The sequence below is a fragment of the Lolium perenne genome, chromosome 7 (genome assembly GCF_019359855.2).
Source record: "Lolium perenne isolate Kyuss_39 chromosome 7, Kyuss_2.0, whole genome shotgun sequence".
Classification (NCBI taxonomy): domain Eukaryota; kingdom Viridiplantae; phylum Streptophyta; class Magnoliopsida; order Poales; family Poaceae; genus Lolium; species Lolium perenne.
The window spans coordinates 65,295,470-65,367,558 of record NC_067250.2 but is presented as its reverse complement, the minus strand read 5'-3'; the positions used below and the strand labels follow the sequence as shown (position 1 = coordinate 65,367,558).

The 72,089-nt window shown below is 48.9% G+C and overlaps 1 protein-coding gene across 1 annotated transcript; it reads left to right on the top strand.

Annotated features, from left to right (window-relative positions):
* Positions 1–49,457: 49,457 nt before the first annotated feature.
* LOC127317240 (rhamnogalacturonan I rhamnosyltransferase 1) lies at positions 49,458–53,426 on the top strand. Its single transcript, XM_051347764.2, has 8 exons — positions 49,458–50,219; positions 51,199–51,266; positions 51,371–51,459; positions 51,542–51,707; positions 51,796–52,085; positions 52,195–52,399; positions 52,483–52,640; positions 52,831–53,426. Exons 1-8 carry the CDS (start codon positions 49,928–49,930, stop codon positions 53,075–53,077), a joined length of 1,515 nt encoding a protein of 504 aa, XP_051203724.1. The 5' UTR covers positions 49,458–49,927; the 3' UTR covers positions 53,078–53,426.
* Positions 53,427–72,089: the final 18,663 nt, after the last annotated feature.

Sequence of the window (72,089 nt, the reverse complement as noted above, 5' to 3'; positions counted from 1 at the left end):
GCATTCCATCCACGATGCACCAATACTTGATACAGTGGGATGGAGATGAAGTGGAGATCGTCCATGCAGATGACTCAGCCGAAATCTCAACGGCTGACATGAACATTTGGGAAGCGGAAGACCAAGAGCCGCTCTCCGGAGTCAGTTTGGACGGCTGTGAATGCATAGAAGTGACAAAAAACGGGGTGAGGCTGGTCTTATCCACCGGCCTGACAGTATAGCAAGAGCAAAGGCAATGGACATACGTGGCAAGGCCGATCCCTGCGATCGGCCCCAAAAAATAAAAAGTGATGATCTCGTCTCAAACATGTCACGTAGTCGCAGTAAAGCACGAACAAGATGTAAACCTTCATTGAGCAATGCAATCAAAGTGGGGGCCGATTCCAGCAATCGGCCCATATTATCCTCGCCACACGTTTCGCCTGTGTCTAGCAGGCGACGGAAATCTAGGGTATGGGTTTACATCAGCTGATGAGCTAGAAGAGGTGGACATTGGTCCTGATGGAGCCGATGTTCAGGTGCAGTTCCTGGAACAGGATGACTGGAGAGCCGATATCTTCAATTACTTGAAGGATCCGGCTCGGGGGGCACCTAAACGGATAAGGTACAAGGCCATGAAATATGTCCTTATAGGAGATGACATGTTCTACAGGACGTTGGAGGGGTTACTTCTCAAATGCCTGGGACCAGCCGAGTCGAATCGGCTCTTACACGAGGTGCACGAAGGTGCCTGTGGAACTCATCAGTCGGCTCATAAGATGAAATGGTTGATCAGGCGATCAGGGTTTTACTGGCCCACCATGCTTGAGGATTGCTTCAGGTACTATAAAGGATGTCAAGCGTGTCAGATGTTTGGGAAAATTCAGATGGTACCCGCATCAGCAATGAACCCCATCATCAAGCCTTGGCCATTTCGAGGTTGGGGCATGGATATGATCGGCAAAATCCATCCCGCATCGAGCAAAGGCCACGAGTGGATCTTGGCCATTACAGATTATTTCACTAAATGGGTGGAAGCCGTCCCTATGAAGTCAGTAAAATCAGAAGATGTTATCAACTTTGTGAAAGAACATGTCATTCATAGATTCGGGATTCCCCAGACTATCACGACCGATGGAGGTTCGATCTTCGTGTCTAAAGAGTTCAGAAAGTTCTGCGATGACATGGGGATTAAGCTGATCCGATCGTCTCCGTACTATGCTCAAGCAAACGGGCAAGCTGAAGCGTCCAACCAGAGCCTTATCAAGCTGATTAAGAGGAAAGTTGACGAGTACCCGAGACGTTGGCATGAGGTATTGTCGGAAGCTTTGTGGGCTTATCGCATGTCATGCCATGGAGCTATAAAAACTTCGCCATACCAGCTGGTCTATGGACAGGAAGCCGTATTGCCTTGGGAAATTACGGCTGGATCGAGACGTGTTACGTTTCAGAATGATCTAACAGCTGAAGAATATGCAGCCCTGATGAGTGATACCATTGAGGATTCAACAGAACTCAGACTTTGGTCGTTGGAAAAGATTAAAGAGAACAAAGCCAAGGTAGCCCGTGCATACAATAAGAAGGTGAGACCAAAGGAGTTTCAGGTTGGTGATCTAGTATGGGAAGCTGTGTTGCCATTAGGGACTAAGGATAAAGCATATGGTAAATGGTCTCCTAATTGGCACGGGCCGTACAGAGTCGACCAGGTTTTGAAGGGTAATGCATATATGCTCGAGCAGTTGGACGGGGTTAAATTCCCAGTAGCTGTCAATGGTCAACATCTCAAGAAATATTTCCCAAGCATGTGGGATGACGGATAGTGAAATATGGGGGGCGATGCATAAAATCGGCCAGTAAAAAAAAATTTACATACAAATCACAGCCGATGCACAGACATCGACTTTAGAAATATGGATACCAGCACAGCCGATGCACAGACATCGACTTCAGACTAAAAAGCCGATGCACAGTCATCGACTCTAGAGGAACAAGCTCAATTGAGCAGTTAACAGATTATTTTCAGGCCAGAGACCGTGGCATTAGGATGATTCTCCCATTGGATTCGCTGAGGAGTTGAATCTGTGCGTTTGAGATCTAAGGTTTGCGTGGACGCGAATTGGATCTGTTTGGACGGCAATTTGGGGGATCTGAGTTTATTCTCTCAGACGAAGGTTGCAGATTACCGTGTGAATAGGCAACTGATTTGGCCTTAATCGCGTTTTATGATAAAGGCCGATGCGCTGCCATCGGCTCTTTGCGCGTTGACTTACTTTGACAATCGGCAAAATTGATGTGAAAGCAAAATCGACATAGGAACATTTTCTTCATTAATAGAAGGGATTTCTTACAGAGAAAGAGCCGATTGCTCGAGGGAGGAAGAACAAAAGAGAGGTCTATTGACCAATCTGCTACTACTACTAGTCCTATACTAGTAGAGGCTACTCTATGGGCCGTCGCTACCCTCTTCGTCGCCGTTGAAGCTGCCGTCGGCACTGCTGCCGGCGGGCTCCTCGTCACTGCTCCCGTAGCCCTCGATGTGAGCTTCCTCCTCCTCGTCGTCGTCGTCGTCATCCGATCCGGCGCGGAAGCGCTTCGCCGGTGGGTAGTCCTCGAGGGAATCGTCGTCCTCCTCTTCTTCCTCCTCGCCGGAGGAGGTGAAGTCGTCCCAGGAGAAGCGGTCGTCCTCGCTCTCCGCCTCCAGCTCCCCATCGGCGAGGAATTGGAGGTCGTCGTCTCCGTCGGTCAAGGACTTGTCATCCTCGGACCAGACGGAGGAGTCATGGTCCTCTTGGTCCCATTCCTCTGGGGCGCGGCGGTTGTACGCCGCCATCAAATTCCACTCCGGCGTAGGTTCGCGGGAGGAGGAAGAGGAGGACTGGGAAGAAAGACCCGATGAGGCGGAGGAGGAGGAAGAGGAATACATGGTGCAGAGGAAGAGGGTTTTTTGTGCTGATGGCTAGTACAGAGCAAGAGGATGAAGAGGCGAACTGTTCGACGCGGTTAAATAAAGGGGATATAGTGGAGATTTAATGTCACAGCGGTTTTCGAGGTAGTGGTGCCAAAAAACTGTCAAATCTTGTAGAGAAGTTGAGAAGGCAAGGCATCATGATGAAGGATACTGCGACGGTTCTGCTCTGCCACGACATAACCCGACGAAGAAAAAACAGAGTGATTTTGGAATTATCATTGCCAAAACTAGGGGGGCATGTGTTATCACCAGATTTTAACCAAATCAGAGGTGGGCCGTGATTGAGATGGGCTTAGCGAATATGCGTGGAAAATATTCATGAATCGGCCTTGTATAAGAATTTGGGCTACATGGCCCGTGTATCTGTAAATTAAAGTAGGTTACGTGTCGGTTAGAATTAAGAGATAGAGTTTAGCTCGTACACGGTTGGGATTATTCCCAAGTTAGAAAGTCTGCGGACTATAAATATGTATCTAGGGTTATTGAGAAAGAGGACGATCACGTTCACAACAAACCAATCTAGGCGCATCGCCGCCCCTTGTTTCGAGGGTTTCTTCCGGGTAAGCACCATGCTGCCTAGATCGCATCTCGCGATCTAGGCAGTATTGAGTTTATTCGTTGTTCATGCGTTGCTCGTGCTGAAGCCTTGTTGATGGCGAGCAACGTAGTTATCATAGATGTGTTAGGGTTAGCATCGTTTTATCTTGATGTATGCGTTTATCTATGCTATCCCTAGACATCTAGCTGCTTGTACACCTATCTTAGGTGTAAGGGCAGCACCTTGCTTGATCTTTGTTTAGTAGATCCGATCCGTTACGATTGCTCCTTGTTCTTCAAGGATTAGTTTGATATCTACATAGTTAGGCCTTGCAAACGGGTTGGATGATCCAGTAGTGCGTAAGGTGTAATTTACCGTTCCTAGAGAGGATATTCCGGGAATCAACTCCACGTTGGTTTTTAGGCCTTGTCTAGGGTTGGTTTGTTATCATCTTTCGTGTCTGCTAGGCTCAATTACGTGTAGGACGTTCCGGTTATGTGGTGAAAACCCTAAATCATCGTAGATCGTTTTAACTTAATATTGATCAAGCAGGACCACCATGTTATCGTAGATCTCATACGAGTCATGGGTGGATCGGCTCCTTGAGCCGATTCACAGGATAACCTGAGAGCCGATCGAGGCTCGTATTTAATGTTTACGTGTATGCCATGCAGGAAACTAGTCGAAGCAATCCATCACCTTCCTGACCAGGTATAGGTCAGGTGGCACGCCCTTGCACCAGCATCGGACGTGCGTGCCGGAGCATTGCGGGCCGTCGCCCGAGGGACCAGTGCCCACCAGCAGTCCTGGGAGCCTCCCGGCTCTACGTGTTGCCCGTCGCTACTCGCCGGTGGGTTTTGGTGGTCAACGTACAGGAGCCAAGAAGCACGTCGAAGGTTGATGGCGGCGGGATGTAGTGCGGCGCAACACCAGAGATTCCGGCGCCAACGTGGAACCTGCACAACACAACCAAAGTACTTTGCCCCAACGAAACAGTGAGGTTGTCAATCTCACCGGCTTGCTGTAACAAAGGATTAGATGTATAGTGTGGATGATAGTATTGCAGTAGATTGTATTCGATGTAAAAGAATGGACCGGGGTCCACAGTTCACTAGAGGTGTCTCTCCCATAAGATAAATAGCATGTTGGGTGAACAAATTACAGTTGGGCAATTGACAAATAGAGAGGGCATGACCATGCACATACATGATATGATGAGTATAGTGAGATTTAATTGGGCATTACGACAAAGTACATAGACCGCTATCCAGCATGCATCTATGCCTAAAAAGTCCACCTTCAGGTTATCATCCGAACCCCTTCCAGTATTAAGTTGCAAACAATAGACAATTGCATTAAGTATGGTGCGTAATGTAATCAATAACTACATCCTCGGACGTAGCATCAATGTTTTATCCCTAGTGGCAACAGCACATCCACAACCTTAGAACTTTCTGTCACTGTCCCAGATTTAATGGAGGCATGAACCCACTATCGAGCATAAATACTCCCTCTTGGAGTTAAGAGTAAAAACTTGGCCAGAGCCTCTACTAATAACGGAGAGCATGCAAGATCATAAACAACACATAGATATAAATTGATAATCAACATAACATAGTATTCTCTATCCATCGGATCCCAACAAACACAACATATAGCATTACAGATAGATGATCTTGATCATGTTAGGCAGCTCACAAGACCCGACAATGAAGCACATAAGGAGAAGACGACCATCTAGCTACTGCTATGGACCCATAGTCCAGGGGTGAACTACTCACTCATCACTCCGGAGGCGACCATGGCGGTGAAGAGTCCTCCGGGAGATGATTCCCCTCTCCGGCAGGGTGCCGGAGGCGATCTCCTGAATCCCCTGAGATGGGATTGGCGGCGGCGGCGTCTCTGGAAGGTTTTCCGTATCGTGGCTCTCGGTACTGGGGGTTTCGCGACGAAGACTACATGTAGGCGGAAGGGCAGGTCAGGGGGCCGCACGGGGGCCCCACACACTAGGGCCGCGCGGGCCCCCCTTGGGCCACGCCGCCCTACTATGGCGGCGCCCCGTGGCCCCACTTCATCTCCTCTTCGGTCTTCTGGAAGCTTCGTGGCAAAATAGGCCCCTGGGCGTTGATTTCGTCCAATTCCGAGAATATTTCCTTACTAGGATTTCTGAAACCAAAAACAGCAGAAAACAGCAACTGGCTCTTCGGCATCTCGTTAATAGGTTAGTGCCGGAAAATGCATAAATATGACATAAAGTATGCATAAAACATGTAGATATCATCAATAATGTGGCATGGAACATAAGAAATTATCGATACGTTGGAGACGTATCACCGGCTGAAAGTTCGTCCTCCAAGACGGAGGCATTAGATGTCCGTGGCAGGCCTGAGCAGCGAGATAACTGTCGTGGTATCATCACGGCATATGCCATAGGGTGGCTAACGAAGGTGGTTCCTAAGAGATCTCACGGCGGTATCCGGATGCGGGTATGGGGACGAGCGACACGGCGACGTACCCAGGTTCGAGGCCCTCCGATGGAGGTAACACCTCTACTCCTGCTAGGGGTGTATATGATGATCACACAATACAATGTTGCTCCTAGAGCTGTGTCCGGCTGCTCCTGGGAGGCTAAGGAAGACAAGAGTCTCTCTCACAGGGCAGCGCTAAGGGTAGAAGTGAGGTGAGAATGATCGATCCCCTGCACGAGAGGGGGTAGTGCGGCTTATATAGGCACCGACACTTTACATATAAGACCCTATAGTCTACTGGCCAGCTTGGCCGGCTCCGGCTTCCGCTCCTTCCCGAGGCACTGACGTCAGGAGCCGTTGAGGCCTCATGGCCTGTCCCATCCGGCTGCCGAAGTCAGCGGTATGGAGAGGAGGTGTCCCTGTCGCCATCAGCCACTGTAGCCAGTACGGATCGACGTATGCCATGATGGCCTGTCCGGCGCGTGGCACTATTGCTCCACAGTGCCCCGCGCTTTACGGAAGATGAAGTCAGCGTGGACTTTGGGAACCCGGATCACCAACCCGGTTCCTTCCAGTGCAAGACTCGCCAGCCTCGAGTCGGTCTGAGGTACAAACCCCCAGTCGGATATGGCTTGTAGAAGCCGGCCCAGCTACAGCATTGGCAGCCGTAGCCAAGCCGACTAGGACCTAGAGCCAGCCGGCTTCCGAACCAGCCGGCCACGGCGCCAGCTGGCTGCTCCTCAGCCGGCCTTTGCCGCGAGCCGGCCAGTGGCCAGCCGGCTGCTCCGCGTCCATTGCCCTACCCGGGGTCTTCCCCCCGACATTAGCTCCCGAAGCTGACAAGGTCCTGCGTTAAGAAGGACCTAGGCAGGTTTTCCTGGCTTCTGATCTCTTGAATATACTTGACGGCACTCGGAGGGGCCGACTGAGAATTTCCATTCAGCCGGCTGCGCCCTCATCCGGCTCATTCCGGTTGGCTGCCCCTAGCCGGCCGCATTTTCGCTTCTGTAGCTTTTGCTTTTTTACAAGTCTTGGCGATGTTCCCGCCTTGCTGGGAAAGTTTTGGGCCGAGTTGAACTTAATGTCCGGCTCCGGCTCGCGGCGCGCCGGAGTCTCCGCCGCCTCGGGTCCTGCACCCGACTTGACCGGTCTGACGTCAGGGCTCTGCCGCCGGTTCGTCTGGTCACATCACTGTCTCTCCCGGATCCGGTGCGGTCGTGGGGGACGTGGTGTGGCAGTTTCTGGTAACCGCAGCGAACGTGGGAGGAGTTATGGCGCAGAAAATCCGGGCGACGTGGCCACGTCCGCCACTTGGAGGCCAACCGTCCGCCCCGGGCGGCTATAAATGCCGCGCGGGGGGGAATCGAGGCGGCACTCCCCACACTTCCTTCTTCTTCCTCGCGCTCTCGCCCCTCTCGCATCTCCTGCGCTCTGCCTCACGCCCGAACTCCTCGCTGCCCCGGCGAACGCTTCTCACTGGCGAACTCCGGCGAGCGCACCTCCGCCGATCCGCCGCCGCTACTTCGACGAGCCGGCGCCACGGGGCCTCGTGTTTCAACGGTGCGCCCTCCGCCGCCGTCGTCGCCGCCGCCGTCGCGAGGTTCCTCTTCTCCGTTCCGCCTCTCGTGGTCTTCTTCTTCCTCCTCTTCGTCAATGGCCTCCGCCAGTGGGTCTTGGAGGGGATCATACATGAGGGACGACGACATCGAGCGTCTGGTGCGCCTCCGCCGGATTCTGTCGACGGTGATCACGAGGGCGCCCGGCGCGGAGGTGGAGCCCAAGCCGGAGCCTGGCGAGCGCGTCATCTTCGGTGCGCATCTCGACCGCGGGCTAGGCCTGCCAGCATCTAACTTCTTCCGCCACTTCCTCGAATACTTCGGCTTGCAGCCGCACCACCTGCCGGCCAACGCTTGCGTCCTCCTCAGCTGCTATGTGGCTTTCATGGAGGCGTATGCCGGCTTGTGGCCGGACATAGATTTCTGGAGCCGGCTATTCTTCATCAAGGCGCAGACCACCGACGGCCACCTGCGGACCTGCGGCGCCGCCTCGATCTACTCCCGGCCGGGTACGCCCTTCCCCAAAATTCCAACTGTTGACTCGGTGAAGAACTGGCAGATGTCATTCTTCTACGTGCGCAACGAGAATCCGGGCTTCGACCGGATCAACTTGCCGGAGTTCAATCCGGCTCCTCCAGTCGGCCGGATCAACTGGGGCTACAACGCCCGCACGACGGACCCGGACGCGGAGGTGAGCCAGCTCTGGGATTTCCTGGGAGCCACCGTCGGGAACGGGCTGACCGCCGAGGACCTCCTCTGCACCATCGCCGAGCGCCGGGTGCTGCCGCTTCAGATGCGCACCCACAAGATTGGGCACATGTCCGGCCGGTTCGATCCGACCCGGACGTCCAAGGCGCCGCTCACCAAGGCCCAGGTGGCCCGCCGGGTGAAAAACATCACCAAGGCGAACATGCCTGAGGACTGGAACTACGGGTTGGCGCCCCGCAACCTGGATTTGCCGCCTGATCTGGTAAGTTTTATTGTTGGTGCCGACTTCCGGCTTGCGGCTGCGAGGCCGACTTCTCTCTTTGCCGACTTCCGGCTTGCTGCTTACTTATATCTTCTGTTTCTCTAGCTCTTCGACCGCCAGAATGCCGAGGACGGCGACCTGGCGACAAGGAGGTGGACGCCGGATCACGCTGATCCGGCCGACCAAGCCGGCGACCAGGCCGGCGACGACGACCTGCTGCAGGCGCCTGACCTAGGCGGCCAGGGGGAGCACAATCCGCCTCCTTCGCCAGAGCAGCAGGAGGACGACGAGCCGGCGACGTCCGCCACGGGGCCGATCCCCGCCGTGCCTCTGCGCGCGAGGCCGCCTAGCACCACGGCGACTTCGGCGCCCAAGGGGAAGAAGCGGGTCGGCGACCCTCGCTCCACCGTCGCCCTGGAGGCGAAGGCGAAGAAGCTGCGCCGGCAGCAGCCGAAGAAGGTTCCGGAGCAGGCCGGGTGAGTTCTCTTTTTCTCTTGTTTGATTCCTTTTCTTTCCTTACTCTTTATGCTTATCTCTTTCTTATTTGTTCGGCCAGGGCTCCCATCAAGTTCGCCCAAGGCGGCGGCTCCCGGCAGGTTCCGCGCGTTGTGTCGCCGCCTCCGCGACAGAGGAGGGAGCCGACGCCACAGCCTTCGGCGCGCGCGCCTACGCCGCCGCCGCCTGCGGGTACTCCGCCTCCCGCAGGGGCGCCTTCCTTCGCTGTGCCTCTGGCCTCAGCACCTGGCCGCGGCGCACGGGGCGAGCCGACGCGCCAGCCGACGCTGGACGACATGTTCCCGCGCCGCACTCGTCTTCAGGACCCAGCGGCTGGAGCCGGCAGGGGCATGCCGCCTTCGACCGGAGCCGGAACCAGCAGGGCTGCGCCGCCTGCGACCGGAGCCAGAGCCGGGCCGAGCGTGGTGGTGTTGGAGGAGAGCCCGGAAGGGGCACCTCAAGCGCCGGAGATGGCTGCCCCGACCGGGCCAACTGCTTCACCCAGAGGGCCTTCGCCTCCGGAGCTGACAAGGGAGGAGCCGGCCGGGAAGGAGCCGGCGAGGGACGAGCCGGCGCGCGCGGAGGACACCGACTCGCGCGCGCTGGTGAGGACGGAGGCCCCGTCGGCGCCGTTGGGGGGGCTGCATATTGCCAAGGGCGCTCGGCTTCTGCACGTGCCGTCCGCCTCTGACTCCAGCCTTGGCTCGGCTGGCACCATGGAGCAGGCGTGGCTCAGCGCGGACTCCTACGAGGTGACCAGCCGGGAGGGGAACCCAGGCCAGGCGTCGGTGAAGATGTTCTTCTCCGGCTTCCAGGCCAACCTCAAGGCCAGGGCTGCTGAGACCGCGGCCAACCTCGCCAAGGTGGAGGAAGCAAGCAAGGTAAGCACTTCATCTGTTTTTTACTTTGGTTATTATCCTGGTAGCCCTCCGAGGCGTGGGCCGGCTGCTTGGAGCCGGTCCGGGTTTCGTCTAGTTGACTGATTTTCTTTCTCCTTAGGCGGTGACGGAGCGGCGCACCAACTTGTACAACCGCGCCGTGAACCACTATCACAAGGCCAAGCTTGACTGGGCCGACTTGGCTCGCGAGCTGGAGGCCGTCAAGGGTAAGATCTTTTTCCTTCCGACTTGATGTCTTCTTTCTTTAGTGTTAGTTGGCTGATGCTTCTTTCTGGCTGCCTTGCAGCTGAAGCCGCCAGGGTCCCGCAGCTGGAGGCGGACCTTCGGGTTGCTCGTGCTCAGTGCGCCGAGAGCGAGGAGGCGGGCCGGTCTGCTACCGCCAAGCTCAAGGTGGCTGAGGGGGAGCTGGTGCGGCTGCGCCGGCTTGAGGAGAACCACCTCAAGGAGCTTGCCCTCCTCAGGACGGCCGAGAAGGAGAAGGTGGACGACCTGAGCAAGCGGCTGACTGAGGTTGAGAAGCAGCGGCTTGCGCTTCAAGAGGAGGTCACCACCAAGACCACGGAGCTATCGGCCACCGCCAAGCGCTGGGTGGAGGAGATTGGCGCGCTCGACCGCGGCTTGTCGGGTGAGTGCATTTTCTCTTTCTTCCTTTCCCTTTGCCGGCTTTCGGCTGTTGGCTGCCGGCTTAGGTTGGCAGCCGGCGGCAGAAACTCTGATTTTTCGCTATCTCCACCTTCGGGCTGGGGGCAGCCGGTTCTTGCCGGCTGCCGCCGGGCTTTTTCTTTAGAGCTTCGGAATTTCCATCTTCGGGCTGGGGGCAGTCGGCTCTTACCGGCTGCCGCCAGGCCTACTTTAGGACTTCGAAAATTCGCATTTTTTAGCTTATTTCGGTTTTGACAGATTTCTGACGTGTTTCTTCTTTGCAGCGGCCTTCCCGGAAGCGCAGGATGCGGCATTAGCAGCCGTTGGCGTTACGCGCGAGGCTAGGAGGCGGGCGACTGGCGAGGGCAGCTCGGAGTACTTCACCATGGAAGATTACATGGCGTCCATGGCCGCCCGCGTCGAGCCCATCACCAAGCTCGGCTGGGAGCTGCGGAAGGCGGCTGAGGAGCTGGTCCAGATGCTGTGGCCCGCGGAGGCGGTGCCGCAAGATCTCTCCAACCTCATCTCCTGGCTGGAGCGGGCGCCGGATCGCTTCCTCGACTGGAAGGAGTCTGCCACGCGCGCTGGGGCCGACATGGCGTTGTCCTTCGTCCTCTCCTGGTACAACGAGGTGGACCTTGGGCAGCTCGAGTACCGGCGGGCCGGCGTGGAGGACAAGCTCCCGGCCGAATACAAGACTGCCCGGCTTGCCCGAGCCAGCGCTATCGCCGACTTCGTCGACAAGGGCCTCTTCGTCGCGGACCCGAACCCGCCGTCTGACAACGAGGATGAGGAGATGGAAGATGAGAAGGCGGAAGATGCGCCTGGGGACGACCCGGCAGCCAGCTCCGCTGATGCTCCTCCGGCTGGTCCTCCTCCAGCCGGTGCTTAGCTTACCTGTCCTTAGGTGTTTCTTTTGCCAAGACAATTTCGTTAAATCCCCGGGATGCCGGGTGCATATGTATGAATATTATCGTCCTTTTATTATGTCACACTTTAATGTGTTTGTTAATCATGTGTGTGCCGATTTGCTTTCTTTCGACTTGTTCACTTTTTCCCATCCGCCCCACTCTTTGGCTTTGCTCTTGCCGATCGTACGTCCGACTTGCGATCCGTCGCCGGGTCAAGAGCGGGCCGCTGGGTGAGGCCGACAGTATTTCAGCCGAACGAGCCGAGTTCGGCAATCCGGCACTTTTATGAAAAGTTGCAAGTCAATTCGCTTTCACTCTTTCCCTTAGTCGTCTTTCGCGTGCCGGCTCCCTAGACCTTACTCCCGCCAGCCGGACAGCCGGGTTGCGGTCTGTAGCTGGATCGGAAGCCGGCTTTCGGAAACCGGATCATGTTACTTAGCCGGCCACGTGAGAGGGTGTAAGCCAACTGGCGAAACATAGAGTACGCGAAAAACTTGTCGGAAACGGCGCTTTTGGTGCATGCTTTTTCATAGCTTACAAAAGGAGTACAAGGGATACATACATTCCTGCTCTCAGGTGTAAAATGGGCGGAGCAAGTTGACATTCCAGGGACGTTTAGTCTCCTCGTCAGCCTTGTCCGGCTTGTTTTCTCTAGCCTCTTGGGCATCTATGAGATAGTAGGAATCATTGCCTACTGCCTTGCTCACGATGAAGGGACCCTCCCATGGGGATGACAGTTTATGCTGTCCGGCTGTCCGCTGGATCAGCCGGAGCACTAGGTCTCCTTCTCGGAATGCTAAGGGCTGGACCTTCCGGCTGTGATAGCGTCGGAGGCTCTGCTGGTAGATAGTAGATCTGGACGCAGCCAGCAGCCGGGCCTCTTCGACCAAGTCGACTCCATCTTCGCGAGCTTCTTTGGCTTCGGCTTCTGTGTAGAGCTTGATCCTTGGCGCGTCGTGCTCGATATCAGTCGGCATGACGGCTTCGGCCTCGTATACGAGGAAGAATGGTGTGAAGCCGACTGAGCGGTTCGTCGTTGTGCGCAGGCTCCACAGCACATTGGGCAGTTCTTCAATCCAGCAGCCGGCTGCTCGCTCGAGCGGCTCCACCAGCCGGGGCCGGATGCCGGCTAGGACCAAGCCGTTAGCCTTCTCCACTTGTCCGTTAGACTCCTGGTGCGCCACAGAGGCTAGGGCCATCCGGATCCCCATTTCCCCGCAATAGCGAGAGAAGATGCCTTGGGAGAAGTTGCTGCCGTTGTCGGTGATGATGCTGTGGGGGTAGCCGAATCTCACGATGATTTCCTTGAGGAATGTGACGGCTGTGGAGCCGTCGAGCTTCTTGATTGGCTTGGCTTCGATCCACTTAGTGAATTTGTCAATCATCACCAAGAGATGTGTCATGCCGCCTCGCGCCGTTCTGAACGGGCCCACCATGTCCAAGCCCCATACGGCAAACGGCCATTTGATGGGGATGGTTTTCAAGGCGGAAGCCGGCTGGTGCCTCTTCTTTGCGAAGCGCTGACAGCCGTTGCACTTCTTCACCAGCTCTTCTGCGTCTCTGAGCGCAGTCGGCCAGTAAAAGCCGTGCCGGAAAGCTTTGGCCACTATGGCCCTGGATGAGGCGTGATGTCCGCACTCTCCTTGATGGATTTCCCGTAGGAGTTCAATCCCTTCAGCCGGCTCGACGCACCGCTGGAACACCCCACTTACACTGCGTTTGTACAGCTGGTGGTTGATGATTGTATAGGCCTTGGCCCTTCTCTCAATCTGCCTGGCCTGGACTCTGTCATCAGGCAGCACACCGTCGGTGAGGTAGGAGAGGAATTCTTGTGCCCATGAAGGTACGCATCTTATCTCGAATACGCTAACCAACAGGGCCTCCTGCGTGGGAGCTTCCGGATTCGACTGCGTGGTCGCCGGGTTCGGCTTGCTAGCCGGCGGGTTCGGCTTGCTAGCCCCCGAGTTTGGCGATGAAGCCCCCGGGTTGGACTGAGAAGTCCCCGGGTTCGGCATGGTAGCCGGCGGGTTTGGCTTGTTAGCCCCCGACTCGGGCGATGAAGCCCCCGGGTTCGGCTGAGCAGCCCCCGGGTCAGCCGGCACGAATATTGAATCCGAGTCCGGTGACGGTGTGATGGACGGCTTCTTGAGAACCGCCAAGGTGACACCCGGCGGAATGGCTTGCCGGGTTGAGCCAATCTTGGACAAGGCGTCAGCCGCCTCGTTGTTTGCCCGTGGCACATGATGGAATTCGCAGCCGTCGAAGAAGCCGGATAGCTGCTGGACGTGGAAGCGGTACGAGGCCATGTTGGCGTCCTTCGCGTCCCAGTCGCCAGATGCTTGCTGTATAACCAAGTCGGAGTCGCCGAAGCAGAGTATGCGACGCACGCCAATCTCCTTGGCCAGCTTCAGCCCATGAATGAGCGCTTCATACTCCGCCACATTGTTGGATGCGGCGAAGTGAATCTGCAGGACGTAGTCCAGCCGGTCTCCCTTGGGAGAGGTGATGACGATGCCGGCTCCCAAGCCATTGCGCATCTTCGAGCCGTCAAAGTGCAGCTTCCAATGTGTGGAATCCGGTACAGGCGGCAAGTACTGCATCTCGGCCCAGTTGACGAAGAAGTCCGCGAGGATCTGCGACTTGATGGCTGTGCGCGGCTCGTAGAGGATGGTGTGGGCGGCTAGCTCCAGAGCCCACTTGGCAACCCGGCCATTGGCGTCCTTGCTGCCAATGATTTCCGCCAAGGGTGCTGTGGCAACCACCTTGATGGGGTGCTCTTGGAAATAATGCTTGAGCTTCTTGGCCGCCATGTACACGCCGTAGGTGACCTTCTGGTAGTGGGGATGGTTTTGCTTCGACTGGGAAAGCACTTCGCTGAGGTAGTAGACTGGGCGCTGAACCAGCTGCTCCCTGGCGGCTTCTTTGCGCTCCACCACCAGGACAACGCTAACCACTCGGTTGGTGGCTGCGATGTACAACAGCATCGGCTCCATTGAGGCCGGCGTTGCGAGGATTGGCGCGGTTGAGAGCACGCGCTTCAAGTCACGGAAGGCTTCATCCGCCTGCGGTGACCAGACGAACTTGTCCGCCTTCTTCATCAATTGGTACAGGGGCAGTGCCTTCTCCCCCAGCCGGCTGACGAAGCGGCTCAAGGAGGCCAGGCAGCCAGCGAACTTCTGGACGTCCTTGAGGCACTGCGGCAGTTCCATCTTCTCCAGGGCACTGATCTTCTCCGGGTTGGCTTCGATCCCTCGCTGAGAGACGAGGTAGCCAAGGAGCTGGCCAGACGGCACGCCGAATGTGCACTTGGCCGGGTTGAGCTTCATCCGGAATCTTCGCAGATTGGTGAAGGTTTCTCTCAGATCATCAAGGAGGGTAGTCGTCTCCCTGGTCTTTACAACAACATCATCCACATACGCGTAAACATTTCTGCCGATTTGATCCTGCAAGCATTTTTGCATGCACCTTTGGTAGGTGGCGCCTGCATTTTTCAAGCCGAACGGCATAGTCGTGTAGCAATAAGCCCCATACGGGGTAATGAACGAAGTATTTATTTGATCATCCGGATTCAAAGGAATCTGGTGGTAGCCTGAGTAGGCATCTAGAAAAGACAACAGTTCACAGCCGGCAGTCGAGTCTATGACTTGATCTATGCGCGGCAGGGGGAAGGGACCCTTTGGGCACGCCTTGTTCAGGCTGGTGTAGTCGATACACATGCGCCAGGAGCCATTCTTCTTCAAAACCAGGACCGGGTTCGCCAACCAGTCCGGGTGCAGCACTTCCATGATGAAGCCAGCTGCCAGCAGCCGGGCGATTTCTTCACCGATGGCCTTCCTTCTTTCTTCGGCGAAGCGCCTGAGAGGCTGCTTCACCGGCTTGGCTTCAGGCCGGACGTGGAGGTGGTGCTCATCCAACTCCCTCGGCACACCCGGCATGTCTCTTGGAGTCCATGCGAAGATGTCCCGATTCTCACGGAGGAAGCTGGTGAGCTCGCTTTCCTATTTCCTGCTCAAGCCGGCACCGATGGTGACGTGCTTGTCCGGCTGCGCCGGGTCCAGCAGGATCTTCTTGGTGTTGTCGGCCGGCTGGAAGTGAGTCGTCCCAGCCGGGTTGCCTGCAGCCGGCATGTCCGTCTGCGCGGCCTTGGCGAGGGCGACGGCGTCGTGGATGAGCTGCTTCTCGGTGGCGATGACCAGCGTCTGGGCCATCTTGGAGCTCTGCGTGGCGTAGTCCATGGAGCGGCGATAGTCGCCGGCTATGGTGATGACCCCCTTGGGGCCGGGCAGCTTCATCTTCAGGTACCCATAGTGGGGCACCGCCATGAACTTGGTCAGGGCCGGCCTGCCCAGGAGCGCGTGGTAGGGACTCACGAGGTCCACCACCTCGAACTCGATCTTCTCGGTGCGGAAGTGATCCGGCTTCCCGAACATCACCTCCAGCGTGATCCGGCCAATCGGCTGGCAGCAGTGGCCCGGCACGATGCCATGGAAGACGGTGGGGGTGGGACGCAGCTCGGCTTCCTGGATGCCTAGCTTGCGGGCGGTGTCGCGGTAGAGGATGTTGATGCTGCTGCCGCCGTCGATGAGGACGCGCGAAAAACGCACGCTGCGCCGGGTTGTGCCAATGGTGGGGTCGAGGACCATGGCGTAGCTGCCCGGCTTCGGCAGGACAGCCGGTGTGTCGCGGCGATCAAAAGTGATGGCCTGCTCTGACCAGTTTAGGTACTGGGGGACCGGCGGTATGACCGCGTTGACCTCGAGGGAACGGCTCTGCTGGCTCGTCTTGTCCTCGGGCTCGGAGGTGAAGATGATATAGGTAGCATCTTCGGCCAGATATCGCCCATGGTGCACTTGGTTAGCCTCGTGGTGCTCGAGGTTGGCGTTCTCCGCGCCGGCTGCGCCACCCGGCCCACCGGCTGGAGGGGGCGGGGGTGGAGGCGGGAGAGGTTCGCCGCTTGTCAGCCGCTTCATGAAGTGGCAGTAGCGGGTGGTGTGGTTGGAGGGGTTCTTGCCGCTGTGGTACTTGCACGGCGAGTCGAGCATCTGCTCGAAGGTGAACTTCGGCTTCCACTGCCGGTCTTGCATCTGGCGGCGGCTGCCGCCTGCCGCGTTGTCTGCCACGGCGGCCACATGGGCGGAGCCGTACCGGCAGTCCGGCTGGTCGCTGTGACGCTTGCCGCGGTAGTTGTCCCGCCGGCTGCCATGAGAGGCGCCGTCTGCCAGCTTGTGCTCGGCCGACTTGTGGTGGTCCCGCCTGGAGGGAGCCGGCGTTGGCTCAGCCGTCGCCTTGCCGGCTTCTTCAGCCAGCGCGTACTTGTCAGCGATGGCCATGAGGGCGGCCATGGACTTGGGCTCGCTGCGGCGCAGCTTGTGCCACAGCATGGTGTTGGGCCGGCAGCCGCCCATGAAGAAGCTGATGGCCTGGATCTCATGCACGCCCTCGCAGGAGTTGCGCATCTCGCACTAGCGCGTCAGGTACGCGCGATCCGTCTCGTCCGGGCCCTGCTTGCACATCTCGAGCTGCTGGGGGCGACCCGGCCGGCGATAGGTGCCGGTGAAGTTGCTGATGAAGGCCTCCTCGAAGTCCAGCCAGCCGTTGATGCTGCCGGCTGGCAGGTTGTTGAGCCAGGTGCGGGCGGAGCCGACCAACATCAGGGGGAGTAGCGCACCGCCCAGCGCTTGTTACCTCTGGAGATGCCGACTGCGGTGGAGTAGTCCTGCAGCCAGTCCTCCGGCTTGGCGATGCCGTCGTACTTGGGCGTGTCGCGGGGGAGCTGGAAGCCGTCGAGCATGGGCTCGTTGGCGATGCGGGGGCCGAAGCACTTGGGGCAAGCCGGCGCCTCCTCTTCCGCGATGCGGGACTCGACCAGCCGATCAAGGCGGTCTCTGGCGTCGACGGGCTCGATGCGGGGGCCCAGCCGGGACCGTGCCGGCTGGCGGGTGCCGGTTCGCTCTGGAGCCGGCCTGTGCTGGCGCCTTGGCGCTGCCAGCTCGGAGTCATGCTCCTCGTTCCGGCTTGGTGGTGGGCGGCTGCGGCCGCTGTGGCCACCGTCCAGCCGGCTTGTCCGGCTTGAACCTGCGCGGGTGTCGCGGGAGTCTCTGTGCCGGCTTGGCGCGGGCGAGGCGGACTCGGTCGTATCCCTGTGGGGGTCCTTGCTGTTGCCTGCAGCAGCGTGGACGGGAGGAGCTTTCGAAGCACCATACTTGGGGTCCTTGGTCTGCTCAGCTGCAGCCCGGCACAGGTCAGCTACGCGCTGCGTCTGGCGGCGCAGCTCTTCTCCTTCGAGGAGGGCTAGCTCCTTCGAAGCGGCTTCGGCTGCGAGGATGTTCTTGTCGGGGGTGTTGTAGACGGGTAGCTCCGCGGACGGAGCCGATGCTTCCGCGCCGTCGCACTCGATCTCAGCGCCTAAGCCGCCTCCGCGCTTGCGGATCATGCCGGCTCGGCTGGGGTTGTTGCCGCCTGGCGTGAAGCCATGGGCGTGCTCGAACTCGCGCTGGGTGATGGCCAGCTGGCGCTTGGCTGCAGCCAGCTCGTCGGCCTGCTGGAGGAGAAGCTGGTGATGTGCTTCCAGGTCCGCCTCGACGGTGGCGGCGTCGCCGCCTGCGGTGAGCGGAGAGCTCAGCTTCGTCCGGACTTCGTCCAGCCGGGATGGAGGTGGGGGCGCCTTTGGGCCCGATCCGGAGGCGTTGGGGTCGACGTTGCGCTCCAGGTTGGGGTCGCGGGTGCGCGGGTTCTTGGTGGGGAGCTCCTCGCCAGCCATCATGACTTGCACGACGGCGGGGCTGGCGGGTGCGCTGCTGCCGGCTCGCGGAGGAGGGCTTGCGCAGCGCAGCACCTGCCGCGGGTAGCGCGGCGGTGCGACGGTGGCGACGTAGACGTCGTGGCCGCCGAAGGAGATGACGCTGCCGCCGGCTGGGAAGGGCCGGTCGGCGAAGCAGCCAGCGTTGTCGCTGACGCAGTCGAGGGAGCCGAATCTCCAGATCAAACCTGAAGCGACTCGCTCGCCGGTGGTGATGGTGAGGCCCGTCCGGATGAAGACACCGGCCGAGGATGCTGAAGGCCCCACGGTGGGTGCCAAATGTCATGGTATCGTCACGGCATATGCCATAGGGTGGCTAACGAAGGTGGTTCCTAAGAGATCTCACGGCGGTATCCGGATGCGGGTATGGGGACGAGCGACACGGCGACGTACCCAGGTTCGAGGCCCTCCGATGGAGGTAACACATCTACTCCTGCTAGGGGTGTATATGATGATCACACAATACAATGTTGCTCCTAGAGCTGTGTCCGGCTGCTCCTGGGAGGCTAAGGAAGACAAGAGTCTCTCTCACAGGGCAGCGCTAAGGGTAGAAGTGAGGTGAGAATGATCGATCCCCTGCACGAGAGGGGGTAGTGCGGCTTATATAGGCACCGACACTTTACATATAAGACCCTATAGTCTACTGGCCGGCTTGGCCGGCTCCGGCTTCCGCTCCTTCCCGAGGCACTGACGTCAGGAGCCGTTGAGGCCTCATGGCCTGTCCCATGCGGCTGCCGAAGTCAGCGGTATGGAGAGGAGGTGTCCCTGTCGCCATCAGCCACTGTAGCCAGTACGGATCGACGTATGCCATGATGGCCTGTCCGGCGCGTGGCACTATTGCTCCACAGTGCCCCGCGCTTTACGGAAGATGAAGTCGGCGTGGACTTTGGGAACCCGGATCACCAACCCGGTTCCTTCCAGTGCAAGACTCGCCAGCCTCGAGTCGGTCTGAGGTACAAACCCCCAGTCGGATATGGCTTGTAGAAGCCGGCCCAGCTACAGCATTGGCAGCCGTAGCCAAGCCGACTAGGACCTAGAGCCAGCCGGCTTCCGGACCAGCCGGCTGCTCCTCAGCCGGCCTTTGCCGCGAGCCGGCCAGTGGCCAGCCGGCTGCTCCGCGTCCATTGCCCTGCCCGGGGTCTTCCCCCCGACAATAACTACTACCACAACAACAAAGATAAGAACAAGGGCGACAGAGGTCGCTCAATGTCCAATGGACGTGACAAGTTCTGCAGGTATTGTAAGAAATCTAACCACAATATTGATGATTGTTGGAAGCTGCAGAACAAGGAGAAAAGGAACAGAACTTACCAATCGATAAATAATGATGGTAATGGTAAGGCTGCCGTTGTCACCGGTAAGGGTGAGGCTGCTGTTGTTGCTGGTAATGATGGTAGTGATAGTTCTGATGGAGATTGCTTAGCTGTCTTGGCTGCATGTGTTTCACGTGATGATGAATGGATTCTTGATACTGCATGTTCGTTTCATATTTGCTGTAACAAAGATTGGTTCAGTTCTTATGAGTCTGTGCAGAGTGGAGATTTTGTGCGTGTGGGGAATGACAACCAGTGCAGCATTGTTGGCATTGGTTCTGTTTAGATCAAGACCCATGATGGGATGACACGCACGTTGACAGGAGTGAAACACATACCCTCCATGGCGAGGAATTTGATCTCTTTGAGTACCCTTGATTGTGACGGGTACAAGTACAAAGGTGGGAACAAACTTTTGAAGGTATCATCCGGTTCTCTCATTATTATGATTGGTGATATGAATTCTGCGAAATTATTTGTCCTTAGAGGTAGCACTTTGCCTGGTATTGCTACTGCTGTTAGTTCTGATGAATCTAGTAAGACTAACCTTTGGCATAAGCGTCTTGGACATATGAGTGAGCTTGACATGGCAGAATTGGCAAAAAGAGAGCTAATTGATGGCTGCAATTTAGGTAAGCTTGAGTTCTGTGAGCACTGCATCTTTGGTAAGCATAAAAGAGTAAAATTTAATGCTTCCGTAGTTCCGTTCATACCACCAAAGGCATTTTAGATTATGTACATGCTGATGTTTGGGGTCCCTCCCGTAGAACTTCTAATGGTGGTGCTAATTACATGCTTACTATTATTGATGATTACTCAAGGAAAGTGTGGCCATATTTCCTGAAACATAAATCTGATGTTTTTAATGCTTTTAAGAAGTGGAAAGTTATGGTAGAAACCCAAACTGAAAAGAAGGTTAAGATACTCCGTACTGACAATGGTATGGAATTTTGTTCAAATGAATTTGATGAGTTTTGCAGCAATGATGGGATGGTAAGACATCATACCATTCCGTACACCCCTCAACAGAATGGCGTGGCTGAACACATGAACAGGACCATTATTTCGAGGGCTCGCTGCATGTTGTCTAATGCAAAGATGCATAGAAGTTTTTGGGCTGAAGCAGCCTCCACCGCATGTTATCTCATCAACAGGTCACCTTCTGTTCCACTTGATAAGAGAACTCCAATTGAGGTATGGTCTGGTTCGCCTGCTGATTATTCAGATTTGAGAGTTTTTGGTTGCACTGCTTACGCTCATGTTGATAATGGAAAGTTGGAGCCAAGGGCTGTTAAGTGCATCTTCCTTGGTTATGGTTCTGGAGTTAAGGCATATAGATTATGGAATCCTGAAACTAAGAAAATTGTGTTGAGTAGGAATGTCGTTTTTAAGGAGGCGGTTATGTTTAATGATAGTCCGTCTACTGATATTTCTGATGCTATTGATTCTCCTGATGTTTCTGATGATGAGCAGCACAGAATTGGCGTGCAGGTGGAGCACGCAAAGGAGAATGAAAATGTGGTTCCTGAAACCAACAATGATTATAATGATGTTCCACCTTCACCACCTATTGTTCAGCGACAAGGACGATCTATTGCTGCTGACCGCCCAAAGAGAAATATTGCACCTCCTACCCGATTAATTCAAGAATGTGATATTGTTGATTATGCTTTGAGTTGTGCTGAACAGGTGGAGCATGATATTGAACCAGCTACATATACTGAAGCCATTGCTTCGGTTGATAAAGAGAAATGGGTAGGTGCGATGCAAGAAGAGATGCAATCGCTTGAGAAGAATGGCACGTGGGATGTTGTGCACTTGCCTAAACAAAAGAAGGCTGTCCGCTGCAAGTAGATATTTAAAAGAAAGGAAGGTTTGTCTCCTAATGAGCCTCCACGGTTTAAGGCAAGGTTAGTAGCAAAAGGTTTCAGTCAAATTCCAGGTGTTGATTATAATGATGTATTCTCCCCGGTTGTGAAGCATAGTTCTATTCGTGCTTTCTTTGGTATTGTTGCTATGCATGATCTTGAGCTTGAGCAGCTAGATGTAAAGACTGCTTTACTGCATGGTGAGTTGGAGGAGTAGATATATATGGACCAACCTGAAGGTTATGTTGTGCCTGGTAAGGAGGATCTTGTTTGCAAATTAAAGAGGTCCCTTTATGGTCTGAAACAGTCGCCACGACAGTGGTATAAAAGGTTTGATTCATTTATGCTTACACATGGTTTTGAGATATCTTAGTATGATAGTTGTGTGTATATCAAGTTTGTTAATGGATCACCTATTTATTTGCTGCTATATGTTGATGATATGTTGATTGCTGCCAAGAGCATGAAAGAGATCACTATTTTAAAGAATCAATTAAGTAGTGAGTTTGAGATGAAGGATATTGGTCTTGCTAAGAAAATACTAGGCATGGAAATTAAAAGGGACAGAAAGTCTAGTTTGTTGTTTCTTAGTCAGGAAAAGTACATTGAGAAAGTTCTTCATCGTTTTAATATGCATGATGCAAAGTCAGTTACTACTCCTATTGCTTCTCATTTCAAGTTGTCGGCTTTGCAATGTCCTAGCTCTGAAGATGATATTGAGTACATGTCTCGAGTTCCCTATTCTAGTGTTGTTGGTTCCTTGATGTATGCCATGGTTTGTTCACGTCCTGATCTGTCATATGCTATGAGTTTGGTCAGTCGATACATGGCTAATCCTGGTAAAGAACATTGGAAAGCTGTTCAGTGGATTTTTAGGTACCTTCGCGGCACATCAAAAGCTTGCTTTAGGTTTGGCAGGATTGGTGAGGGGCTCGCCGGATATGTGGATTCAGATTATGCTGGCGATTTGGATAAGAGAAGGTCCCTCACAGGTTATGTGTTTACTGTTGGTGGATGTGCTGTTAGCTGGAAGGCTACTTTGCAGGATGCTGTTGCACAATCTACTACTGAGGCTGAGTACATGGCTATTGCTGAGGCAGGTAAAGAGGTTGTTTGGCTGAAAGGTTTATATGCTGAGCTTTGTGGAGATAATTCTTGCATTAAGTTGTTCAGTGACAGTCAAAGTGCTATTTATCTTGTAAGGGTACATTGCCCCTATGTGTGGTTTTGGTAATTAATGACAACCCCTATGGACTAATGTTTTCATTGAGTTTATATGAAGGAATATTCCATAGGTACTACTTGCTCTCCATGTGTTGGATTCAAGTATGGATGCCATGAAGATAAAGGTATATCTTGTGTATTGGCATCAAGATCATCGGTATGAAGATATATATATGTGATATGATCAATAAGAAGAAATGAAGATGGAGTTCTTATGTGGGACTCAATATTACTAAAGATCAGATGTTCCATGAGAGGACAAAGCACATTGATATTAAGTACCACGCAATCAGAGATGTGGTTGCAAAAGGTAAAGTGAATGTATGCAAGATTAGTACTCATGATAATCCTGCTGATATGATGACAAAGCCTGTCCCTGTGTCCAAGTTTGAGCTTTGCTCAAGCTTGGTTGGTATAACTGTTTAGCCCAAGTGGCTATTGGCGCCAACAAGTGTTTTCTTTGTTGATTCAGGTGATTGTTGAAGTTCATGGTACAAGGAATTTGTCTCAAGGTGGAGTTTGTTATATTGTGATCCAAATTCCAAGAAGAGGCTAACTTCTGACGAGCGGAGCGAGGCCCGTCGCCGGTAGGTTTGGGCCGAGCGAAGCGAGTCTGAAGTTAGCCCACACCGAGGCCCAGCTGGTGCACCTGGGGGGTGCGGGGGGCTAAGCCCCCCGCGGTATGGATCGTTGCCACCGTCTATATATTTTCCCTGTAAGCTGCCGCTAGGGTTTTGTCGCATCATTGTACACCCACGGCGTTTGTAAACACCACCGAAATAGTGAAGTTTTGCTGGCTGGCGCCTGTGGTTTTTCCCTTGTGTGTTGCAAGGGTTTTCCACGTTAAAATCTCGTGTCCCCTGCAGTGTTTTACTTTTCGTTCTTCGTTTATTGTGCCTCTCAATTTGAACAGGTGGTGTAGCCTCCTTCGTCGTAGGCGCAAAAAATTGCGCGGTTTTTTTTCTTTTTTTTCTGTGTGGACGAAGCCGCAGTCGGGGCCAACGTTTTGCACCTTCAAAGGTACTGTCGGGGGCGACGTGTTGCACCCTGAGGGGTACCCTCGTGGGCGTCTTACAGATGTCAGAGGACACGGTCGTAGGTGAGACCACTAGTTTTGCCAGAACTGGAGGAAGCCCACCAAGCACACAACGATTTTGCCAGAACCATGCGCGCGGTTGTAGGGGCTATCACAGTAGTGATGCCGGGTTGTCGATGCAGTCGTATCCGTCGGACGAGGTCAATGCCAGCATCAGTGTCGTATCGTGGGACGCGGTTAGTGTCGGCATCATGCCTTGCAGTTTTACTGTCAGAGGGCGTTGTAGTTGTATCTTGTATGTCCACAATGTGGACGATGTTGTGTGGCGGCGGCGTGGTGTGGACGACGATGTCGATGAGTACCACGGTGATGCAGACCTTGGCGATGATGTCTCAGCAATGTCGGAGCAGCAAGCATGTCGACGGTGTTTGTCGCTTGGAAGCATCCCTCGTGGCGATGATGATGTCGTTGTCGTGCTGCCCGTGAGAAGTCTGCGATGAATCGAGTCTTCTTGACGTTAGAATTGACCTCGGACGTTGCCGTGCAAATGCAGTATTGGCTCGTATCCAGTTCACCTCAAATATCTGCTGTGATACAGGGGGCTACATCACCTTCTACCCCTGTATCGACGACCTCTTCTCCCTCACCGGCTTGGTCTCCACCGCCCTCGACTTCTCCATCGCCGGTATCCACCCTGCAGAAGCCGCCACCCACGGTCCCTCCTCCCGTTGTTCAACCGACGGTGAGGCGGAGTGGGACGTACGCTCGGTGGATGGGGCAGGGCTGACGGATGAGGACGCCATGCAGAGAGCCATGCGACGTAAGGCTGAGAAGAACCTCGACACGGCAGGTAATAAGCAACCATCCAAGTCGTTTAATTCGTTTTCAGATACTCGTATTTCTTCAATTTTAAATAGCATAGGAGTTAATATGGGTAGTAGGTCTGATGAGATTTCAGTTTCGGCCAATGTGTTGAGACAAACGGAGCTTGACCGTCTAACGGTTGTTCCGAATGTTTCCACTGGGCATGAACAATAGTAGACGATGAGGAAGAGGATGACATCCTAGATGGTCAGCTTCTCTCGGCTATTATTGGTAATATTTCAGAAGTCGATTTAGAACACGTGGAGCTTAGTTCTGATCTACAAGCTTCTGAACGTGGTTCTCGATCGTCGGCTGGAAAGAAATCTCGTAGATATAGCAAGAATACTAAATCTAAAATAGTTTCTCGATGAATGGCATGTTTCGGAATAGCAGAGGTCTTGGTAACTTGGCTAAACATTCCCACATTGCCGATGGTTGTAGAGATTATGATTTAGATTTCATTGCTATATCGGAGACGGGTAGGCGAAATTTCACACAAAGTTTTCTCGACCGACTGTCAGGTGGGATTAACTTTCAGTGGTTTTCTCGCCCGCCTCGTGGTAGGTCCGGTGGCATTTTACTTGGCGTCCGTATAGACACCATGACTGTCTTAGCTAGTTCTAATGGAGAGTATCACATTAAGCTCGACATTCAGAATAAAGCAGATGGTTTCACGTGGAGTCTGGTTGCTGTGTATGGTGCCGCCCAGGATGCTTTTAAGGCTGACTTTTTACGTGAGTTGGTAAATCTTACAAAAGATAATGCTTATCCGATTTTAATCGGAGGCGATTTTAATTTGTTGAGATTTCCTCACGAGAAAAGTAAAGGCCGTTTCGATGGACAATGGCCTTTCTTGTTCAATGCTGTCATTGATAGCCTTGATTTAAGAGAGGTGTTTATGTCCGGTCGATAGTTTACTTGGGCCAACAGCTTGCCTGAACCCACATACGAGAAACTAGATCGCGTGTTGATGGATACCGAATGGGAAAATAAATACCGTATGGTGTCAGTCCGTGCACTAGAACGTATTGAAAAACTGTCTGACCATGCTCCCATCCTCCTAACTACTGGGAATCCCCGTCCTGTTTGTAAACGGCCGTTCAAATTTGAACTTGGCTGGCTACATCGAGAGGGATTTCATGATATGGTTAAGAAGGTTTGGGAGAGACCGGTCGGGGGTAGCACTCCAATTTTGAGATGGAATAATAAGATGCGGGCAATGCGCAAACATCTCTCTGGTTGGGCTGCCCATACGGCCGGTATCCTTAAAAAAAAGAAGGCTCGCTTATCAAATGTAATTGATGAGCTTGAGGCTGTTGCGGAGGTTAGACCGTTGTCTACGCAAGAGATTGAACTTAAAAATCAATCAAATGCGCAGATGGCGAGTCTTCTTCACGAGGAGGAACTCAAATGGTATCAACGCTCCAAAGCTCAATTCATATTGGAAGGAGATTCAAATACGCGATATTTCCATGGCTTAGCCAATGGGAGACATCGGAAAAAAACGTATTCATTCTCTTATTCAAGATGAAGGGTTGATTGAAGGCCATGAGAAACTCAAATTTTACATTACTAATTATTATAAAGGTCTGTTTGGTCCTCCGGAGGAAAGCACCTTCTCTCTTAATGAGGACTTAACGGACGATATACCCCAAGTTTCTATGGAAGAAAATGGTCTACTAACCGCACCTTATACTGAGGAAGAGGTTCAGAAGGCAATTTTCCAAATGGAATGCAACAAAGCACCGGGTCCTGATGGTTTTCCAGTGGAGTTTTATCAAACTTTCTGGGATACGATTAAATCGGACCTTCTAGATTTGTTCAGTGACCTACATAGTGGACAACTAGAATTATTTCGTCTAAATTTTGGTGAAGTAATCTTGTTAACGAAAGTTAATGAGGCAGAAAGGATTCAACAATATAGACCTATTTGCCTCTTAAATGTAAGTTTCAAGATTTTCACGAAAGTGGCCACCATTAGACTTAATACGGTTGCGGATCATGTTGTCCAGCCATCACAGGCAGCCTTTATGCAAGGAAGGAACATCCTTGATGGAGTGGCGGTCTTGCATGAGACGGTACATGAGATACATTCTAAGAAATTACATGGGGTTATTCTAAAACTAGATTTTGAAAAGGCGTATGATAAAATTAAGTGGTCTTTCCTACAACAGACACTCAGGATGAAAGGTTTTTCTCCAGAGTGGTGCGCTCTAATAAATGATTTTGTGTATGGAGGTAGTGTTGCAATCCGGGTTAATGATGACACCGGACACTATTTCCAAACACGAAAAGGGTTACGCCAAGGGGATCCGTTATCACCGATGTTATTTAACATTGTAGCGGATATGTTGGCTATACTCATAGAGCGGGCCAAGGCTGATGACCAGATTGAAGGAGTGATTCCACATCTGGTTGATGGTGGTTTATCTATACTTCAATATGCCGACGATACAATTCTGTTTATGGATCATGATCTTGAAAAAGCTCAAAATCTGAAATTAATTTTGGCGGCTTTTGAGTAGTTGTCAGGATTGAAAATCAATTTCCATAAAAGCGAATTGTTCTGTTTCGGTGATGCCCAAAACGATACGGCTCTGTATACAGAGTTGTTTGGTTGCGGGCAAGGCCAATTTCCTATTCGTTATTTGGGTATTCCGATTCATTATCGGAGACTTACAATCGCGGAATGGAAATTAGTGGAAGAAAGATTACAAAAACGCCTTAGTAGTTGGAAAGGTAAATTGTTGTCCCTGGGAGGAAGATTGGTACTCATTAATTCGGTACTCACAAATATGGTACTGTATATGTTATCATTCTTCATCCTACCGAAAGGAATTCTGCATAAACTCGATTACTATCGATCCAGATTCTTTTGGCAAGGGGACAGCGAGAAAAAGAAATATCGACTGGTTAAGTGGAGTATAGTTTGTAGTCCCAAAGATCAAGGAGGGCTTGGAGTTCATGACCTGGAGGTCAAGAATTCAGCTCTTCTGGGTAAATGGCTGTTTAAGCTACTTACTGAGGATGGGACTTGGCAAACTATTCTTCGGAGAAAGTATATCGGTTCGAAGACATTATCCCAAGTGGTTTGGAAACCTGGGGATTCTCACTTCTGGGCTGGTCTTATGGCGACAAAAAATGTATTCTTTCGCCATGGTACTTTCTCAATCAGGAATGGAGCACAGATACGGTTCTGGGAAGATGCTTGGCTAGACAATGCACCCTTAAGTGAACAGTATCCTGCTCTGTATAGGATTGCTCGTCGCCAAGGTGATACCATTGCTACTGTAATGGCTACCTCACCTCCGAATGTGACGTTCAGACGGGTTTTACTTGGACAAAGACTTGTGGCATGGAATACCCTAATTCAACGGCTCGGAGATATTCATTTATCACCTGAACCAGACGAATTTAGATGGAACCTTCATGTAGATGGTACCTTTTCCGTAAAATCTTTCTACAATGCGATCCTTCTTTCTGACTTACCAGTTGACAACAATAAGAAGATTTGGAAGATGAAGATACCATTAAAAATTAAATTTTTTGGATGGTATCTTCGTCGTGGGGTTATTCTCACCAAAGACAATCTTGTTAAGCGGAATTGGCATGGAAGTACACGGTGTGTTTTTTGTCATCAGGACGAAACAATCAAACACTTATTCTTCCAGTGCCAGTTCGCGAGATCTATATGGTCTGTCATCCAAGTAGCGTCTACCTTGTATCCTCCGACTAGTGTCGCCAATGTCTTTGGCAATTGGCTTCATGGTATAGATTCAAGGTTTAAGTTGCTTCTTAGGGTGGGGGCGCTAGCAGTTATCTGGGCGCTTTGGCTATGTAGAAATGACAAGATCTTTAATGACAAAAATTGTTCTTTGTTGCAGGTCATCTACAGATGTACAGGTATTCTCCGTTCATGGTTACCTCTACAGCGAGTGGAGAACCGATAGCTATGTACGGAGGTCTGTACACGGTTGGAGGCTACGGCGAAGGATACTTTTTCCCTACATGGGTGGCAGCATAGTCTACGGATAGATGCCCCACCTACACTTTAGGCGTTATATGATTCATCGTTCCGATATGTATCTCGCCTAGTTTTTATTATTTATCCTTTTGGACTTGAGACAACAAAACGGCTGTGTGCATCCTGGTTATGCAGAGGCTGGATGTAATTGCTTATTAAAGTAATAAAGCATCCTTTATCGAAAAAAAAATCTACCAAAAACTGATTGTATATGTATTCGGGTGATAATATGTGGGACTTCGAAAACAAATTTTCAACTTTTTCCGATATCTATTCGGTGCCTTTTCCACGACCATACTGAAAATATCGGTGTTTGTGATCAACTTCGGAGGGATATGGTTGAGTTGCTCTTGCGACTTTCAAAGGCGTTAGTTTAGATCCTTGCGGTTGCTGCAAGGAATGCTTCCTCCTACTCGTGACGATTTTAAAGCGCTGGCTTGGCTGCCTCCTTCCATTAGTTTTGTCCATCAGCTGGTGGAACGTCACTCTCCAACAACCGGCGGGATGATGTCAGTAGGCATATGAGATCGAATTAAAAAGCTGTTTGTGAACGTAGACAGCCTACATATTTGGCGAGTTACACCATTTCTAAACTCTGACACCAGGAATGGTCATGACACTGACGTGGGGAACTGGAGATGTTTCCTGCAGATTGTTCAATTAAGGCTGAGGATCACCATACTCCAGTGGAAGTGCAAATAAGGGCAGACAAGGTGCTCTTAGGTGAGCTTTTCTAACAAGCTCCCTCTTACCTCATAAGGGGTAAGGACATGTATAAATGGTAGAAAAAGTTTGTCTTCCTTTAGCAGCAGCTAGAGAAGACGATAAATATGTGTGGTACAGTGCATTACTTGTTATTGCCATCCCTAGTAATTAATAAAAAATAACTAAGTTTTATCTAGTCAAGGATGAGGATCACCATATACTCTCGTGGAAGTGCAAATAAGGGCAGTCAAGATGCTCTTAAGTGAGCTTTTCTAACAAACTCCCTCTTGCATCACAAGGGGTACGAACATGTATAAATGGTAGAAAAGGTATGCCATCCTTTAACGGTCCACGTCATCTAGAGAATACGATAAATGTGTGTGGTACAATGCATTACTCGTTACTGAAAACCATAGCAATTAATGAAATTTAACTAAATTTTAATGTAAATTATGTTACTAAGGAAAGATAAATGATATTCCGCCAACTAAGGAAAAATAACCTTCTTTTTCTTTATTCTTTCTCCGCCAACTAAGAAAAAATCCAACGTGAACTCTAAGGGAAGGCAAACGTTACTCCATTATGCATACCTTCACTAAACAAAAATGCTACGTGGTAACTTTAAGGGAAGGCTAATGTCACCCCTATTTGTTTTGAACCGTTGATTTCAGTTACCCGGAATTTGTCTGACATACTCATATTAAGACTCTCGCAAATAATAAATTTATTGTATTTTACTACACCATATGTTCCAAATTAATAGAAATTGTAGTTTTGTTCCAAGAAAAACCGTTAGAATTTTGCCAAATCCGTAGAAAAAGCAATGCTAGACACATAATTGCATGTAAATAATTTTTGTTTTTTTGTTCGGCTAACTTACCCATCTCCATGATATTTAGTCATAGGCTTGTTCTTTCATAGACCCCCCCCCAATTAAAAAAAACAGTGTAAACCTCCGAAGGGGTATCGTGGTATCGTTTAATCTCAGTCATCCTACCCCTAATATCGAACATACATGTATCGTTTAATCTCAGCCATCCTTGTGTGTTTTACTCAATAAAACGTTTCAATCTTGGAGGTCCATGGAAGCACAAGCCTTATTCACAAATGTATTGGTGGAAGGAGAAATTTGACTAAACTACCATTTGGTCTTACATATATAATACTTGATAGACTCCCTCCGTTCTAATGAAAAAGGTAATTTTTTTGAAAAGTCAAGCTGAGCAAAGTTTAACCTAATTTTTATAAACAACTATTAAGAACTATTATATAATATAGATATCACATAAAAATATATTTCATGATGTATCTAAGAGTATTGATTTTAAATTCTACATATAAAGATTTTTCTAAATATTTGATCAAATTTTACGTAATTTAACTTCTAAAAAAACTATAAACCTTATTTATTGAAATGGAGGTAGAATCTGTATACTATACTTTACAGATATACTAACATAAAGAACGAGCACGCGAAGCTATGTTGCTTGAAGAACAGATCATACATTCATACCAGCTAAAATATTCCCCACGATCAATCGGACATTCCTTGCTGGATCAGTGAGGTCGGTCGGTGCAACCGCATGCACGACGCGAGCGGCGACCATCTGACTGGAAACGATTAACTAAATCATGAGGATATATATGAGTGCATGCGTGATCGCACTGATCATTAACAAAAGTCTAACCCCACCTTTGCCACTATACCACACAACCCCGTGGCGAGCCACGAGATGCCCCTCTTGCCATTTTTTTGGAATTAATTTTGAGTGGCTTCTCCTCAGAAAACTGGCCACCGCTGCTGTCCATGTGAAGCGTGCAAATCCCGGGTAGCTGCCTTCTGTATGCTTATTCCGAGCATGCAGAAAAATATTGGCGGTTTATGCAATGACATCTGGTTGCATTTCCAAATCCTTGACCGGCCATAATTTGATCTTATATTCAGTTCATACCCAGCACATCTGTTGCGGGTACTAGCTGTCCATGCATATATGCATGAAATGAATCTATATTCTCACTTGAAATCCAAAATCTCATCATCAGTAACACTGCCATGTGTTGGGGAAGATTTTTCTCACAAGACGACCTAATATTAGGCGAGGAAAATACCCCGTACAAACATATGAAACAAACACCACCATGTGACCGGAGACCAATAATACAACACTCCAACATGAAAGAGGTGGAAAAATTAACCACAACAATATCAAAACAACAAAGCGCAAGTGGATCACAAGCTAAACAAAATGCAGCGTTTTCTGTAAAAGAGGAGTGCCCCAAGGTGATCCTTTATCTCCTCTCATGTTTGTTAGTGCCTCTGAGCTTCTTCAAGCAATGGTCAATCAGTTATTCCAAACAGGAGAATTACATGCTCCTTTGAACATTCCGAATAGTGACTTTCCCATAGTTCAATATGCGGATGACACTCTCCTCATCCTCCAAGTATGTCCGGTTCAGTTAACTGCGCTGAAGAATTTGATTGAATAATTTGCTCAGGCCACGGGTCTTCGGGTTAACTATGCAAAATCATCTCTTTATTCACTAAATATATCAGACCAGCATCTTGCTCTTCTTGCTGATACCTTCAGCTGCTCAATTGGACAGTTGCCATTCACCTATCTAGGCTTGCCGTTGGGGACAACAAAGCCCACTGTTGAAGATCTCTCTCCTCTAGTCGGTTTGGTGGAAAAGAGGCTCAATGCCAGTGCTCGTTTTCTGGGATATGGTGGGCGGCTGGAATTTGTCAAGTCGGTTCTTTCGACTCTTCCTACTTTTTTTATGTGCTCGCTTAAACTTCAGAAAACCATCATCAATATATGCAATAGAGCACAAAGACATTTCCTTTGGGCTATGGAAGAAGATTCTTCTTCTTCTAATGCACTGGCAGCCTGGTCAATGGTGTGTCGGCCAAAATGTCATGGTGGTTTGGGTATTTTAAATCTTGAACTACAGAACAAAGCATTGCTGCTCAAGTAACTCCATAAGTTTTATGAGAAGTAAAATACTCCCTGGGTGAAACTTGTTTGGTCCCTGTATGATGATGGAGCTCCTCATGCCCAATCTAGACGCGGATCTTTTTGGTGGAAGGACATCTTCAGCTTGGTTGGAGAATACAGAAGTATCTCAAAATGTAATGTGGGTGATGGATCCACCGTTCTCTTTTGGAAGGATTTCTGGATAGACTTTCAGACATTCAATGTTAAATTTCCGAGACTATATTCATATGCATTGGCCATTGGATAAAGATATAACTGTAGCAAAATTTGCTACGACGGACGGATGTCCGCTCAGGTTTTGCTCAGCCTCTTTCGGTTGAAGCATTTCAAGAATATCAAGAAGTTTTACAAATCATGAATGATACACAGTTGGCGCTAACAAGAAATGATAGTAGATCTTTTGTTTGGGGAAACAAATACACATCATCCAGATTCTACAGATTTCTGTTTGAACAACTACCTAAGGACGGTGCTCTAAATGCCATTTGGAAATCAAAAGCTATGCCCAAGCTAAATGTTTTTTTTCCTGGTTGCTTATGGTTGATCGGGTAAATACATGAGATTTAATGGTACGGAAGCACTGGCATCTTCAATCTGGCTCTAATTGTGTTTTATGTCAGATGGCCACTCTTGAATCTAGAGACCACCTGTTCTTCAGTTGCACTTTTGCTGCTAAATGTTGGCATAGTTTGAACATTCAGTGGGACTTGTCCCTGGCACTTTCCTAGAGATTTTTGGAAGCTTGCTCGACTTTTGCTGGTCCATGTTTCATGGAGATTATTGCCTATTCAGCTTGGAACATTTGGAAGATTAGGAATGTGTAATCTTCAGAGGGATCCCTACGTCTCTTGCTCGCTGGAAAACTGGCTTCCAAGGGGACGTGATGCTACATAGATTTAAAGTAAAAACAGCCCAAGTCCAACCTCTTATTGACTGGCTGTTGGCTCTCTTTTTTTTAACTCACTTTATAATGTTGTTAGTTCATTTCTACCCTCCTTGATGTAATTTCTGAGACTTTGTTTCTCCTATATATATAAAAAAATTACACCGTAGGGGATTCCCCTACGGTACAGGTGTCAAAAAATTTACACCGTAGGGGATTCCCCTACGAATTAGGGAGCAACTCCAAGCTGTTAAAATCCAAACGTTTACTCCTTATAAATTTTGAAATCTTCTTACATGAAGAACAGTGAAAAGGTGAAGCAGATCGAGTCAGAGGTGGAGATAGGCCTTGGGGCGCATATTGCTATAGGCTATAGCCCCAAACCTACCAATGACACTCCTTATAATCTCATGGTGGAAAAAATGCTAAAAATACACCAAAGTGAATTGCTCCAAACTTGCTCAAGCCTTGGTGGATCCTGCTTGGGAGGTCTTATTTTCTCGATTCCTAACCTCTCGTTCATCAAAGCAACAAATTATGTGCAAATGCATTCCAATTCTATTTTCCAAGCTTTGGTTGCCGTAAGTTAGAACTCGAACACCAACATAAAAGAGGTAAGAAAATCTCTTTGTCGCACATTCGTTGCAAGTACTTTATGTCCATGCATAAACTTCAAATGAACATATTCTCACTTGAGAGCTGAAGTCCAACAAATCCATCATTAGCATTGCGGACAAAATTTATTTTATCACAAGATTATCCTAATACTACCGCCAAAGAATATACAATGCAAAAATTAAGAGACAAACAACACTATGTGATGTGATAAAGAACATCGAACGCCACATAGCAAGGTGTGAAAAAACAAAGAGATTGATGCACAACATTGTCGAAATAGTTCCAAGAGTGAATCGGGGTCCAAAGAAAAAAAAAAGAACACAAATAACAAGAAGTTGACCAACTCATCGGTTTAACACCTTTCGTGGCGGTGGCAACAACGCTAGCGTACCTTGTCATGGGTTTCATGTTAGGTTGGTGCCAATGCCTCACCTCACTATAGCCTGCCACGTCAGCTTTTTTCCTCACTCTCACCCCACTCTCACCCCACTCTCACTGTTGTGGGTATACTTTATGGGTATATCAACGACATGGCTTGGATCCGGCAAGCCCGGGTGGCCCACCGACGGTGATGGTGGCATGTGGCCCATCGGGCGGCCCAGTTGCTGTTGATCGTGAAGGATGAAGTCCAGCCCAGGAACGAGGAGCCGGATCTTAACCGACCTACGAAGGAGGCCGGATCCGTGGAGGCCCATAAAGTATCCGGATCCAGCACGGCCTAGAAGGAAGGCGGATCCTTGACGTACACGGCAAGATATTGTACCGTAGTTAGGTAACTTGTATTCCGGCTAGGACTCTCCATGTAAACCCTAGATCCGTGCGCCTTTATAAGCCGGATCCCGGGAGCCCTAGAGGCACAACCACAACTCATTGTAACAACGCGAAAGCGCCCAGATAATTCCAGACAAGCAGCAGTAGGCCCTGTCATCGTGCAGGTGTTCCGAAGCTGGGTAAATCGCGTACCACCGTCCCGTGTGCACTCCGCCCTATGGCCCCTACTTCTTCTCCCCCTCGTGAGGATCCCTCCTCCGGGGTACCGTCGATTAGGCAACGACAGTTGGCGCCCACCGTGGGGCCTGCGGCGTCTGGAGGCCGGAACCGGGAGGGTTCCGCCATGGGAAGCTACGACGACACCATCGCTGTGGGGCGCGTCCTCTACGCCAGAAATCTGCCGTTCGTCCCTCCGGACGAGTGTTGGATTCCGGCTAGGACAAACCCTGTCAAGCTCTCCATCGTCCCAGTAGGCGGCATACACATCTTCATCGGGGAAACCGTCGATTCCGATGGAAACCCACTGGTAAGTAACGCAGACGCGACCGCCGCAGAGCTGGACGCTGTCGCGAAGATCCGATCTGAGATGCAGGAGCTTCCCAAGGAAGATTCCGCCTCGGATCTGGAAATTTCAACGCCCACCCAATCCGCCCCTGAGCAGGAAATAACGGTGGAAGACCAATGCAAATCCGCCTGGGTCTCCCAGGTGTTAGAAAAGCAGAGGTGCCACTTCGTACACTTCTTGGCCCACACCGCCGGAACCGCCCCTCCAGAAGACGGAGCTGGTCCTGAGCAGGTAGGGTTACCGGAAAACGACGCTGTTCCGGATCAGGCTGAGCCTGTCGGAGAAAGCGAAACTCCGGTTGAAGAGTCGATTTTGGGCAATCTGAGCCCAATTTCCGAAGATACCCCCTCCATGGATACTGACGAGTTCAACCGCAAGCTAGGGGAGTACGGTTTCGGTGATCAGCCTGAAGTCGACTCCGCCCAGCCTAAGCAAGTCCTTGCAACCGTAGCGGCGCCGGGAGAACCTGGATCAGAAGGGGCAACCAACCAATCCGACCCTCAGTCATCCCGCCAAGGATCTCCAATGTCACGGGAGCGACCCCGCAGGGATTCTTCCTCGGAGGAACTCCTGTCACCTGATGCAGTTTATCGCTCGGATATTCTTAACAAACCCATAACCTCGGGCGACGCCGCAGATCCAGAGGCTTTAGAGGCCACGAGAAAGGAAATGCTGGCCACAGCCAAGAAGCTCGCCAATACCACAGCCGCAATAAGGGATGAAAGGGCAGAAGCCGCAAACTTGATGGACCACTTCGAAAGACAGGATCGTGAAATCGCTGACACACTCGAGCATGTCAAGAGCATGAGGCAAGAGTGGGAAGTAAAGATGACCTATGCGCAGGCGGAGGCTGATCGAATCGTTAGAGAAGCAATTCCGCCCCGCAGAATCAACTTTGCCACGCCCGCAGAGCAGCAGCCGCTGGAAACCCCAAAGGACAACATGCTAAAAGCTGCGGAGCTATTGAAAAAGAAGGACGAAGAGGTTGATATCAACTACCTCCGCAAACTTGTCGCTTCAGCAATGCAGCAGCAAAGCAAGGCGGATACCTCGCGCAGGTTAGAATCCAATCCGGATAACTGTGTATCTACCGCGCAGAAGGATGCTCGCGCCAATCGACATCCCGACGATGAATCACACACCGGATCCTCGGAGCGCAGAAGAAAAGCCAGGGAACACCCAAATCCGATCCCCGTGCCATCAAAGACGCCTCCGTCAGATCCAAGAAAGGGAAAGGATGCAATGTACTCTGGACGAGACAAGTACCGCAACCCCTCTCCTCCGCCTAATGGTTACCCGCGACCCCCTCGCCGCCGTAGTCCAGCCGGAATCTCCAGGCCCCCAGGGCATGGTGGGATTGTTATCCGCGACAACGTGCTGCCAAGAAACAGAAACAGGGAGCGCTCGCCGGAACCTCGCCGGAACCAGAACAATGATCGTGAGACCGAGCCTAGGAGGAGTTGGAATGAGGAACGCGACCCGGAGCCTCGCCGGAGCCGGAACGGCCAGGGCAGCCAACGCCATAACGAAGGCAGCCACAGAAGCCGGAGCCAGCACCGGGAAGGTCGCGGAGAATCTGAAGGCGGAAGCAAGAAGTCAGATCGACCCCCTCGCAGGTCTCCCTCACCACCACCTAGCGGTTGCGGCGGAGGTGGAGGCGGAGGCGGCGGCCGAAGATCTCGCTCTCGTTCACAGTCTCCCCGCCACGGTTCGTGCGACGCGCGGGAACGCCTCAACGAATACAGAACTGATTACATCGGTCCAAAATGCTTTGGCAGGATGATTCGAGAGGAACCAAAGCCAAGGATGAATCTCAAGTTACCCGGAAATCTGAAGAATTATGATGGCACGGAAAGGCCGGATACCTGGATTGAGGATTACTATAATGCTGTAACCTTCGCCGGAGGAACCCCCAACATCGCCTGCCGCATGCTTCAGTTGTACCTTGTAGGTCCAGCCCGGATCTGGCTCAGCGACCTCAAGAAGAACTCCATCTTTTGCTGGTTTGACCTGAAGACCGCTTTCGAGAAACACTTCAGGGGCACCTACAAGAGACCTGCCACAACAAGCGACCTGCAGGCATGTATCCAGAAGAAGGGTGAAACATCCAGGAATTTCCTCACCCGATGGTTGGCATGCAGAAACGAGTGCGAGAACATTGATAACCGCACAGCAATGCACGCCTTCATTGGTGGCTTGCAGCGAGGAGGACTGCTGCGGCACAAGCTGACCTGCTTGGTCAATGCAAACAAGTTGACTTTGGATGACATGATCACCATCGCCAGTGATCATACTGCCGCCGATGACGACGCTGGCGGAGATCTAGCAGCCACAGCAATCCCCCTGCACCAGCAAAAGAAGAACCGTGATAACGGCAGTGGCAGCGGCACCAAGCGGAAAAACCCTGATGACCAAAAGAGCGGTGGATCCGACTTGATCGCCATGGCCTTCCAGCGCGGAGGCCAAGGAGGCGGAAGAGGACGCGGCCGTGGAGGCGGAGCCGGCAGGGGCCAGCAGCACGGCACTGAGGTCACAGCTGGCGGATCCCGCGCCCCGCAAACCTACGAGGAGTACAGAGACATGCCCTGCCTGGCCCACCTGGATCCGGTTACAGGGAAGTCCACTCACACCAACCGCAACTGCAAGTGGGTCAATGATCTGAAGAACGACCCGGAGGCAGGATACAAGCGAGCCCGGAAGCACCGCCCACGCGGCAAGGGAGGCAAGGGCAAGAACAAGGACAAAGAGGAAGATAGTTCCGAGGCGATGGATGAGGATGATAACTCGCCGGATCCCAAGGCAGGGTCCGCAGGTAAATCCAACCCATTCGAGAAAAAGAGCGTGGGGGCTTACCACACTTTCCTCGGAACCCCAACAGTCCGCGCTGCCAAGTCCGCTACCCGGATCCTGAACGCCACAGTTCCGGCTGTGCCGCAGTATGTCAGGTGGTCGGAAGTCCCGTGCACATTTGATAGGGAGGATCACCCTGCCATTGTGCCAAAAGAATGCTACGCCTTGGTTGTAAGTCCCCGCATAGACGGGTATGACTTCTCCAAGTGCCTCATGGATGGTGGAGCCAGTTTGAACATCATGTACCTGGAGACTCTAGAGCGGATGAACCTCACCAAGGAACAGCTCAAACACAGCAACACTGAGTTTCATGGCGTGGTTCCGGGTAAGAAGGCGAATTCCCTCGGCAGCATCACACTTCCCGTGGCCTTCGGCGATGTTCACAATTTCCGCGAAGAGAAGATCACGTTTGAAGTTGTGCCCTTCAAGAGCTCCTACCACGTCATCTTCGGCAGGCCCACCTACCACAAGTTCCACGCGAGAGCGTCCTACATCTACAACAAGCTCAAGATTCCGGGTCCTAAGGGTATGATTACCGTATCCGGAGACTACAAGAAGGCTCACGAATGCGAGTTAGGCGAAGCCGCCTTCGCAGAGTCTGTGATATCTGGAGAGGAGCTGCAAGGCTACAGAGCCGCGGTGGATCCGACTGAGATGCAGACCACCAAGAAGTAGATCTCTGAACAGAAGACCTCCTTCAAGGCCGCGATAGAAACCAAGAAGCACGACCTCATCATAGGCGACCCTTCCAAGCAGGTTTCAGTCGGAGCCAACATGGACCCCAAATAGGAAGACGCGCTCGTCGAGTTCCTCCGCGCTAACATGGATATCTTCGCATGGCAACCTTCTGACATGTCCGGAGTACCTAGGGAACTCGCCGAGCACTACCTCAACATAAATCCGGGGGCTAAACCGGTGAAGCAAGCTATGCGACGCTTTGGAGATAAGAAGCGCCGCGCCATAGGAATGGAACTAGCTAAGTTACTAGAGGCAGGTTTTGTAATAGAAGTTATCCACACCGATTGGGTCGCAAATCCCGTCCTTGTACCCAAAAAGAACACTGAAATACTAAGAATGTGCATCGATTACTCCGGCTTGAACAAGCATTGCCCGAAGGATCCGTTCCCCTTGCCGCGCATTGACCAAGTCATTGATTCGACGGCGGGGCGGAACTTCGTGTTTTCTTGATGCGTATTCCGGTATCATCGGATCCGGATGAAGGAGTCTCGACCAAAAGGCAACTTCGTTCATCACCCCTTCGGCACTTACCGTTATGTCACCATGCCCTTTGGTTTGAAAAATGCAGGTGCCACCTACCAACGTACGATGCAGCGGTGCCTGAAGGACCAAATCGGCCGAAACGTGCACGCTTACATCGACGACATCGCGGTCATGACCCGGAAAGGATCCGACTTGATCAGCGACCTCACAGAAACCTTCGACAACCTCCGCAGGTACAAGATGATGTTGAATCCGCTGAAGTGCGTCTTTGGCGTGCCAGCCGGGAAACTCCTTGGCTTCATAGTCTCTCACAGAGGCATTGAGGTTAACCCGGAAAAAATCAAGGCAATCCTGTGTATCAAACGGCCAACTTGTCTTAAAGATGTGCAACGACTAACTGGTTGCGTCGCAGCAATCAGTAGGTTTGTTAGCCATCTTGGCGAGAAGGCGCTACCTTTGTACAAGCTGCTGAAGAAAACAGACAAATTAAATGCCGGGACGACGCAGCCGACGCAGCAGCTCTTCGGGGTTGAAGGAAATACTCACCTCCCCACCTATCTTGGCGACCAAAGAGTCGAGCCAATGCTCCTTTATCCGGCAGCTACCAACAAAGTCATCAGCCTCGTCATCGTGGTGGAGCGAAAGGAAGAAGGTCATGAATATGACGTCCAAAGACCTGTCTATTACATTAGCGAGATCGACGGAGTCAAAGCAAAGATACCCTCACTTTCAGAAGCTAGCTTATGGAGTGTTCCTAGGCAGCCGGAAGCTGAGACATTACTTCCAAGAGCACCCAGTAACAGTTGTGAGCAAGGCTCCGCTGTCAACAATTCTCAACAACGCTGACGCAATAGGGCGTACGGCTAAATGGGGCATCGAATTATCCGCCTTCGACATCGCTTACAAGCCTAGGACTGCGGTTAAATCCCAAGTCTTGGCAGATTTCGTCGCAGATTGGACAGAAGCTCCGGATGCAAGTATGTTCTGAAAGTGAGGGTATCAGAAACATGGGTCATGCACTTCGATGGATCCAAGCAGCATCAAGGCTCAGGAGCCGGAGTCACCCTGAAGTCCCCTACCGGAGAAGAACTGCAGTATGTTCTGCAGATCCACTTCGAAGCTACAAACAATATGGCGGAATACGAGGCTCTACTACACGGTCTGCGCATCGCTAAGGAAATCGGGATCAAGCACATTATATGCTGTGGAGATTCCGACCTGGTGGCACAACAAGTAGCCGGAACCTGGAATGCCAGAAACTCCGTCATGGCGGCCTACAGAGATGAAGTTGACGAGATCGCCAAGTGCTTCCTCGGATACGAAGTCAAGTACGTCAGGAGAGACGATAACACAGTGGCAGACATGCTATCCAAGCTCGGATCCGGCAGGAAGAAAATTCCGCCTGGCATTTTCCTGGAGCACCTACGGATACCCTCAGTTAAGGGCGCTAACCCGGAAAACCCAGAGCTGGCAGTATCTCCGGCAAAGGATGTGATGGTTGTCATTCCGGCTTGGACCCAGCCTTTCCTGGACTACCTCATCGACCAGAAGTTGCCAGAGGACGAGGTCTTCGCGCGACAGATCGTCAGACGAGCAAGATCCTACACAATTGTTGATGGACAGCTCTACAAACGAAGTGCAACAGGGGTATTTCTCAAATGTGTCTCCAATCAAGATGGCATTGAAATCCTCAGAGAGATCCATGCAGGGGATTGCGGGCATCATGCCGCCCCCAGGTCCCTCGTTGCCAAAGCTTTCCGGCTAGGATTTTACTGGCTCACAGCTAAAGAAGATGCTGACAAGTTGGTAAAAACCTGCCGAGGTTGCCAGTACTATGCTACTCAACCAAATGCTCCAGCCCAAGAGCTGAAGACCATACCTATCACCTGGCCGTTTGCGGTCTGGGGGCTCGATATGGTTGGTAAGTTAAAAAGATCATCTCCTGGCGGTTTTGAATACCTTTTGGTCGCTGTTGACAAGTTCAGCAAATGGATCGAGGCTAAGCCAGTGAGAAAAGCCGACGGTGCTATGGCACTAAAATTTATCTGCAGCCTCGTGATGAGATTCGGCATCCCACACAGCATAATCACAGATAATGGCACAAACTTCGCTCAAGGAGAGTTGAGGGATTATTGTGAGACAGTAGGGATTCGGCTGGACCTTGCATCTGTGGCTCACCCACAATCCAATGGTCAAGTTGAAAGGGCTAACGGCCTAATATTATCAGGAATTAAGCCACACCTTGAAGAACCGCTGCGACGAGCAGCTGGAGCTTGGGCTGACGAGTTGGAAGCTGTCTTGTGGAGTTTGCGAACTACCCCTAACAGGTCAACAGGGTTTACCGCATTTTTCCTGGTATATGGATCCAAAGCCGTGCTTCCCTCCGACATCATTCACGATTCACCGCGAGTTTCCGCCTACAATGAAGAAACAGCTGACGAGGCCAGACAGCTATCTGTGGACCTGATCGAGGAAGCTCGGAACTTAGCTGACCAGCGCTCTGCCATCTACCAGCAGAAGCTCCGACGCTATCACAGTCGTCGAGTTCGGAATCGCTCCTTCATGGCAGGAGACCTGGTCCTCCGCCTTCGACAGGTGAAAGACCATAAGCTGCAATCTCCATGGGAAGGACCCTTCGTCGTTAGCAAAGTGCTTCATAACGGGTCGTACTACCTTGTTGATTTCCGCGAGCTGAAGGATAGACCTGCTAATTGGCACCGGAAACGCAAGCGTGAGGATCCGGATGACATCTACGACGAGACAGATCGCCCTTGGAACATCGCACAGCTACGTCCTTTCTACACTTAGCACATTTTTTCCGAGTTACAAACTCTGTAATAGTTATACATGATCAATGAAATAAAGCTTATGGTTCACTCTTTGAGTCTTTTACTTCCTTTACTTGTTCATTTTAGATCGTGTATGTTTTTCCGACTAAAACCGCAGAGCTGGATGTTTCCGCCTAGGCGTGTATGAAAGTTGTGATTTTCAAAATCGTCCTTTAAGACGTAAGCCTAAGTTTTCTGGTGGAAATTTTTTTTGTTGCGAACTCGTGGATTCCTGGTAGCGACTTCCGGCACCTAGGCTGGGGGCTTATTTCCGCGGTTATGGACGGATGCCATTGGGTTTCGTCGCCGCAGGCGAGCGTTTCCGGCCAAAGGTTTTCCGGCTCGTGGAAGGTCAAACGAGCAAGCCAGAAAATTAACAAACCAGCACTTGCTTTTAACAAACGAAACATGCAAATAATTCTAACGGATAGCAGGATAAGTTTTCCGCCCACGCATAATTGTTTCGTCCCTAGATACTTAAGAATTAAAGTTATATTACAAACCCTCTCTAGGGCCAAAATGATGCATTGTTTTTCCGCACGACTAAGTTTTTACTTCTCCTTAACCGGAGAAGTTTCCACGTTGGCATCAGCTCCCCCTGCGTCAGTCGGAGCTTCCTTCTCTGCGTCTTTGGCAGGCGAAGAGACATCTTCATCTTCTTCCGCTCCAGCTGCAGTCGGAGAAGCAGCGCCACCTTGGTTATTTGAGCTTGTCCACGTATACTGGCTTCCGGATTGGGCGGGTCTGTTTTTCGCTTCGCGATCCTCCAAAAGCTCAGTTTCGAGAGTTTCGTCAGCAGGAAGAACCACCTTCTCATAAAATTCATCATGGCGGATCCTCCGAGCAATGCGTGTATCATAGCCGCTAACCGCGTCAAGCAGCGCATTGACATCACATTCCGGAGGAACGCCAGAAGTCACCCGGTCCAGGTTTAAACTCGGATTATGCGCTAAGCACATAGCCAAGGACATGGCAGCTGCACCCCGTGCTGAAGAGGATTGCAGGTCCACAACCAGCTCCGGAAGCAAATCCATCCTCTTGATGAGCTTGCACACATCGCAGGTTCGGCTCTTCTTAATGTTGAGGTTGTAACAGATTTTCCTGGAGGCGGAGATGAGATCTTTGCAGTCTTCTCCGGCCAGCTGAAGCAGGTCATCGCGCGGAAACTGGCTCCGACGTTCCTCATCATATCCAAGTGGATCTGGAAGATGCAAATTTTGTTAAATACAACAAGCTACACATATGCTGTCGTATGAGTTTCGAGGACGTACCCATGACGTCGGAGTTGAGCAGGTCCCAGCAGCTCTCCGCTGTTTTCATATACTTGCGAAGACCTCCAATTTCTTTTTGCTGCTTCTGGATGGTGTCGCTGTCAGTTTGTCTTTTCAGCTCAAACTCACCAGTTTTCCGAGCAAGCTCCGAGTTCTTCTCAGAAATTTTCTGTTCTGCCTCTGCGAGTTTTGCTTCAAGATTCTTCTGTGAAGCACGTAGAGTTTCCAACTCGGAGGAAGCTGCAGCGAGAGAAGAGGAGGCACCTGCTCATAGTTATATAAAGCATCAAGGTCGGAAAATGCGGAACATAACCCACAGCCGTCAGATAGTCGGAAACCAACCTTGAGCTTCTGAAAGTTGTTTCTTCAGATCCGCATTCTCCGCCTGAAAGCACTGGATTGTCTCCGCCTGGCTGATGGTCACACGACGCTGCAGCGCAATGTTTTTGTGCAACTCGTAATGCAGGGCTTTTTGTTCCTGCAAACACAGTCAGAAATGGAGTGAGTTCCGCCATCATGGTTTAAGTCTTTCTAAAGCATTGTCGCTGGAAATTCTTTCCACCATCATGCTTGGGGGCTACCACGCATGAGTTCTCTAAAAGTATTCAGACGCTAACTGATAAAGTTTCCGCCTAAATACTTGGGGGCTACTGGGGAGTTACCTTTTGCTTGCAAACAAGCTTATCGAAGAATTCGCCAATGTTTTTCTTGATGTCCTGGATCGCCGACGTTTCAACGTCCGGTTTGTCCCAGGCATTGTTCAGCATAGCATTGAGCAAATCCTGCTCCAGCTCCCACTTCTCTGCCTCCGTTAGTTTGTTAAAAAACTTCGTGGCATAGGCTTTCGGGGTGGAAGTAAGATCAGCCGGATCTCCAAAGTTTTTGGGGAAAACGACCATATCACCTGTGGTGGCTTCAGCTTTGCCAGAGGAATTAACTTCTGCCTCCCCCTGTTTTCGTCCTTCAGTTTCGTCGTTGATGGGACCCTTGCCGCCGGAACCATCTCCGCTCGCTCTGTCGCTGCTAACCGGAATTACTTCCGGTGGAGTGGGTGCGGCAGGAGTTGGAGATTGGTCCGCGGGAGGAGGAGAAGGCTGCAGGGGGGCTTGTGGAGCGCTCGGCGGAGCTGGCGTCAAAGGACCAACGGCGGGAGATTTCTTCTGCATATACTTAGTGATATGCTCCTGAACATTGGTCCGCGCGGTGGTAGGGTTCGGATTCCTGTGAGCAAGTAAAAGAAAAGTATACATAACACAGCTTACCAAGATAAACAACGCATGTTACTCGGAAGCTTACGCTGCGCCCGGAATGTTGGGACGTGAGGGCTTCCCTGCTGTCGAAAGCATCTTCAGGCGCTGGCGCTCCGCTTTCCTGGAGTCAAGCGGAGGTGGTTTGATCACCCTGGGTTTCTTGGCGGAAGCCTCGCCGCTGCCTCCGGCGTCGGAGCCAGAGACTTTGGCGCGGGAACACTTTGTAGGTCGAGGAGCAGCCTTTCGGGGCACTCGTTCTTCTTCCTCCTCAGGGTCTTCCGGATCCTCTTCCACCGAGTCACCGCTAACGGGAACTCGGAGTATGGCGCGTAGGTTTTCCTCCGCCAGAGAGTCAAGCTGCGAAAAGGGTGAGCAGAACAAGTTAAACACTTAGAAAATTGTGAGAGGATAAAGGAATGCGAAGGATTAAGTGCTTACCGGAGGACATTTGTCGTGTGTGCTAATATCCTTAATCAATTCCGGGACCTGTTGGCCCCTAGGAATTTTCACCAACGTCTTGAACCTTCTCTTGAGGGAGTCGGCCGGAAGATCGTGGCGAGTGACTCGGAGGAGATCGTCCGCCCCAGTGTAAGCGCACATCAGGTGTGCGTTGTAGCGCAGGGGTTGGATCCTCCGGGTAAACCAGCTGAGGGTGAGCTGGGCCCCGGTTAGTCCATCATGAACTAACCAGGAAATCCTCCGCGCAGCCTTCTCCAGTATGGGTGTTTGGGCAAGCGTGGGGATGAAGCTCCAGCTCGCCAATTCTTCCGGAGGCGTGTTGCTGAAGGGCGGGAGTCCATCGTGGATGCTCGGAACTGACGCGTTCTTCACATAAAACCATCCGGCGTTCCAGTACCGGACGGATTCGTGGGAGTCATGAGGAGGATACATCCGACCAGAGCGGAGCATGAACGTCATACTTCCGCAGTTTAGCATGGCCTTGTCCTTCGTTTCTTTCTTCACTCGGAAAAAGAATTGCCATAGTTTGATGTCGGGTCGGATTCCGAGATGCCCCTCGCAAAGAGTTGCGAAGTTCGAGAGCAGGAGGTAGGAGTTGGGGCAGATGTTGTGGGGCTGGAGCCCGTACGTGTCGAGGACGGAGAGGAAGAACTCCGAGCAAGGGAGTGATAATCCGCGCTCGACCCACGCCTTTGTCATAACGCGTTCATCCGCGTCGGGTTTGGGAACGTCGGAGTCGCGCGTGAAACTCCAATGCTCGGAGATCATGCCTTCGTTTTGAAGCTCTCGGAGCTCCGCGTCAGTTGTCTCGCAGGGCCACCATTGACCCCGCACCCCTTCACGGCTCCGGGCCTTGGAAGCTTTCTTGTTTTCCACTTCTTGTACCTTGGCTGCCATTCTAGCTTGGCCTTGTAGCTCCTCCTCGAGCTCTTGGGCTGTTGGGATCCGGCCTAGTAAAGTACTGGAAGAGGCGGAGAACGGTTGAGCAAGTCTAACGTCGGAAACATATGGTGGTAGATACGCAATGGGATCCGGGCAAATTGGTTCCACGGCACTGGGATCCGGGCTACTCGGAGAACTACCAGTGCAGTGAGGAGAACCGTGAGGCATGCTTCCGGCTGCACCCATGCGAGCTAAGTTGAGTATCCGGATCTACACTAAGTTTATCTTCTACGAGGCCGGCGCACGTACCGTTAATGGCGCGGTGGCTCGACGGAGCTCCGGTGGAGTCGAGGTCGCCGGACTTGCAGGGAATCGCTTCGCGTGACCACAAATCGGCGGCGGGAAGGATTTCCCGTTCAACCGAGGGAATCTTGGCGCGAGGAGAGGCTTGAGCCGGCGGCGCGTGAAGCTCACCGTGGCAAAGTTCGCCGGAGATGAGATCTGTCGGGCGGCGCGGCGCGAGGAAGAAGACGACGTGGGTGAGAAGGTGAAAGAATGAGAAATTACCGCGGGCGAGGGTTATATATAGGCCACGCGCGGAGATTCGGGATTCGGATCCAACGGTGGAAACGGAACGGTCGCACCGTTGGATGGATGACACGTGTCTTAGGTCAGGTGCGGTAAAACGACGTGGAGGTAACTTAACCATGCACTCCCGAGATTTCCGGCTAAAGATTTGCATCTGCGAAAATTTAGCGTGGGAAAAAAGGAAGTTGTGCGCGGGAAAAGCGGAGTCTCCGTTGCGATACTTAATCTGAAGACGAAGGATTTCCGAATGAATGAACCCGGAATCAAGTAAAAAGTTTTGAAGCTCTTCAAGATTCTCTTCGTTTCCGAGCTGAATGAAGTCGGAGGAATGATGAATCTCGGAGAACTTCGGGGGCTACTGTTGTGGGTATACTTTATGGGTATATCAACGACATGGCTTGGATCCGGCAAGCCCGGGTGGCCCACCGACGGTGATGGTGGCATGTGGCCCATCGGGCGGCCCAATTGCTGTTGATCGTGAAGGATGAAGTCCAGCCCAGGAACGAGGAGCCGGATCTTAACCGACCTACGAAGGAGGCCGGATCCGTGGAGGCCCATAAAGTATCCGGATCCAACACGGCCTAGAAGGAAGGCAGATCCTTGACGTACACGGCAAGATATTGTACCGTAGTTAGGTAACTTGTATTCCGGCTAGGACTCTCCATGTAAACCCTAGATCCGTGCGCCTTTATAAGCCGGATCCCGGGAGCCCTAGAGGCACAACCACAACTCATTGTAACAACGCGAAAGCGCCCAGATAATTCCAGACAAGCAGCAGTAGGCCCTGTCATCGTGCAGGTGTTCCGAAGCTGGGTAAATCGCGTACCACCGTCCCGTGTGCACTCCGCCCTATGGCCCCTACTTCTTCTCCCCCTCGTGAGGATCCCTCCTCCGGGGTACCGTCGATTAGGCAACGACACTCACCCCACGGTGCCAGTGCACAGGCTATAGTGCCAGCTCTCACTTCTCTCTCCTCCACATCACCATTTCTTTTTCAGATTAAGTTATTTCACTCGATTTTTTGTAGACATTCAAAATAATGCAAGAAAATTATTTTATTCAACTAAAAATGTTACCGATTACATAATAATTAATTAAATTACATAATAAATAAAAATTCTACTCCTCTTCCTCTTCTTCCTGCTCCTCCTCCTTGTCGTCATCATCTTCCAGACCAAGCTCTTTTTCCACCATCTTGATGGCCTTCGCATGTTTGCGGTTTTCTCCTTCGTTCATGTCGTCGGTTGATCGGTCTTTCATTTTGTTCCATTGCTTGAATAGCTTAGCCTTCACTAAACCCTTCATCATGTTCCTCATCGCGAAGGATTTACTTCCTACCTCACTGCTTGATGAGGAGTCCTTCCCTTCCTCCTACCCTTACGTGCCGCGGCCTTGGCCCTATCGCGGCCCGTTGGACGCTCCTCCTCCGTCGTCGCCTCGCTAGAGCTGTACTCACCAGAAAGTCCTAGACGGCTTCTCTTGGAAGTGGACTCTTGGAAGTACCAGTTTTTCCTCTTCCGCAACAGTCCAGTCAAGCCTCTTTGCACGCGCTGGTACGATTGTTTCCGCGGCATTGGACTCGGAGCTTGGAGCGGGAGCTTCAGAAGGTGGTGGGGGGTACGGACCATATGGCGCGTATGGATACGGAGGTGGAGGGTATGAACCGTACGAAGGTGGTGGGTAAGGAGGTACAGTGCCACTCCCGCTACCCTGTAGGTGGAGCATTTGGAGGTGGTTGGGGGTATGGATACGGAGGCGGAGGGTATGAACCATATGGCGCCGGAGGTGGAGCGTATGGCCCATATGGCCCCGGAGGTGGTGTGCCGGAGGAGTATAAAACTCGGGGAAGCGGCGAAGAACCGACATTGGTGCGACGATGTGTTGGAGAGACATCATCTAGGTGTATTGGTGACCCGTCGGGCCCCAACAGATCCGTGAACGTGGTCAAATCTGGTGGAGTCCAACCGGACATGGTGGAGAAGATTTGAGAGAGAGAAGGTGATGAATGAGATGAAATGGGTGTGGAGTGGGTGAAACCATATGGGGGGTATTTATAGGGGGTGGGGATGAAATTTTAGGGTTTTTTGAACCAGCAACGGCTACCCCAACGGCTAGCTGACGTGGACGAATCAGATCGCGCCACGTCAGCTAGCCGTTAGACCCTATCGCCCGCCTCTCGCCCGCCTCTCGCCCGCCTCTCGCCCGCTCTCGCCCGCCCTCTCGCCCCCAGCGCTCTCGCCCCGCCTCGCCAACGTCGCGCCCGCTATCGCTTCGCCTCTCGCCTCTCTCTTCGCTCGACAGGCGGGGGAAGGCGATAGCGCCGGGCGCCCACGCCACCGCCCCGCGCTCTCGTCTCGCCCCTCTCTCGCCCCGTCGCCGGCGATAGCGCCCCCACTACAGCCCGTGTTGGCACCAGCCTTAGTACGCTAACTCATTATTTGTTCTTTCCTGTTCCCTTTTAACAGAACACGGGTTATTCCGGTTGGAACGGAAAATCAGGGTAACCGCTGTGAAGATAATTTTCCACCAGATCACCTAATATCACCCAAAACAAGCTAAATAAGAAACCTAGGAACAAAAAAAAAAAAACAAAGAAACAAACCATTGAAAAAACAACAAGAAACAAACACCACCATGTGACGAGAGGAGGAACAATCCAAAGCTTCCAATGGGAACATGGTTAAAAAAATAAACCAGGTCCCTGTCCACCACTGTCAAACACAGCAGCGCACGCAGGCAGCACAAGTGGATCGCAGGCGAGAGAATAACAAAATTTTAAAAACGAGTAGTGGATCGCTTCAAACGCCGGCCACCAAACGGCTCTCCAACCACCACCCCTAGCCCGTCGGCCAATCCCAGCCGTCCGCTGCCTCTCAGTTTCCTCGCTTCCGCCATCTGCGGCGTCCACGTGCCGTTCGCTCTCCCGTGTGCAACCGGCCGGTGCCACCTACCGTTTCGTGAGCGGAGATTAATAGTGCTACGCGCACCCAGAGCAGTGTGCGCGTGCGTCAGCGTCGTCACGCGCGGCCACCGACGCCGGGAGCCAAAAATAACTGGGCGCCCCCACAAATCGCTCTCTCCTCCACCTTCCTCCCTCCTCTGCCCCAAGATCCACTCCGCTTCCTTCTCCGAGCGCCACCACCTCGTCCACGGCGCCGATCCATCTCTCCGACAACAAAGCGCGCATCTTGCTCTGCTTGGTTGCTGCCACCGCCGACGCCAGCTTTCGTCCGGCCGGCCTGGTTTGGCCGTTCAAAAGGAGGATAAGGCGCCGCGCCCGAGGAGCAGGACCTGCCTTTCCGGCGGTTGCTGCATCGCTTCCGGCCGCTTGTGGCCGCGAACGTGGCGGCGGTGGAGCCACGACGGGGCAGGCCTTGTCTGCTGCTGCATTGGGCCTCGTACGTCGAGGTGGCGCGCGACAGGCGGATTTGAGGCGCGGATGGTTGCCGCTGCACGCAAGGCGCTCCCCCCGCCGGTCCATGGTTGATGGGGACGTGGAAGGCGGCCATGGGGGGGAAGGCGGCCGGCGCGGGGGGTAAGCCGGCCGGCAGCGAGAAGCACAGGTGCCCGCCGGCCGCCCGGTCGCGGATGAAGCTGTGGATGGTGCGCGCCACCACCACGGTGCTGCTCTGGACCTGCGTCGTGCAGCTCACCGCCGTCGGCGAGACCTGGGGCCCGCGCGTGCTCAAGGGCTGGCCATCCTGCCTCACCGCGCCCGACGAGGCCGCCGTGCGGGCGGACCACGCCGTCGAGAAGGCCGCGGCATTGCCCCCCAAAAGTGAGCCTTCTCTTCTTTCCTCTCCGGATCGCTTTCGTTCCCCCCTTGTTCCAAACGGACCGCTCTGTGTCTGGATGCTGTTCCTGGCAGGACATTGATAGCCCGCCAGCATCTTGGTAGATCCTTCCAAATTTCCAATGTAGATTTCCTCAAAAAGATTGGTTGTTGGGGTATGTACATATATTTCGGTCATTTTCCTCTGCTCGAATTGGTTGCCAATCTGCATAATTCAGTTTGCGTGATCCGGGTTTCATTTCTCTGGAAATCCTGTCTTCGGTGTCTGGCCTGGCATACCTTTTTCCATGTTTGATGCATCTGAATCAGTAAAACCGTATCAAGTTTAGGCTCGATTTGTGGCAACGCTCGTAGAATTGGGCAATGTGGGTTCTCCTTTCGGTTGGTTGGTCAGGTGTCTTCGTTGTTCTGGTCGTTTGGAACTCTGCACACAAGTTCCGTGTTTTGGGTTATTTCCATGTACGGATCATGCTACTTTTTAGGTTGGTTGAATATGCTTTTACCGGTGGCAATCATTCATGACTCCAACCCATGTTTTGGTCCCTCATAATTACCTATCATGTTTCACCTTTCACTTTTGGTGAAATAACTCCTTGGTATGTTCAATTAGAGAGATTTTTGAAAAATAAGAGAGCTGTGTTGATTAGTATCCTCCAGTTGATAATTACGAGTCTTTTCCGACAAGGAAAGTTGCATTGATGTGATTGAGGGTCCGCTAAAGTATGCTTGATTTTGCTGTTGCCCCAAATACTCTTTTATTGCCACAAATACTCAACGTACCCATTGCCTACATTTGAATTGAATTGATGGTAGGTTAGCAAACAATGGTTGACCTATGGATATTCAACAAGAAGTACATGTCTGTGTAGTAATGCTTTCTTTGTACCATTACAGCCTTGCCTACACTATATTATGGACTCTGCTATATATGTGTTAATGTTTTATTGTTGTTGTCATTTTCCAGGAATTTACAGGAACAATGGTTACTTGATGGTCTCGTGCAATGGTGGTCTTAACCAAATGCGAGCTGCCGTAAGATATTGCAAACCTTGTTTTTTGACTTTTAAGTAGTGTGCTTGAAGTTTTTTGACTCTTAACACTGGCTTCTTCTTGTCTCTATGGTTTTGTTCTATCAGATATGCGACATGGTTGTGATAGCAAGATATTTGAATGTCACCTTGGTTGTGCCTGAGTTGGACAAGACTTCATTTTGGAATGATCCTAGGTACAGTTCGGCACCTTCATATTAATTTCCTTCGCATGTTTTTTTGGCTTCGCGGTTAATGTTTATCTATTCGGTCTTGTAGTGAGTTCCAAGATATATTTGATGTTGAACATTTTATAACCTCGTTACGAGATGAAGTTCGCATACTTAGAGAATTGCCTCCACGGGTAAAGCGAAGAGTTGAACTTGGTATGTTCCACTCAATGCCACCTATCAGCTGGTCTGATATCTCCTACTACCATAATCAGGTAAGCATCATGTCACGTTGTGTGAAGGCAGCTTTACATTGTGGTAGAATTTATTGAATAAGCTTATAGTTGATTAAATTTGGCCCAGATTCTTCCATTGATACGGAAACACAAGGTTCTACATTTGAATAGAACTGATGCTAGGTTAGCAAACAATGGTTTACCTATGGATATTCAGAAACTACGGTGCCGAGTAAATTATGCCTCTCTGAGATTTACGGCCGAAATTGAAGATTTGGGCAAGCGAGTAATAAGGATGCTTCGCCAAAATGGTCCTTTCTTGGTTCTTCATTTACGTTATGAAATGGATATGCTGGCTTTCTCTGGTTGTACTCAAGGTTGTAGTAACGAAGAAGCAGAAGAGCTCACAAGAATGAGGTGAATCTCTTCGAATTATTATTTAGACATACCGCTTTTTGTGTTTGTTAAAATTTGTCAACTAGACATGCTCATTTTACAATAGCTGTAAAACTATTCTTGGATGTAGGTATGCTTATCCATGGTGGAAAGAGAAAATCATTGACTCTGATTTGAAAAGAAAAGATGGCTTTTGCCCATTGACACCAGAGGAGACTGCTCTTGTTCTAAGAGCATTAGACATTGATAGAAGTATGCAAATATACATTGCAGCTGGAGAAATATATGGTGGAAAACGTAGGATGGCAGCTCTCACTTCAGCTTATCCAAACGTGGTATGGACACAGTATGAACTATATGGCCATTTATCACCTCTTATTATTTTCCTTTTTTTTGATTCACATTGAATGACTTGTAGGTGAGGAAAGAGACGCTCTTGGAACCTTCTGATCTAATGTTCTTCCAGAACCATTCTTCGCAAATGGCGGCACTAGATTACATGGTTTCTTTAGAAAGTGATATATTTGTTCCCACATATGATGGCAATATGGCCAAAGTTGTTGAGGGTCATCGCAGGTATGTATTGCACTTGGTCATACATCAGATATTTTGTTTTTGTATGTGTGATCCAAGATATTCAGATATTCTCATCCAACATCAGATATTCTCATCTATAGTTGGCTAGTTTTCAGCATCCAAGTACTAGGAAGCTGTGTACTATTTCAGATGTGGTACTTACATTTCCTCTGTCACTTGCTACATGCAGGTTCATGGGTTTCAAGAAGACGGTTTTGTTAGATCGAAAACTTATTGTTGACCTAACAGATCAGTACAACAATGGTTCATTGCGATGGGATGAGTTCTCTTTGCTGATCAAGGCTGCCCATGCCAACAGCCGGATGGGGTCAGCCTCAAAGCGGACGGTGATTCCCGATAGACCCAAGGAAGAGGACTACTTCTATGCAAATCCCCAGGAGTGCCTGAAAGACCCCGATCTTCTGCGCACATCATGATAAACACCATTCATGTCAATATTCCATTCACCTTATACCGTTTTGTCACAAACACAACGAATCTGATATCTGGATTCATGGTTAAAGGGGGCGGCTCGGCTTATGCTCGAGACGTAGATAAGTCAATGTAAACCAGGGGAAAGGGGAGGACATGACTATTGTACATCTGGATGTAGTTGCCTAGCTGGTAAATACACGTTATAGAAAAGGGGGCCTGAATTGTTAATCTCACCAAATAAGGATTGATACTGATACTCTTGTATAGATGTACCACGAAGAGGAAAGTAATTTAAAGAGAGAAGTCAGACAGAGATGCTTGATTCACATTTCTGTCCTTTGGGCTGTGTAATATTGCTATTGTTCTTGGTAGACTCCCGTCTCTCCTTCCCTTTGTCGGTAAATTTTCTTGACAGTCAAGTTGCTGAAAATTTGTATACTCCACATTGTTTATTGGATGGATCTGGATACTTGTGCAGAATGTCTCTGCTTACGACTCGCAATTATACAACCGTTGGTACATTCAGCTGCTTGTTCCCGAGCAGGTGATCATGCGTGTTTTTGATCTTGTGTCCTCACGAACGATTAAAGATATTTGATGAAGAACATGGGTGTAAGAGCAACTGTTTCGTCTTCAACTCTTTAACACTAAATATATGTTGATTTCCCGTTCACAGCGCTATTACTTTGCTGATGCATGTTTGAGTTTCTTTTTTTAAATAGTTTCCTTGTGTAATTGGCTCACTTAACCGCCACTTGGTTTTACCCTCCATGATCATATTGCCTGAACGGTTGATCCACCACCGGGGCGCAGGGTGCCGCTAGAAAAATCGCATAAGGGCATGTTAAATGCCAGACGCCTATTTAGACGCTTAAGCTGAGGGGAAGAAGGAAATTGATCCTAGCGCTCTCACAAAAAGTCCAGAATTCTAACGCAGCTTCTACTTCCCGTTTGTTTCTGACTCTGTCCGATTTTTATGCCGAAGCCTATTCTAATGAAGCGCCAGGCGCAGCCTTTTGCGTCGACTCCATTAATTAAGAGCCTCTGACCGGGATGGCATGCCATAACTGTCGATTGGCTGGGAACCAAATCCTGGCGCCTGCACATAAGCATCTGCGTTGTAGTTGCCCTAAGATGTGCAGTTTACGGCGATTTGCACAAAAATAACCCAAAAGTGAAAGAAAAGCACAGACTGACCCTCCGGCGAAACTATTTCACCAATCTAACCCTTTTGTGTGGCGCCCCTCCCATGGGCGCCACACATGCCCATGTGGCGCCCCTCCTGCCGGCGCCACCCTCCCAGCCGACGTGGCGCCCTCGACGCTGAGCTGGTGCGCCCATCCGACGTGGCAGCATGTGTGGCGCCCCTCCCAACGGCGCCACACATGCCAACTTATATCATGTTTTCGGTCGAAAACATCCAGGGGCTCCGGAACGTCTGGGACTTAGCCGTTTTGCGAGGCTCGATGTGTGGCGCCGATGCCACGGGCGCCACACTAGCCTGTGTGGCGCCGATGCCACGGGCGCCACACATCCACTTAAGTGTGGCGCTCGCGCCCGCGCCCAGCCCGACCCTCTCTTTCTCTTCTTTCTCTTCTTTCTTTCTCTGCTCCAACCGCCGCCGCCGGCTGCCTCCCCTTCGCCCCCCCACCAAATCGACCAAGGAATCGTCAGATCTATCCGGCCAAGTCCTTCCTCCTCCATTCCTCAAGGTATTCCCCTTCGATTCCCTCCGATTCATCCACTAGTGTTGGTGGATTTGGTAGATTTGGGTATGAAACCTAGACATGGAAATTCATGTTGGTGGATTTAGATATGAACCATTGATATGTTAGTGCATTTGGCTCTGAACCTAGCAAGATTTGAATATGTTGGTGGATTTGGATATGAACCCTAGATTTGTTGGAACCCTAGATATGAAATTTTACATGTATGTGTTGAAATGGCTATGTATGTGTTGAAATGGGTATGTAAGTGTTGAATGTGTATGTGTAGGAACCATAGATATGTTAGTGGATTTGGATATGAACCCTAGATTTGGATATGTTGGTGGATTTGTATGATGAACCCTAGATTTGCTAGAACCCTAGATACAAAATGGCTATGTATGTGTTCAGATTCTAGGTATGTATGTCTTGAAATGTCTAATATTTGCCTAGCAAATGCATTCAAATGTGTTACATATGCCTAGTATTCTTGATGGAATAATTCATATTTGTTAGGAATGCCTAGGATGGTGTGGCTCCTGGATGAAGATTACGAGAGGGATCACCGGGCTGTTCATATGACGGAGAGGACAACGGATCTTCACCCTTTGAAGATTCGTTACCATGGTGTAGGATAACGTTGCATAGAAAACAAAAAAATTCCTACCGCGAACACGCAATCCAAGCCAAGATGCAATCTAGAAGACGGTAGCAACGAGGGGTTTATCGAGTCTCACCCTTGAAGAGATTCCAAAGCCTACAAGAGTAGGCTCTTGTTGCTGCGGTAGACGTTCACTTGCCGCTTGCAAAAGCGCGTAGAAGATCTTGATCACGATCGCTTCCGGCGCCACGAACGGGCAGCACCTCCGTACTCGGTCACACGTTCGGTTGTTGATGAAGACGACGTCCACCTCCCCGTTCCAGCGGGCAGCGGAAGTAGTAGCTCCTCTTGAATCCGACAGCACGACGGCGTGGTGTCGGTGGCGGTGGAGAACTCCGGTGGAGCTTCGCTAAAGCTACGCGGGAGATATGGAGGAGAGGGGGGCGGCTAGGGTTTGGGAGGGGGTGGCCGGCCTCAAGGGGGTGCGGCCAACTTGTGGCTTTGTGTTGGCCGGCCCCCTCCCCTATGCCCCTCATTATATAGGTGGATCCCCAAGTGTTGGTGTCCAAGTCTTCGAATAAGACCCGAACCAAAAACCTTCCATATGGAGGGGAAACCTAGCCAAGCTAGGACTCCCACTAGAGGTGGGAGTTCCACCTCCCATATAGGGGGTGGCGGCCCCCTAAGGGGGAGTCCACTTGGGACTCCTCCCCACCTAGGGTTGGCCGGCCATGGAGGTGGAGTCCCATGTGGACTCCACCTTCCTTGGTGGTTTCTTCCGGACTTTTCTAGAACCTTCTAGAACCTTCCATAGAACCTTCCGCGACATTTTAATTCACATAAAATGACATCCTATATATGAATCTTATTCTCCGGACCATTCCTAACTCCTCGTGATGTCCGGGATCTCATCCGGGACTCCGAACAAATATTCGAACTCCATTCCTTATTCAAGTACTACCATTTCAACATCCAACTTTAAGTGTGTCACCCTACGGTTCGTGAACTATGCAGACATGGTTGAGTACTCACTCCGACCAATAACCAATAGCGGGATCTGGAGATCCATAATGGCTCCCACATATTCAACGATGACTTTAGTGATCGAATGAACCATTCACATACAATACCAATTCCCTTTGTCACGCGATATTTTACTTGTCCGAGGTTTGATCTTCGGTATCACTCTATACCTTGTTCAACCTCGTCTCCTGACAAGTACTCTTTACTCGTACCGTGGTATGTGGTCTCTTATGAACTCATTCATATGCTTGCAAGACATTAGACAACATTCCACCGAGAGGGCCCAGAGTATATCTATCCGTCATCGGGATGGACAAATCCCACTGTTGATCCATATGCCTCAACTCATACTTTCCAGATACTTAATCCCACCTTTATAGCCACCCATTTACGCAGTGGTGTTTGGTGTAATCAAAGTACCTTTCCGGTATAAGTGATTTACATGATCTCATGGTCATAAGGACTAGGTAACTATGTATCAAAAGCTTATAGCAAATAACTTAATGACGAGATCTTATGCTACGCTTAATTGGGTGTGTCCATTACATCATTCACATAATGATATAACCTTGTTATTAATAACATCCAATGTTCATGATTATGAAACTAATCATCCATTAATCAACAAGCTAGTTTAAGAGGCATACTAGGGACTTCTTGTTGTCTACATATCACACATGTACTAATGTTTCGGTTAATACAATTATAGCATGATATATAAACATTTATCATAAACATAAAGATATAAATAATAACCAATTTATTATTGCCTCTAGGGCATATCTCCTTCAGTCTCCCACTTGCACTAGAATCAATAATCTAGTTTACATTTGTAAAGATATAACACCTTGGCCTTCCGGTGTTTTATCATGTATTGCTCACGGGAGAGGTTTTTAGTTAATGGATCTGACACGCTCAGAAACGTATGTATTTTGTAATTCATTTGCGTCTCAACGCATCACTCATTTCCAAATGAGTCGGCATTAAATATGTTTGATCTTCTGGTGGAACCTTAATTCCATTTATCTGAAATATGTCACTAATATTGTCACACACAATATAGCTTCAAAATTCTGACTCTGTCGGAACTACACCAAGTTCTCAAAGAACCTCTTGACTTTAACATCCTTTGTCATTTGTCAAAACAATGACATATTCTGCCTTCTTTTGTAGAATCCGTCACAATATTTAGAACTATTCTAAATCTAGCATAGACAACTTCTAGCTCATTGTGCTACCTTTTAAAACAACACTTAGTCTAATTTGAGATTTGAAATTTTATTTTCATATGTGACAAAACTAATATCGGTGCAACACCTTACAGCAATTTGTTTTTATCATTTCTCCATACAAAACTATATATATCCTTGGTTTCTTCTAAAGTACTCAAGGATACTCTTACTGTCGTCCAATGATCATCATATGAATCATTCTGGTATATGCTCATAACACTTTATAGCACATGACATCTGATTGTGTACATATTATCCGTGATCTATAATCACTCATGTGTTTTTACTCATTGAGTGTCAGATACACTCAAGTCTTGTTAAAACTTAACATGACAAGAATATTTTCTATATTGAACTATTTCAATATCTATTCTATGTACTTTGACTTAAACATATTATGTGTTTTAATCTATCTTTATAGATCTTGACACAAAATTTGTTTCTGTCTATATCCTTTCATTGAAGTTAATTACTCAATGAAACCTTTTAATCAAGTATATAATTACATCATTTATAACCAACTATATGTCATCTACATAAGTATTATAAATATGTCTCAGCGCTCCCACTTAATTTCTTGCAAATGCAAGCCTCTTCATCGTCTCTGATGAAATCAAAAACTCTTTGACTATTTCATCCAGTGAAGATTCAAACTCCGCTATACTTACTTCATCAAATTGAAGTTTGTATACCTATCTAGTATTCCACGGACCAGCAAAACTCTTGGTTGTATCTAGTATACACCTTTAATACACACTTCTGTTAAGTAGTGTATTTTGCCATCCTACTAACATATCTTATTAAAAGAAATATGTAGTGATTTACTAGAATAATCCACATAGACTATAAGCATTGCTACGGAAGATCTAATCTTATCGTAGTCAACTCTTTGAACTTTGTCGTAAACAACTTTTCGACAAGTTGAGCTTCTTCAAGGATATTTCATCCAAGTCCATCAATTTCATAGATCCATTTACTTTCAAAAAGTATTCATCTATCTTGGATTTCAAGGCGTATAGCCATTTTAACGGAGTCAGGGCCCATCATAACTTCTTTGTTTGTAGTTGGTTTATTATTGTTCAAAATCAATCCTTTGTCCTCAAATCATTTATTTGATCACAAAGTAAACCATACCTACAAGGTTCAATATGTACTTCGATCTTCATGGCTAAAACACTTTGTAGTCATGGGAGCCATGATCGTCGTGGCCGCTTCCGAAACCAATTCCGATGCTGCGCTATTCTGATCATTATGCTCAGGTTCATAAACCTTATCAAATTATATTGTCCTCCCACTCAAATACTTCACTAGAAACAATTTCTCGGAAATAAGAAACATTGACAAACACTTTTGTCTTTGTCTCGTGGGAAGAATTCCCAATTAAATCTCTGGGATAACCAACAAAGACATTCATCCGATTTTGGTTGTAAACTTATTTACTTATGCTATGCATACCAAAATCTAAGAAAAGACTATCAGGTTTCATACCCATGCCATAACTCGTATGGTGTCATTTCAACGGATCATGATGATGCTCTTATTCAGTGTAAAAGCGGTAGTCACTAAAGCATAATCCACAAAAAATATAATGGCATCAATATTTTATCTCATCATTGATCCAACAAAGTTTGGATATATTTCTTGGATACTTCATCATCACTATGATACTCCAAGAAACGTAAGTTGTAGAACAATTTCATAACTCTCTTAGATGTTCGCTAAAACTCGTAATTCAAATATTTTTACCATGATCCAATCATAGATATTTGACTTTTCTATTACGATGATTTCCACTTCATGCTGAAATTTATTTGAATCCATTCAAATGTTTCAAACTTCTTCCTTATTGAATATATCCACATATATACTCAATTCATTGTTGAATGTTTTCATGAAGTAGAAGAATCTCCCGCACACAACTATGCCCAGTGAACCACATACATCATCATGTATTTTTCCACTAAGTTAGTTGCCCGTTCAACTCTTGGCCTATGAACGGCATTTTAATCATTCTCTTTAGAAAAGATTTGCAAGCGCCAAATGATTCAAAAATCAAATGACTCCAAAAATCCATTTGCATGGAGTTCGTTCATGCGTTCCTTTCTAACATGACATAAATGGCGGTTCCACAAATAAGTGGAATTCAAATCATTTGCCTTATGGCATTTTAGCGTCAGTGTTATGTATGTGTGTTTCACCATTAAGATTTATAATAACTTATCCATCATATATGGAGTAATGTCATAATTTGAACAACTCATTGTTTTCATTTGACCAGAGCAAAATAACAATTATTAAGTTCTTTATTATAAATTCTAAGGGCTAGATAGAATGCCAACGACGAACATAATAACACTTTATTTTGTTCCAGACGTGCATTTCTATCATATTCCTTGTCAGTCACTTAGGCCATTGTATTCTTGTATTGTGTTGTTTTGTATGACACTTCATACCAACCAATATAGTAATAATACCCAAGAATTTCATAGTGTGACCTAACTAGGAATACAACCATAACATGTATATCATTTATATACACCTGAGCTAGACTTTCTAGTCTTTTCTATCTTTCTGCCAATAATCTTTTGTAGTTTCTCTTTTAGCTTTCCTCATTATTCAGAAAAACACTTTTAACATCAATAACTTCTAGGTTTGCTGGTCTAATACCAATAACCTTGAGGTTCTTATTTTGAAGTTGATCATCATATGACAAGTGTTCTAAATTTCACTATTAGTAACTTTGTAATACGATGAACAATTTCACTCATAATTTTATCCATCAATTCATGACAACTTTCTGAGACCATGTCTGTACATGCTAGGCTCATAAAGTTTAACCTTAGTATTCGCATGTGCAAATCTGGCTTGCACCCGTTGTAAGCACACGTAGAATCTATAACACCCGATCATCACGTGATGCTTCGATACGACGAGTCTTAGCAACTGTGTATACTAAGGATGATAACCTCATGGATATGCGAATATCGTTAGTGCCCCAATAGTTGGAGGATTGTGACGCCTGGCGTCTTCAACCTTCATACATTCCCATAAAACTTATGAGTTTATGTAGCCTCACCAAATTTATATTCTATCATCTTGCAATAAGGTCTTAGATATCACATATATCTCATACCTTGATTATTTCTGAAAACTAAATTTTCAGCTCCTTACTTTTCAAACAAATTTGAACTTCAAGTTTTACGGAGACAAGATAACTTTAGGTACTAATTGAAACCATAACTCTTCGAATCAACAATGTGAGGTTTACTAAAAGTTTGCAATAGGACTTAATTAATTCTTGATTCTTTAACAATATGGTACCAAACCGTAAAGTTTCTTGTCAGATTTTAACAGTATTTCTATCTCAATTACAAGACTAGCGCATAGTAGTAAACGGATGCTAATACTACAAAATTAATTTAAAATACTACTCAAACTATGTTTATGATAATTAGTTCATGTTTTAATCTAATTACTAATGAACTCCCACTTAATACAACATCCCTCATAGTTGTTAAATGGTACACGATCCAAATTCACTACATCAAAAACCGATCATCACGTGAGATGATGTAGCTTCAATGGTGAACATCAACATGTTGATCATATCATCCATATGACTCGTGTTCAACCTTTCGGTTTCCGTTGTCCCGAGGCCATGTCTGTACATGCTAGGCTCGTCAAGCAAACCCAAGTATTCCGCGTGTGCAACATGGCTTACACCCGTTGTATGTGAATCGTTGAATCTATCACATACGATCATCACGAGATGCTTCGAAACGACGAACTGTTACAACGGTGCATACGAGGGGAGAACACTTTATTATCTTGATATTAATGTGAGGGATCATCTTATAATGCTACCGTCGCGATCTAAGCAAAATAAGATGCATAAAAGGATTAACATCACATGCAGTTCATATGTGATATGATATGGCCCTTTTGTCTTTGCGCCTTTGATCTTCATCTCCTGTAATAACCCAGAACATAGGAACAACGAAGGGTAGATTTAGAAATGGGATGTGCATTTCATCGCAAAACGGGGGAAATTTTCGCGCTTTATTGCAACTAAACCTAAGAGGGATCGAGGTTCTCTCTCATTTTGCACTTAGGGTTAGGCAATGTGAGTTAGGGCAATTTCGACATGATCTCTTTTGTATCTTGATTTGGGGAATTGATTTCATTTGACAAGTGCTAATACATTTAACAATAAGCATTGAACAATATAAAAGGAATGCATAATTTAAACACAACTCATGAATTCAAACAACTTTGAATTTCAAAGTGAATCTTAAATACAATGTATATTCCAGAATATAAACATTATATACATCAAAAGCTCATAAACAAAAACTTGGGCTTTATTGATATCACAACACAAATTACATTGTCTTTACAAAATTCTTGATACAAGAATTGATGAATAATAAACAGAAATAAAAATGAAGATTACAATATGATTCCTAAACTAAAACCTAGACTATATGACTTGAAGTATTTCTTCATGGTCATGTCCATCTTCAAACCTGCAAAACAAAGAATCAACACTAGCCAGAATGTTAGTGTTAGCCAAAGATTCAGTTTGGACAGTTAGCAAATAACACAAGATTCAGTTTGGACAGTGTAAACTATCACAACACACTTGTGCTTGTCCAAAACCATGGACAGCACAAGATAAGGGCAGCAGCAGACCAAACCTGAGCACACCAGGGGGCTCAAGTTTCAGAATATGAGAGCACACAGCTCAAGTGTGCTAGGCAGCAACAGCAAGGCCATGCAACAGCATAGTCACCAAGCAAGCCAGGCTTGTGTGTCAATGCAAGGATAGAAGCAGGGTTCATATAAAAGGGGCACAAACCCTAGAAATCATAACCAGTCGACCAGATAAGATTCACCAGGTAAGGGTGAAGCAAGAACAAGCTCGATTCATCCAGTTACGGAGCAAGAACGAGAATCAAACCACACAACCACTTAAGCCACCAGAAATCATGGTGACCTAGAAGATCATCCAAGATCTGGAGGTGAAGGGCTGTGAACAAACCCAAGTCTGCATCAACAAAACATTTCTTTCTAGGAGCTGGAACAAGGTATACCTAGTTCCTGGAAAAGATCCAATGGATCTAATCCATCATATGCATGACATAGTCATGGGGTTGAGCAGATGCTCAACAGGGTGAATCATCACTTGGTTTTCACCAAGGATCATTGCTAGTCTAAAAAGCCACCAAAATAGAAACCATCCAGGATACGAGATCTTGTGCACGAAGCAAGATCTGATGCCTGAATAGCACCAGTAGATGAGTTACAATAAATAGCAGCTAGTATAGACTACACAGAAAATCCTAGGCACATAACCATCAGTAAAACCCTAGATTTCTTCACAGGCAAGCATATTGGCATTCATAGTTAGTATGATCCCCAAATATGCAAGCAAAGTTGAGTAGCCAACAAGATCCAACCAATCATGTGAGCAACTTGATCAGTAGCAAGGCTACTGAGGTCACATCACACTTAGCACCAATTAAAAGAAAGCCAAATAGATCACATCACTATCCAGTAATGGATTCAGACTCTAATTGCTTGTAAAAGAATCATGAACAGCAAATTCATATGCAAGCAAGTCATTTAAATCATCACTGCCTAAGCAGTTCATCATAATTTAAGTAATACAAGCATGAATTTATCACAGATCCATGCTAAGCATGACAAGAGATAACACTGTTAAGCAACACGATTAATCTATAGCCACTAGAACAAGTCTAGGTAGCTAAGATAAGCAACAGACAAGTAAGCAACAGACACGGTGATGCTTGAGCATCAGCATCACCAGATAATTAACTCATATAGCCACAGTATTAGCCAGTAAGCAATCACTGACAATCAATTGATCAAATGGATCAATTATAGCCAGCCAAGCTACACAGGGAAGTTAGCCAACAAGCAAGGAATGATCCAATGGATCATTGGCTTGCAGAGGTAGTACTGAATCATATCACAGGCACCTCTGGCACACACACAAGTGTCACAGATGCATCACAAGTACACCTAGACAAGCAAGCATGATAGACCAGTAAGCATAAGCAAGTCGTAACCAAGCATAGCATGGCATAGTTAGCTATTGAGCAAGCACAGTAGAGCATGGCAAGTGTAGAGCATGCTAGGAGTAGCAGAGAAGCAAGCACAGCATGAACAACAAGCAAAGCAGCATGTGCCAGTACCAGTAAATGGTAATTGGGCCATGAGCTTGCAATTAACAGAAGCACAGGCAAATTGCATAGGAATAGCATAGCTCTGTGTGATCACAGGATCACCAGAGAGCAGCAGAGCATGAGGAGGAAGAAGAACAGAAGCATGGGAGGCGCACAGAAGAGGTAGAGGAGAGACAACACTTACTTGCGCCTGGAAGCAGAGGCTAGGGCATGGCGAGGCAGTGCTCGCGCGGCCCTAACAGCTGCAAATCCAGGGTAGGCACCGACGTTACGCCGGCGTTACACCGACGAGCACGACCACCACCACAGCAGCACGGCACGGAGACGACGGCACTGGTACTGCAAGCAGCACCGCACCAGGTCGGTCTCAGGGGGCGCGTACGTCAACAGCGAGGACGAGAGTTCACCGGAGACCACCAAATCGTCCGAGGCGATTCTCTAGTGGATCCAGATCGGAGGCGATTCGCCAGGAGAGGACGAGAAGGGAGAAACTGCACGGACAGATCGATAGATCTGCTCGTGGCGGTTCAGGTTCGGTAGGTGGCTACGGCGGGGGAGCCCGGCGATGGCCGGAGCAGGGCGGCGGCCATGGCGGCGACGCCATCGCCACGGGAGTCGCCAGACGGTTAGGGTTAGACGAGCGAGTGAGAGGGCCGAGTGAGGAGAGTGAGGTGGGCCACTTCGGCGCCACCGAACCCAAAAGGGGGCCAGCCTTATTGGGCCGTCCCTGGGTTAAGTTATTGGGCTGGGCCCAATAGGGGTCCAGAGGGGTATTTTGGTTTTTTTACATTTAATAAAAGATCAAAACTTTACCAAATTTTAATAAATCATAAACAACTCTAAAAATCCAATAAAAATTGGATTTATGAATGAAAAATAAATCTTAACAAGAATAAAATATGAAATGGAATTTATGAAACAAATTCAAAATTATGAATTTTCAGAATTTAAATAATAACTTGGAATTTAGAATTATTATTTCCTTGTAATTAAAATTCAAGGAAAAATCTCAAATAAGTTCAAATACTTATTTTCAAACATTTCAAAATGAAATTCTACTAATCCAAGTCATTTCTTTTGAAAGAGGGTATTTTTCCCAGAAAAAAATACTATACTCCTTTTTATTCCAAAAACTATAGAGTTCACTCTATAATTTCAAATTATTTTGGAATGACTAAGGTAATCATCAAGTAAAATCATTTTACTTTGAAATTGTTGTACTTTGTGTGAATCACAATGATTAATACTTTTAAATCAATTGTAAATTACCGTCAAAGACATAAATCTTAAATACAACCCTAAATTGTAATAACTCATTGGGGTAAAGGGACTCAACATAAAATAATCCATCCATGATTGCATTATTTGGATTTTTATAACATTGTCCTTACCGGACAATGATGCTTCTTACAGAACCCGAGGTCCAGGTTCCATCAACTGCATTGAACTGCACTATCTCGCATGGTCCACGAGCAAGTTCACCCTTGCTCATGTCAACTTGATTATTTTCTACTACTTTAATGCAAAGCTATATACTTATCATTCCTGCATCGCAAATGAAATGTTATTTTCCAACTATGAATATGACTATGTGGCTGGCAATGGAACCATGGTATGTGTTGATATGGTGGAGGTTCCATTGCAATGGGTTATATCACCCTAGGATTAATTACCAATGCCGTCCAGTGATTCTAGCGCCGTACAAACCGCGTTGACCATGAGATCTATAATGGCTCTGGAAAAGCCAGCTGTATCTTTTCCCTTCTGCACGCCAACGGATTGGTAGAGCCGGCGGGTGTCTTTGGAGGCACTGCCGTAGGTTGGGATAGCCTTTTAAATCCCCATCCATTAGTGATGATGGCTCTACGATCTATGAAGGATTGTCCAAAGTACACCATGAGTAAAGCCGTATTATCGGGGGAAGTCTACTGGAGGTGTGCGGGTGGACAAAAGGGTGGGTTTGCGATCACGGAGAAGGCGGTGTGGGCTTGGATCTTTATACCTGGCCTCACACCAAAGGAAGTGTGAACGGGGCAAGTCCTGCGGATGGCAAAAAGGGTGAGATCTCTTGTGGGAAAAGTAACGCACCTCTGCAGAGTGTATCAAATTGTGGCTGTCACTCCTCGTTCCGGAAGGGAGCGCAAACGCGGCAGGAAAGGAACTCCACGAAGTTCTGGTCAACTCGTGAAGACCGACGGCATAGTTTTCATAATAAAAGCAACCTTTTGAAGAAATGTTTTCAAAACATGCATTGACCTGCGATTTCCTGATCAATGGTCGTAGCTAGTGCATCAAACACCTTTTATTCTTTTAGAACTTGCTGAGTACCTCTGTACTCACTTTCTTTCGACACCCTTGCTAGACTGTGATCCGGAAGTGGAGGCTATCAACGATGGAGCACCAGAAGGAAGCTACGAGCTGGTCTACGAAGAACCTGATCTTACCGGCGGAGTGGAAGGCGTAGACTATGGGATAGTCTACGGACCAGATGACACGGAGGTGGAGGAGTAGTGACATACCCTAGCATCATAGAGCCGAGCAACGTAGAACTTACCTAAATAAGTTGTTGAGCTCTTTATATTTGTTATGAGTTGTAATCGTATTTAAGTAGTATCTTAGGGTGTTCTCATAGGACCTGTGAGAATACCAACTTGTTAAGACAATGTTTGTAATAAAGTATGGAGTGTTATGACCTGCAATGTTTCTGTTGTACCACTCTGAGGGATATGGCAATTTGTGAGGAAGCCCCTTCACAAGGATCATATCAACGACTTGTATACTACAACATGCAGTGGTATGCTGGGTCACCGCAGCTGGTATCAGAGCAAATGTTGCGACCTTAGGTTGGAAAAACCTAGTATAGGGAAGAAACCTGTAGGAATCTAGTAGAAATAGTAAAGGATTCTCTAGAAATATGGTGATTATTCACTTGAGAATAGCAAAACCATATATTTTAGTGCGATGATTCTTTATTATAGCTATTATGATGCATTATCATTACTAATATTCTTCTTTTGTATACAGCCATAATGGCGAACACTTTTCCTAAGAGGACTGATGTCTACGTTCCCCCTCCTTTCCTGTAGACAGTGTTGGGCCTCCAAGAGCAGAGGTTTGTAGAACAGCAGCAAGTTTTCCCTTAAGTGGATCACCCAAGGTTTATCGAACTCAGGGAGGAAGAGGTCAAAGATATCCCTCTCATGCAACCCTGCAACCACAAAGCAAGAAGTCTCTTGTGTCCCCAACACACCTAATAGGTGCACTAGTTCGGCGAAGAGATAGTGAAATACAGGTGGTATAAATAAGTATGAGCAGTAGCAACGGTGCCAGAAAATAGCTTGCCGGCGTGTAGTTGATGGTGGTAGTATTGCAGCAGTAGTAACACAGTGAAACAGTAAACAAGCAGTAGTAACGCAGCAGTATTTAGGAACAAGGCCTAGGGATTACACTTTCACTAGTGGACACTCTCAACATTGATCACATAACAGAATAGATAAATGCATACTCTACACTTTTGTTGGATGATGAACACATTGCGTAGGATTACACGAACCCTCAATGCCGGAGTTAACAAGCTCCACAATAATGCTCATATTTAAGTAACCTTATAGTGTAAGATAGATCAACAGACTAAACCAAGTACTAACATAGCATGCACACTGTCACCTTCATGCATATGTAGGAGGAATAGATCACATCAATATTATCATAGCAATAGTTAACTTCGCAATCTACAAGAGATCATGATCATAGCATAAACCAAGTACTAACACGGTGCACACACTGTCACCCTTACACACGTGCAGGAGGAATAGAACTACTTTAATAACTTTGCTAGAGTAGCACATAGATAAATTGTGATACAAACTCATATGAATCTCAATCATGTAAAGCAGCTCATGAGATTATTGTATTGAGGTACATGGGAGAGAGATGAACCACATAGCTACAGCGGAGCCCTCAGCCTCGGGGGTGGATTACTCCCTCCTCATCATGGAAGCAGCGATGGCGGTGAAGATGGCGGTGAAGACGGCGGTGGAGATGGCTCCGGGGGCAATTCCCCGTCCGGCAGGGTGCCGGAACAGAGAGTTCTGTCCCCCGTATTGGAGTTTCGCGACGGTGGCGGCGCCCCTGGAGTCTTTCTGGAGTTTCGTCAATTGGTACTGCGTTTTTAGGTCGAAAGGGCTTTTATAGGCGAAGAGGCGGCGCAGGGGGGCACCTGGGGGCGCCACACCCTAGGCCGGCGCGGCCTAGGCCTGGCCCGCGCCGCCATGTGGTGTGGTGGCCCCCTGGCCCCTCTCCGACTCTTCTTCGGTGTTCTGGACGCTTCCGGGAAAAATAGGAGGTTTGGCGTTGATTTCGTCCAATTCCGAGAATATTGCCCGAACAGCCTTTCTGGAACCAAAAACAGCAGAAAACAGGAACTGGCACTGTGGCATCTTGTTAATAGGTTAGTTCTGGAAAATGCATGAAAATGATATAAAGTGTGAACAAAACATGTTGGTATTGTCATAAAACAAGCATGGAACATCGGAAATTATAGATACGTTGGAGACGTATCAAGGACTTTGAGGAAAGTTGAGGGTTGGCTCGGTGATTATGATGGACCAATAACAGCTCTCCTGTGTGGGATGCTGAAGGAACTTCATTGTGATCCACGGATACCTGTTATCAAGTATACCTACTATGATGGGGAAATCCTAGCCAAGTGCAGAGTATCGGTCCAACTACCGGAAAAACTGCTGATGAGTCGTATAATGCCATACGGAGAAGCCAAAACTATCACCACAGCCTACCATATGGGCCTATTCAAGGCGATCCTTGAGATAAGGCAGCACAAGTCAGTAGAACTCCTATGTTCAGAGTTTTCTCATATACCTCATGCCGAGGAAGATGAGGATCCTACTCTGAATCATTTGGTGTTAGCACACAGAAGTCCTGAAGCTGCAGCACAGCACATGGATAGCTGTAAGTCTTTATTGACCACGATGTATCTTTTACACATGAAGATGAGAGGTGAGATTGACCACATGCTAGCTGAGTTCACGGACCCTGATAAAGTCCAAACTCGGATGCGAGATTTGAGGGCACAACCACAACATACTACACCTTTCTTTAACCCAGACAGCGATGTAGATTTGAGTGACCAGTGGTCCAAGAGAAATCCACTTACAAGAGATCCACTTACACCTAACTTTGTTCCGCACTATCCACACGTGTCAGCATCGTATGATACTGGATATGGGGGAGACCATTCATGGAACATAAACTGCTCGGAGTCACCGATCGAGAACTCGACGGGTTGGCGTTTCGGGGAACCTTTCGGTGATGAGGAGGAGCCAATTCCATGTGATACAGGAGATGAGAGTGATGCGGTTAACCAGAATGTTAACCAAAGCTTTGAGCAGAAAGAGAAAGACACCAACTCCATTTCTTTAGATTTGGAGATGGGATTACCCAAAACATCCCATTACGTCGTAGGTGAGAGCTCTGGAACAAAGAAAAAGAAGAAGAAGATGAGGGGTCAAGTGAATAGGAATCCTCCATGGATGACTGGAGAAGAGGAGCTGTATTCCACTGGGGATATGTATGAGTCTTTATCTAGTTACTTTGGCATGACAGATCTCTGTCTCGGCACTTCGTCCGATTCAGACTACATACCTACGGGAAGAACTTTCATTCCGGACGGTCTTCGGAGGACAGGCCGTTGTACCGGATGGACCCCAGGGATGTACGCGGAGGCGAGCTATGATGAGGAGGAGTAGAGCTCCGGGGAAGAATAAAGTAATCTAGGTGGTATTGTAATAGAACGTATTTTAAATTCCCGTTGGCTTGGGCTTGGAGCCAAATAAGTGGTTTATATGTACCACATGTAATATAAGTTTGTGAGTGTGTTATGTATTATACGGTGTATATACATAATAAATGTTTGTTTTGGATTTGCTTCTTGATTTCATTGTGTGACTAGTTCTGGGCAATGAGTTGAGCTCAGAAAACATTTGCATGGTGTAATTATGAGTAATCGCTCTTTGTTACAGGACTAGGGGGAAATGGCCTTAGTAGAAACCGAAGAGGCTCGCAGAGAGCAGGAAGCCAGAGAGAAAGAGGAGGCAGATGCAGCAGCTAGAGCAGAAAACGCACCACCACCACCACACCCAATGTTGCACCCAGACTTCCAACAGTATATGAGGTCAATGGAGGAGGATAGGAGGCGTTACCAGGAAAGCCAGAGCAAAAACATGCAGGATTTCTTTACCCATGTCATTAATGATAGGGGTAATGAAGGCAAGGGAGTAACTCTATCGGACTTCCAAAATGCAAGACCACTACCATTTACATCAGCTCCAGAACCAATGGACGCTGAAGATTGGCTCATGGATACTGAACGGAATTGAAGACCGTTGGTTGCAACGATGAGGAGAAGATCAGATATACCACTTATCTGTTGTCAGGACCAGCAGCATCATGGTGGGAGAACCTTGTAGCAGTACACCCTCCAGATAAGGTATTCACCTGGGAGGAGTTCAAGAAGAAGTTTCGGGATGCTCATGTTCCGGACAGCGTGGTGGAATTGAAGAAGAGGGAGTTTGAAGAACTAAGACAGAATACTGCACCAATCATGCAGTATGTTCGGGATTTCAATAGGTTATCCAGGTATGCACCTGAGGATGTAGATACCGAGGAGAAGCGGAAGAAGCGGTTCATGAAAGGCATGAATCCATACATGAAGATGCAACTGAGGTTGGCACGGACTGCCGAATTCCAGGAACTGATTGACTCGGCAATCACTTTCGAGGATGATTACCGGCAAGTCCAAGAGGACAGGAGGAAGAGGGCTCGTATAGAGCCAAGGAAGTACCCAATCAGTAAACCAACACCTGATCGGAGTTTCAAACCCTGATACCGACCTACTACTGGTAACCAATACAACCGGGGAGGTCAGAGTCAGAACCCAATCAACCAGATCATCTGCAACAATTGTGGTCTAAAGGGTCATTTGCAGAAGGATTGTCAGAAACCCAGAATCATTTGTTATGGTTGTGGGAAGGAAGGACACATCAAACCGGAGTGTCCAAACAAGTCATCCTGGAGCGGACAGAGCTCTGGAGGACGAGGTGGAAACAACAACAACAACAATCGCAACTACAACAACAACAACAATAAGAGGGGAAAGCCTTATGGAAAGCTGAATTGCACATCTTTGGAACAAGCGGAAGAGTCGGATCAAACAGTCTTAGGTACGCTAAGCATTCTTAGTCATCCTGGCAAAGTATTATTTGATACTGGAGCAACCACATCATTTCTTGCATTGGAATTTGTGGAAAAATTCGGGCTTAGATGTTCTAAGTTAGAAACCCCTATAACTGTTCTATCTGCGGGGGGAACGATCTTAGTAACCCACGTGAAAGAAGCACAAGTCCTAACCATATGTGACTGTGTGTATTTCGCGGACCTATTCATTATACCCATGAAGGACATATCAGTCATCTTAGGGATGGATTGGTTGACAGAAAATGGAGCGGTGATTAACTGTGGAGACAAAACAGTATCACTTCGCAACTCCATCGGAGGTCGAATAGTGTTCCAAGGAGATAAGTACAGTGAGTTGGAGATCGGATTGGAACTAAATAGCCTGAAGGAAGTGAGAATTGAAGATATTCCTGTAGTGAATGAGTTTAAGGATGTATTTCCTAAGGAACTACCGGGAATGCCACCCGATAGAGAGATAGAATTCACAATCGATCTGATTCCAGGCACATCACCAATAGCACAACCACCATATAAGATGGGGCCAAAGGAGTTAGTGGAACTGAAAGCTCAGATAGATGAACTGGAACAGAAGGGATTTATTCAAGAAAGTGTGTCACCATGGGGTACACCAGTTATTTTTGTGGATAAAAGAGATGGAGGAAAGAGAATGTGTGGAGATTACAGAAATTTGAACAATGTAACTATCAAGAACAAGTATCCTTTACCTAGAATTCAAGATCTTTTTGATCAAGTTCAAGGAGCAGGAGTCTTCTCAAAGATAGATTTAAGGTCAGGATACCATCAAATCAAGATCAAGAAGGAGGATGTACCAAAAACAGCATTTGTATCAAGGTATGGACACCATGAATACTTGGTTGTACCATTTGGATTAACAAATGCACCAGCAATTTTCATGAATTTGATGAACAAGATATTCATGAAGTACTTGGACAAGTTTGTGATAGTGTTCATAGATGATATTCTAATCTATT

Excerpts from the sequence above, each read along its gene's own strand:
- LOC127317240 (XM_051347764.2), top strand. The coding sequence starts at position 49,928 with ATGGGGACGTGGAAGGCGGCCATGGGGGGGAAGGCGGCCGGCGCGGGG. Across the intron at positions 51,267-51,370 it reads TTAACCAAATGCGAGCTGCC|ATATGCGACATGGTTGTGAT; the intron begins GTAAGATATTGC and ends TTGTTCTATCAG. Across the intron at positions 52,641-52,830 it reads GTTGTTGAGGGTCATCGCAG|GTTCATGGGTTTCAAGAAGA; the intron begins GTATGTATTGCA and ends TGCTACATGCAG.